Here is a 64165-nt window from a genome sequence, read left to right as displayed (position 1 = left end):
CCCTCTGCAGATAACCCTACCTCCTACTTCACAGAATAAACAGAAGCCATAAAAAGGAAGCTCTTGACTTCTTGCCACCAAGCCTAGGGATTCATCTTTGCTCCTTCCCATCAGCATCTAAACATATGCAGGTCTCTTCCATCTAAAAACAAATAAACAATTAACCAAGAATTCTCCTTTTCCAACCACCCCCGTCTCTTCTCTTTTCTACAGACTTCTCAAAAGAGTTGCCTACACTCAACTGTCTTCATTTTCCCACCTCCCACTTATTTTTCCACCCAGTACAATCTGCCTCCACTACTTGCTTGAAACTGCTCTGTCATCAAGGTCCGCCATGGCCTTTGTCACTAAATCCAATAGAATCTTTTCAGAGGTTATCCTACCCTAGTTTAGGCCAGCACCATTTCTAAACTGCAAAACTCTCAGTCTCCCTGTTACAGTCTTATTCTCTAGAATCTATTCTCTACACTATAGGCAGTGCAGTGTGTATCCTTTGAAAAAAGTAAATCAAATCATACCACTCCCATGTTTAGAACCCTTCGATGAGTCTCCACTGGCTCAAAAGGAAACCTACCTTCCTTAACAGAGAAGGCTAAGCTGGGCTCTTCAGGATCTGGCCTTGTGCCAGCCTTTCGGGACTCCATGTTGAAATTCTTAGACTGTTCCGTAGTCTCTCTAGCTTCCGAGTTTTTGCATATGCTGTTGCCTCTGTGTGAAACTCTCTCCACATCTCCCCAGTTCCAATTCATTTATTCTTCAGATCTCAGCTCATTCAATGAATGTCTTTTGAGCACACACTATGAGGCACTAGCTATGCTATAGTGAATAAAACAGACATGAACAAGACAGTTGTGGACAAACTCTGCCCTCAGAGTTTGCGGTCTGGTACTGGAGAGGATGTGAAATAAACAAACACATAATTGCAACACATAAACACACATAATTACAAATTGTAATATGGCTATAAAGGGACAGAACGGGGTGATAGGAAAAGAGAATAATGAGGTGGGGGTGATTTAGCCTGAGGGGTCAGGCAAGGCCTAACATTTAAGCTGAACTGTGAAGGAGTGGGGGTCAGCAGATGCGTGGAGGCAAAAGTGTTCCAGGCAGAGGACACAGCAAGTGGGAAAGCCCTGAGGAGAAAGGGAAATGGCATATTTACAAGCTATAGGAAGGCCAGTGGGGGCGAATAGTGCACTGAGGGCAAGAGGGGTGGGATATGAGGTTGAAGAGCTAGGCAGGGGCCAGATTATGTAGGGCTTTCTAGGCCATGGTAAGGAGAATGGATTTTATTCTACAAGCAATGAAAAGATTAAAGCAGAGCTTTTAAATGTGGGTCAAACAGGAGAAGGTAGTGAAATCAATTTGAGAAAAGAGTAGAAGATATCAGAGTGTATCATAGGATCATGTATGAAGGGTATGTTTCATAAAACTTTTCAGTTTGTACCATATGTAAACTGGATCATGAGGAAACAGTATCTTTTTTGGACAGTCTTCACATCCAAAAAATGCTGAGATACACATTGAAAGATTTTAAGCTTGGGATTGACAGTGTATATTTAACATTTTAAAAAGATGACTTTGCTGTGGATTGGATTGGAGGTGGACAAGGTTAGGAACCTACTGCAGTCAGAAATGATGGTGAGTTGACTAAGGTGGTGGCAATGGAGATGGAGAAAGGCAGACATTTGAGAGATATTTTTTTATTTTATTTATTTATTTATTTTTTTGAGACAGAGTCTCATTCTTGCCCAGGCTAGAGTGCCGTGGCGTCAGCTTGGCTCACAGCAACCTCAGACTCCTGGGCTCAAGTGATCCTCCTGCCTCAGCCTCCCAAGTAGCTGGGACTACAGGCATGTGCCACCATGCCCAGCTAACTTTTTTCCCTATATTTTTAGTTGTCCAGCTAATTTCTTTCTATTTTTAGTAGAGACGGGGTCTTGTTCTTGCTCAGGCTGGTCTCGAACTCCTGACCTTGAGCGATCCACCCGCCTGGGCCTCCCAGAGTGCTAGGATTACAGGCGTGAGTCACCGCGCCTGGACTTGAGAGATATTTAGAATTGAGAGGCCTTGGTGTGGAGGCTTGGAAGAGGGAAGGAGAGGGAGGAATCAAGGGTAACTCCAAGGGATCTGGTGATGGTGGGGCCAGTCACTCATTGAGATGAGGAAGACAGAAGGAAAAACAGGTTTCCAGGGGAAGATCAAGAGTTCAGTTTTGGATACGTTAACCTGGACATGCCCTTCACATATCCAAGTGAAGAAGTCAAGTAGATAGTGGTATATACATCCCAGGGGAGAGGTCTGTGATTCAAAAATAAATGAGTTGTCAGCACAGAGATGGCATTAAAAGTCACAAGAATAGAAAAAATCAGCCTGAAACAGAGCAAAGATCAAGAAAGGAAGAGGATCCATGATTGAGCTCTGAGGAACTCCAACTTCACAGGTGGGTAAAGAGGTGGGAATTGGCAAAGAGACTGAGAAAGAGGTAAAGAGGTAGGGACATAACTAGGAGTGTGGCAGGGATCTTTCAAGAGTGCTGAGAAGTCCAGTAATATGAGATTGAAAAGGGTCCATTGGATATTGTAACATAGATATTGTTGGTGACCTTGATAGGAGTAGTTTTGGAGGAGTAGTGGAGGTGAACATCAGAATGGATGAACAGTGAATGGATACACCACTGACGGAAGGTAAATTAATACAACCACTCTAGGAAAAGTTGGGCATTTTCTAGTAAAGCTGAACCATGCACACACTCTATGATCCAGCAGTTCTAGGTCTATGTCCCAGAGCAGTGATTCTCACAGTGTGGTCTGGGCAGTCTGTGTGTCTGGGGTGGGGTGTAGTGGGGAGGAGCAAAACCATACTACTAGTATGATTTTATTTGGTTTTTTTACTCTTATTCTCTCAAGAATGTAGAGTGGAGTTTTCCAGAGACTACATGACATGTGATATCACAACAGATTGAATGCAGAAGCAGATATGAGAATCCAGCTGTCTTCTATTAAGCCATACAGTAAAGAAACTTGCAAAAATGTGAAACAAGGCCACTCTTCTCACTAAATTCTTTTTATTTTGGAAAATATAGTTATTTTTCATAAAAATATGTTATTTATGTTAAATATAATATGTTTATTATTATTTTAAAATTAATATAAACTTTTTCAGTTTTAACTTTGAATATGGCAAATATCAGTTGATATAACCCACATAAACCAAAGCTCCTTGGGGTCTGCGATGCTTTTCAAGAAAGTAAAGGGGTCCTGAGACCAAAAAGTTTGTGAATTGCTCCATAGAGCAACCCTTGCACGCATGTAGTGGGAGACATTACAAGAATGTTCACAAAAGCCTGTTTGTAACAGCAAGAAACTGGTGACAAGAGCATGAGATAAATACATGGAGACCGATTTACACAATGGAATACTATAAGGAAATAAAAAAATGAATGAGCTGTAGCTACCTGTATCAACATGGATGAGACTCAGGAAACCTAATACTGGATTCAAAAAAGTCACGGAAGAAAGAGTATGTTTATACAAATCTGAAAAACATGCAAAATTAAACAGTATGTGGATGCATTTGTATGTTGTAAAACCATACAGAAAAGGAATGAAAAATGAAAAATTCAAGACAGCAGTTACCTCTCAGAAAGGGGAAGGAGGTGTCATGGGGAGAGTTACATAGGGAGTTTTGTCATTAGTAAACCATCTCTTATTGAAGCTGGGTGATAGAATATTTGTTTTATTATTTATTCAAACCGTACAGATATGTATTTTCTAAAATTTATAACATATATCATGTAAAACAAATACATTAATTAATTTTTAAAAGCAAGACTAATTGGCTAGAGTGCTGGAGGGAGTGTAATTTTTTTTTTTTTTTTTTTGAGACAGAGTCTCGCTTTGTTGCCTGGGCTAGAGTGCGTGGCGTCAGCCTAGCTCACAGCAACCTCAAACAATCCTGGGCTCAAGCGATCCTCCTGCCTCAGCCTCCCGAGTAGCTGGGACTACAGACATGCACCACCATGCCCGGCTAATTTTTTCTATATATTTTTAGTTGTCTGGCTAATTTCTTTCTATTTTTAGTAGAGACGTGGTCTCGCTCTTGCTCAGGCTGGTCTTGAACTTCTGACCTTGAGCGATCCTCCCGCCTCGGCCTCCCAGAGTGCTAGGATTACAGGCGTGAGCCACTGTGTGGAGGGAGTGTAGATTGTTACAGGACCCTTGATGAGGTCAGAGGGAACAAAACACTTCCCTCCACCCCACTGAAGCAGGGCTAGGTGTGTAGACAATCTCCTTGAGAAACTTGGCTGTGAAGGGCAACAGCCCAGAGAGATAGGGTGATGGTAGGAGGAAAGTCAAAGGATGATTCTTTTGTTTAAGATGGGAGATACTGGACTATGTTTGCTGCTGATCCAGTAGAGAGGGAGAGAAAGGGAATAACACAAGGGAAAGGAGGGGTAGGTGTTGGGATCTGGGGAACTGGGCCTCAGAGAGGAGGAGAGCCCACCCACCCTGGTTCCCTAGTTGCAAAAGGAAAAAATGAGAAAAGGACGAATGAAGATACAGGTAGCCGTAGAGATTCAGTGGTCGGAAAGTGAAAGTCCTGGTAACAATTCTCCATGTCTGATGACTTCTATTTTGTCACTGAAGCATGAGGTAAGGTCATTTTCTATAGAGAGAACAGAAATATTAGTCAGTCTTTCTTAATAGCATGGTTGATAGAAATTTGTCTTTTTACTATTGACAGTTTAGCAAAGTTTCAGCTTCATAATAATATCTTACACATTTTTAGAACTACAGTCAAGGAGAAACCTCTGTCTAGTTTCTTTTGTATATGAGCTGTAAGATTTCAGGGCATTTCAATTTTCTTGAATGAAAAATCTTCAGTACTCTTTGAATTTTCACTGTTCATTATCCAGGGCCTTGGAAGGGACCTGTGCAAAGGAGGGGCCTTGAAGCTTAAGCTTGACTGACTTTTATGTAAATCTGCCTCTGGCCTCTTTGAACTACCTCCTCCACCAGGAAGCTTTCTCTGATTTTCCCAGGCTGGGTTTCTCCCACAGGGCTTTATTTCTGCCACTCACATGATATTTCCCAGTGTCTATGAGCCAGCTAGGTCTGCCTCCTCTACTAGACGGAGGAGTGCCAAAGGATAAGGAGTCAGGACACACTTACCCTAGAGGCTCTGTAGTCCTCCATTGGTCGGTCAGCAAGCCTTCATTGAAGCTGTATGGCCATGTTAGTCAAACACGTAGGCCTTGGAGGCAGGCAGACTAGAATTTGGCTTTTGTACCTCGGTTGCATGGAATAATATTCATCCTAATCCTTGGTTCATGCCATACTGTCACCATTGGTGCAGGCCGGAACTTCACTCCTAGCTCCTCTGTGTGACAGGCAAGTTACTCATTGCTCAGAGTCTCAGTTTCCCCATCTGTGAAATGCAGATGATAATAATACCTACTACATCAGAGTTATGAGGATTGGATGACATACTCCACAGAAATGCATGCAATCTCTCGTACCTAACATTTAATAAATGGGAGCCCTCCATGTGACTGTATTATGGGTGTAGGATACAGTTATGAATAACAAAGGTCGTCCCCTGCCTTCCTGCGCTCACAGTCTAGTGGGCCTCATACAGCCCAGTGCCGGTGCTGATATATGCAAGAGAACTGTGAATGATTGTTGGACCAAAATGACTTCATCCTTTTGTCTCTATTTCTTTCTTGTTTTTGTCTCTCTTCCCAGTTTGCCATCACTGTCACCACCTCTGACATCCCCTATCTCTGTCTCTATTTTGCTTTCTCTTCTCTTTCTGTTTATATCTGTCTGGCTGTTTCTTTTTCCTGTCTCTCTTATCCTCTTTCTCAAACTCTCTCCCCTTCTTGCTTTTGCTCTCTCACTGTCTCTTTATTAGTTATGTTCGGGGCTGCCTTGTCTCCATCCTGTCCCCATCTAACTCATGGTCCTCATCTTGGTCTGTGTCTCTGTCCTTACACACACATATGGCCACATTGCTTTCCCTCATCTGTTTCTAAATTTCTATGTGTTCCAGAATTTCTGTCTTTTCTGTTTACCTTTCAATTTCCCTTGGCTCTTTGGCCTCTCTTCTGTTCTTCTGTTCCCATCACTCTGTCTCTATCTGTCTTATCTCTGGCTGTCTCCCAGGCCTCATCTTTCTATTTGTGTTGCTACATTCATCTATCTCTGTTCCTCCCCCACCCCCATCTTTCTCTATTCTCACCTTTCTGTTCCAATCTCTCATCTCTTGTCTTTTTTTCCCTTGATATTTACATTCTTTGTCTCTGTTTCTGTCTTTCTCTCTTTCACACACACACCCCTGTATGTTGGTATTCTTGTCCCCTTCTTCCCGATTCTCTCCCCTCATCACTTTATCCCATCTCTGTTTCTCTGTCACCATCTCTCTTGTTGGGTCATTCTTCTCATGTCCCCATCTCTCTGTTCCTAGGTGTTTCATCTGTTTGCTATCTTGTCCCCAGCTCCCTGTCCCTCTGTCTCTACCTCTGTGTCACTGACAGATTAGTCAAAAGCATGGTCTCTGGTGCTAGACTGTTTGGATTCTAATCCCAGCTATGCCACTGACTTGCTGTGCCTCAGTGTCCTCATCTATAAAATAGGGCTGAGAACAGCACTAGCACTGCATAGTGTTACTGTGAGGATTAAATGAGTTAATACATGTACAGCTCTTAGAACAATGCCTCAGACAGAACAAATGCTCAAAAATATTAGCTTCAACATCATCAACTTTTTCCTCCTCCTTGTCATCACCATGTTTCCATCTTTGTCTATCTAATCCCAGTCACTCCCTCCCCATCTACCTGGCTCTGTTATCTATGTGTGTGTGTGTGTGTGTGTGTGTGTGTGTGTGTGTGTGTGTCTGCTCTCATTTTAAATATAGCTGCTTCTCTGATGCCAATCTCTGTCTCTGTCTCCCATCTTTCTATATCTCTCCCTACATTCCTGTCTTATTTCAGCCAGTCTCTCTTTCTTCACCCCCCTTGCTTCATCTTTCTGTACATCTGTCTCCATTCTTCTGTTCCTTTAGTTCCATTTTTGACTGTCTGCTCCCACCTTTCAAACCATATTTCTTGGTCTCTGTCTCTTTGTCTTTATCTCTGTGTCCCCATATCTACCTTTATTTACCTATTTACTTAAAACAAATCTTATGCTGTTTCTTTGTCCCCATTTCCCCGTGTCTTCCTCTGGCCTCTCTGGGCAATTTAGATTGGAATTGGTCTGGTAGATAATGTGGAGCTATAAAAGGGTTCAAGAGGAAGAAGTAGGCCTGGCAAGAGGCGAGTGGCAGGGTGTGGAATTTCATGGCTCTGCCAAATCTTCCTGAAAGATGTGGCCTCTGAGGTCAAGGTTAGCATAAACCCCCTAACTCAGTCCCTTGAAGAAAGACAAAGAATGCTGCATTTATTGGGAGGACCAGGAAGGGGTATTTTTCTGAGTGAAATTCCATCCGGAAGCTGGAATCCAGAGCATTTCCTGTTGTAATGTTTCTTCCAGACTTGGAGAGTCTGAACTTGCCACGTAGCATGTGTATTCTATGCATATGCTTCTACAGCGAAACACAGAGATGCATACAGAATCTCCCTCCCTTAGAGATCCAGACACGTGCAGACAGATACACATAGAATCATGGACTCTCACAGATGCAGATACTCAGAAACGGAAAAGCACACAGAGTGAATCACCCTCTGGCAGAGATGCAGACATACACAGGGACGTTGAGAGACACACAGAATTACCCCTTCTCTGCTCAGGGACCTGTGTGAACAGATACAGAAGAATAGCTACACAAAGAATCATTTAGCCAACTGCCCTTAGAAAAACTGTTCTCTTTCAGTCTTATATTTTCTTATAAACAGAAGCACAGCAGAACATCACATATAAACACACACATTCATAGAAGTGTGCACAATCATATATGGTCACAAATATCCAAAGCCGCAGAGAATTACACACAGCCATTGCTTTGTTGGAAGTGCAAAAGTAGCCAAACTCCTTTTGGCTCCCAAATGACAAGGTATGCTGCTCCTCTGGCAGCCCCCTCTCTGTGAAGGCACTGCCAGGCACTCACGTCAGAAACTTCACCATTGGGAACTGGACAGGAATAATCTGAAAATCTGGATAAGATTTTTTCCTAGAGAAGCATAAAATGACAAAAAAGGTATAGGAAGAAGTAGAGAATTTGGATAGATCACTAAGTATTAATGAAGTTGAAACGCTAGTCAAGGACCTCCCTTCCCCCCAAATTCAGACTCAGATGGTTTTACAGGTGTATTATGCCAGACTCTCAAGGAACAGTTGATTCTCTTCTTATACAAGTTATTCCAAAAATCACAAAAGGAGCGAAAGCTGCCTGGCTCATTTTATTAGTCTGGTATGATCTTGAAATCTTGATTCTAAAACCTGATAAGGATAATATAAGAACAGAAAATTTTAGGCTCAATTCACTTACAAATATAGATGCAAAAATCCTAAATAAAATATTAGCTAATACAATCCAACAATGTATTAAAATACATTATTTAGATCATACAGTTTTTGAAAAAAATAAAAAACATTATGATCAAATGGAGTTTATTCCAAGAATGCAAAGAGAATTAGTTCAATCTCAGAAAAATCTATTAATTCACCACATTAATTAATCAAAGGAGAGTAATCATATGATTATCTCAATTAGTGTAGAAAATGCATGTTATACACCTACTTACGATTTAAAATCTTAGCAAACTAGGAATAGAAGGCAAATTTCTTAACTTGGTGAAGGTTACATAGCTAAAACTTACAGCATACTTTCTACTAAATGGGGAAACTTAAGATGCATTTCCTTTAAAACTGAGATTAAGACTAGGTACTCTCACCAACTAATATTTAACACAGAACTGGAAGTCTTGATCAATACTATAAAAGGAGAAAAAGAAACGAGAGATGTAAAGACTGGAAGAGAAGAGATTAAAAGGATTCAACAGGCCAGGTGCAGTGGCTCACGCTTATAGTCCCAACTATTCAGGAGGCTGAGGCAGGAGGATCACTTGTGCCCAGGAGTTCGAGGTTGCAGTGAGCTACGATGATACCACTGCACTCTAGCTTGGGTGAAACAGCAACACCGCACCCTGTCTCAAAAAAAAAAAAAAAAAAAAAAGATTCAACTGATATACCATTAGAATTTAAAAGACTTCAGCAAGGTTGCCAGATACAAAATCAACTTATAAAAATCAATAGCATTTCTTTACCTTAGCAATAAACAACTGGAAGAAAGTAATAAAAATAAGATACCTAAAATTATTCACCAGACCAAAATATAATATAAATTTTTCTAAATATCAGGATAGCTACAAAAACAAATAGACTACACAGTGAAATGCTTTTAATATATAAACATATAGATAAGAAGAAAATAAAACTTAAAATAATATGATAATAATAACATCAAACATCTTTCATACCCATAAGTAGAAATGGTCTCACCTCACGTGTTTAAAGAAAAATGTTTTACCATTGCATCACTGAACAAAACCCAACTACTGAATTCAAGAGAATCAACTAAAACAAATTGATTCAGAAAGGTTAAAATTACAAGAAAAGGCAAAAATATACCAGTCAAACACAAATAAAGAAAGCAAGAGTTGCAATCTTAATATCAGACAAATTAGGAACTCAGAACAAAAAGCATTAATTGACTGTCAAAGTCATAAAAAAGGAAAGACTGAGGCAGTATCACAGATTGGAAGAGTCATGATGATTAAATACAATGTGATATCCTGAATTGAAGCCTAGGATATTGGTGGAAAAACTGGTGAAATCTGAATAAAGCCTGGAGTTTAGTTACCAGCAATATACTAATGTTAATCTCTTAGTTTTGACAAATGTAGTTATATAAGATTTTAACATGAGGGGCAACTAGGGGAAGGGTATATGGAAACCCTATACTATCTTTGTAGTTTCTCTGAACACCTAAAATTATTCCAAAATAAAACGTTTATTGCAAAAAGCATTAATTGAGACAAAGAAGGCCAATGGAGATATAAAGATATAATTAATAATGAAACACAAAGTTATGAATATTTTTGTATCAAATAAGATAGAAACTTCTTTTTTTATTGAGACAGGGTCTTGCTCTGTCACTCAGGCTAGAGTACAGTTGTGCAATCATAGCTCACTGCAACCTTCAACTCCTAGGTTCAAGTGATCCTCCCACCTTAGCCTCCTGAATAGCTAGGACTACAGGTGTACACCATCATGCCTAGCTAATTTTTTAATTTTTTTGTAGAGATAGGGTCTCACTATGTTGTCCAGGCTGGTCTCAAACTCCTGGCCTCAAGTGATCCTCCTGCCTCAGCCTCCCAATGTGCTGGGATTATGGGTGTGAGCCATGGGACCCAGCCAACATAGGAACCTTCACAAAGCTGAAATGATAAGAGATACAAAGAGAAAGAGATAAAAGATTGAAACAAACTAAAAACAGGAAAAATTTTAACTTAACCTTTCTCATTCTAGGGCACAGCAAAGGAACAAAAAACCCAGTAAGAATACAGAAAACCTAAACAACAAAATTAGTATTAGGCCAAGAAGAAAAAATCAATAAATTCCAAAATGTAAAACTAATACAGATCATGTTCTCCGATCACAACTGGATAAAATAGAAATCAATGTAAAATGGATCTTCCATTCAAATATGTACAAACTCTCAAACAACTCTTGGGTCAAAGGTGACACTCAAACCAAAATTGTTGAATTTCTAGACAATAATGGTAATGAAAATACTACATATCAAAATCTATGAATATAGCTAAAACAGTGGTCAAAGTTCATAGCCTTAAAATAATTATATTAAAAACAAGGAAAAAAATTAAAGAAATAAGCATCAGATTTAAAAAGTTAGAGACTAGCACTCTGGGAGGCCAAGGCGGGTGGATTGTTTGAGCTCAGGAGTTTGAGACCACCCTGAGCAAGAGTGAGACTCCGTTTCTACTAAAAATAGAAGGAAAATTGTATAGACAGCTAAAAACATATATAGAAAAATTAGCTGAGCATGGTGGCACGTGCCTGTAGTCCCAGCTACCCAGGAGGCTGAGGCAGGAGGATTGCTTGAGCCCAGGAGTTTGAGGTTGCTGTGAGCTAGGCTGATGCCATGGCACTCTAGCCCGGGCAACAGAGTGAGACTCTGTCTAAAAAAAAAAAAAAAGTTAGAGAAAGAAAAAATAAATTCAAAGAGAGTAGGGGGGAAGAATTAACAAAGGTAAAAGTTGAAATTAAGGAGCTAGAAAACATCAAGATAACAATAGGACTAATAAATAAATAAATGAGTTAATTCTATAAAAAAGAAATATATAAACTATTAGATAACATAATCAAGAAGAAGAGGAGAAAGCAAAATACGAAATGAAAACTTGGACATAAACCATAATAAGAGGACATTTTAAACATCATAAAAGACTTCTTTACACAACTCTATGGAAATAATTTTAAAGACCTAGAAGAAAATGATAATGTCCCAGGAAAATATAATTTACCAAAACTGACCCTAAAAGAGAAAAGTCCATATAGACAAATTTCCATGGAAGAAATAGAGAAAGTTAAAGCACCAGACCAAGATCCTTTCACAAGGGGAAGTCTATTAACACTAAAAAACAGATAATTCAAACGCTAATTTTATTTTCCTGAGCCTAAAGAAGGAACATTTGCAAAATATTTTTATGAAGTGAGTATAACACTGATATCAAGATCTGACAAAAATTTCACAAGAAGAAGAAAGCCATATAAACTTATGAATATCGATGCAACATTCTAAATAAAATATGAACAAACAGAATTCATGACTGTGTGGGATTTATTCCAGGAATGAAAGAATTGTTCAATATTAGCAAATCCATTAAGTGTAATCTAACATATTATTAAATTTAAGTAGAAAAATCATATCATCATATCCAGAGATGCCAAAGAGTTGTTTGACAAAATTCAACACCCATTCTTTATGAAAACATTCAATAAAAGAGGAGGAACATATGGTTTCTTCCTTGATATATTTTCTTTCTCTCTCTCTCTCTCTCTCTCTCCCCCACCCCCTGACAGAGATCCCCAAATCTAGCATTTTACTTAACTAGGAAACACTAGCAACATTTATATGCTAAAATCAGAAACCAGGTAAGGGTTATCTATTCTCTCCACTACAAGTTAATATTGTATTGGAGGTAGCAATCATTATAATTATAATAGAAAAGAGAAATAAATTAGCAGCATACAATTGGGACGGAGGAGGTAAAGCTATCACTATTTATAGATAAGATTGTATAGCCCGAAAACCCAAAGAAATCAATAGAAAAACTACCACAAACATGAGAATTTAGTTAGGTAGCAGGATGTAAAATAAATATACAGAAATCATTCATGATTCAGTAAGGTTAGATTTAAAAAAAAGAAATCATTCAGTTAGAAGATATATGTAAGAGAAGGCTCCATTTATTATAGCAACAAAAAAGATAAAATACCTACAAACAACCTTAACAGGAAATATCCAAAATGTTATGAGAAACATTTATAACATCCTAAAGTAACAAATGGAACAAAGCATGCATGTTCTTAGATAGGAAGACTCAAAATCATAAAGATGTCAAATTAATTTATAAATATATTAATAGTACAAGCCCATTAAAAATGCCACTTTTTTCTTTTTCTGAAACTAGACAAGCTGATTCTAAAGTTCATATGGAAAAATAACAAGCCAGCATAGCCAGGATATGTCTGAAAAGGAAGTACAATGATGACGGACTTCTGCCACAATAATGTTCTGTAAGCAGCCAAAATGAATATTTATGTATCAAAACTTAGAGTCTGGGGGTCAGCTGGGAGGTTCTGTGATCTGGACCAGGCTCTGTTGATCTCAACTAGGCTAGCTCATGTGTCTGCACTTGGTGGCTTGGCTGGAGGTTGGCTACTATAGGATGTGTTGGCTAGGACCACTAAGCTCATTTCTACATGTCTGTCACATCCCTCCAGCAGGCAAGCCTGGGTATGTTCTCATAGCTGTGGCAGGGGTCCAAGAGAGGAAGCAGAATATGTGAGGGCTTTTTCAAGTCTCTGGTTATATCAAGTTTGCTACTATCCTGTTGGTTAAAGCAAGTCACCTGGCCAAACTCACTCAGTGTGGGAGGGTACTACCGAAGGGTGTGGATAGAGAGATACATGAAAAACTGAGATCATTAATGCAATCTATCACAAAACCTATGACTCAAAATCTAGAATCCATAAAAGATAACATGGAAAAATGTGTTTACATAAATATAAAATTTACTTGGAAAAAATCCATTAGCAAAGTCTAAAGAATGACAAACTGGGAAAACACAGTGGCAACTGATATCACTGACAAAGGTCTAATCTTTCTAATTACATATGAAAATTCTAGAAATTAAGGCAAGGCCAACAACCCAACAGAAAAAGGGACAGAGGATATAAAAAGATAATTCATAGAAAAAGACATGGGGAGAATATAAATTAAAAACACAACAGATACCATTTCTTAGGTGTAGCATTGTCAAAAATCCAAGTCTAACAATACACTTTGTTGCTTGTGAGACTGTGGTGAAACAGATACACTCATGTGTGGCTGGTAGAAGTGCAAAATGGTACAACATGTATGAAGGGCAATTTGGACAATATCTACCAAAATTACAAATGTAAATTTTGAAATCTATCCTGCAGAAATGTCTGCATATGTATGAAATATCTATTCACTGTGGCATTGTTTGTAATACTAAAGAATAAAAACACCCAAAGCCTCCTTCAATAGGAGACTTCAGTCATTAAATAAACATCCACATAATGTACATCCACATAAAGTAACACTTTGAGGCAGTACTCTATGTGCTTTCATACAGTGGCTTTCTATGTACTAGAAACTCTCTAATGTTCTGATATGGAAAGACCTCCAGGATGTATATTAAGTGAAAAAGCAATATGTGTAACAGTATATATAGTATGGCACCTTTGTATAAGAGGGGGAGGTGGAATAGGCTATACATTTATATTTGTTTGTATCTGCATAAAGAAATACTGGAAGAAGACAAAAATAAACTGACAAAACTGATACCTGTAGTGGCGGTGTGTGGGGGGACCGCCTGGAGTGGAAAGGGTGGGTAAGATATCCTAAAGCATAATTTTTAAAATAGTTTTGAAATGCAAAATATATGTGTATTATATATTAAAAACTATGTAAAAATAAAATATTCACAATAGTAACAAACCATGTAGGGGTGGGGAACCTGTGGCCTTCTGTATCCTTGAGTGTGGCCTTTTGACTGAATCCAAATTTTACAGAACAAATCCTTAATAAAGGGATTTGTTCTGTGAAGTTTAGATTCGGTTGAGGAGCCGCACTTGGGGATCTGGAGGGCCATGTGTGGCCTTGAGACCTCAGGTTCTCCACCCCTGACTGAGGTTCTTGGATGGAATGAGTCATTATTACAATGATGTCAAATTAATCTATAAATTCAGTGTGATCCCAATCAAAATCCCAGTTGAAATTCTGAAGATCTTGCTAGATTCATTTTATTAATAAAATTTAGGTGGCGATATACCTTTACGATAATCTTTTTTTTTTTTTTTTTTTGAGACAGAGTCTTGCTCTGTTGCCTGGGCTAGAGTGAGTGCCGTGGCATCAGCCCAGCTCACAGCAACCTCAAACTCCTGGGCTTAAGCGATCCTACTGCCTCAGCCTCCCGAGTAGCTGGGACTACAGGCATGCGCCACCATGCCTGGCTAATTTTTTCTATACATATTTTTAGTTGTCCAGATAATTTATTTCTATTTTCAGTAGAGACAGGGTCTCGCTCAGGCTGGTCTCGAACTCCTGACCTTGAGCTATCCACCCGCCTCGGCCTCCCAGAGTGCTAGGATTATAGGCGTGAGCCATCGTGCCCGGCCCTTTAAGACAATCTTAAAACTAAAGAGGAATAAAAGCCCCATCAGATATTAAGATACATTACAAAATATTAAAACTCAGGTGGTATTAGTACAAGAACAGAAATAGACTTATGTGTGTTTATGTATGTGTTCACCGAAATATATGAGAAAAGTGGCATGGCAAATCAGTAGGAAAAGGAAGAATTGTTCAGTATTTGATTATGGGAAATCTGGCTCACCAAGTGGAAAAAAAATGAAACTGCATCCCTTTTACCATATATGAGAGTAGAGTCTAGATGGATGAAAACTTAAATGTAAAAGGTAAAACTATGAAAGTAAGAGAAAAAAAGTGGGAGAATATCTTTTTGGCTTAGGAGGAGGGAAATACTTTTTAAATAAAAACCCCAAACCAGGCAGGGCGCGGTGGCTCACGCCTGTAATCCTAGCACTCTGGGAGGCCGAGGCCGGAGGATCGCTCGAGATCAGGAGTTCAAGATCAGCCTGAGCAAGAGCGAGACCCCCGTCTCTACTAAAACTAGAAAGAAATTATCTGGCCAACCAAATATATATATAGAAAAAATTCGCTGGGCATGGTGGCACATGCCTGTAGTCCCAGCTACTCGGGAGGCTGAGGCAGGAGGATCGCTTGAGCCCAGGAGTTTGAGGTTGCTGTGAACTAGGCTGATGCCACGGCACTCTAGCCCAGGCAACAGAGTGAGATTCTGTCTAAAAAAAAAAAAAAAAAACCAAACCAAAAACCACATAGCAAAAAAGTTGATGAATTTGATTTCATCAAAATCAACAATTTCTGTTTAAAGAAGACAATCATGGGCAAAGTTAAAATAGTGAGAGAATATCTGCAACATCTGAAACTGACTAATAGCTAGACTTTGCAAGGAACTCCAGCAAATCAACAGGAAAGATAGGAACTCCAATAGAATAAAATAGGCCAACTATACAAGCAAGCGAGAAGAGGCTTTTTACACACATATGAAGAGGTGCTCAGAAATTCATTAGTAATCAGAGAAATGCAAACTAAAACAAAGTAAAATATTACTTTATACCTGTTAGACTGGCAAAAATTAGAAAGCTGGAAAATGTCAAGTGTTAGTGAGGATGTAGGGATATAGAAATCCTCATACATGGTGAAAATGTGGACTGGTGCATATTTCTAGAGAACTATCTAGAAGTATTGGTGTTCTTAGTCACACTAAGTATATGTACACTTTAGGATGTAATCATTCAGCTTTTGGGTGCATGTTCCAAAACAAATCCTCACATAGGTCAATATGGGGACAAGTACAAGGATATTCATTGAAGTATTATTGGGGATCTGGAGGCAAGCTTGCTGTCTGTCACCGGGGAACTCTTCGGGGAAAATGCAGCAAAGGCACACTGTGGTTACCATGAGCAATTAGAAGCAATGGATTAGATGTGTACACAGCAATATGGATAGACCTTAAAAATATAAGGCTGAATGAAAAAAGTAAGAGACAGAACGAGATATTTCTATAAAATTACACAAACACAAAGCATCCTTGATAGTGGGACAACCTGATATTATGTGCATTTTGAAGTAATAAAAATATAAAATAAAGCATATCCCCTATGTGCTATTCTTGCTGAAAATATTTAATCTGAATCTAATCACGTGCAAAGAGCAAATGAATCCAGAATATGACATACTACAAGACAACTGGCCTGGACTCTCCGAAACCATCAATGTCATTTGAAACATACAAAAAATATAGGCGTACTATTTTAAATTGAAAGAGGTTAAAGTGGGCCAGGTGCAGTGGCTCATGCCTGTAATCCTAGCACTCTGGGAGGCCGAGGCGGGAGGATTGCTCGAGGTCAGGAGTTCGAGACTAGACTGAGCAAGAGCAAGACCCCGTCTCTACTAAAAATAGAAAGAAATTATATGGACAACTAAAAATATATATAGAAAAAATTAGCCAGGCATGGTGGTGCATGCCTGTAGTCCCAGCTACTCGGGAGGCTGAGGCAGGAGGATCACTTGAGCCCAAGATTTGAGGTTGCTGTAAGCTAGGCTGACGCCACGGCACTCTAGCCTGGGCAACAGAGCAAGACTCTGTCTCAAAAATAAATAAATAAATAAATAAATAAATAAATAAATAAATAAATATAAAAGAGGTTAAAGGGATATAACAACCAAATGTAATACATAAACCTTGATTAGATTCTGGGATCAAAAAATGAAAGCAGCTCTAGAAACATTTTGGGGATAATTGGGAAATTTGAATATGGGCTGTATCTGATGGTATTATTGAATTATTGTTAAATTTTCTTAGGTGTGATAATGGTACTGTGGTTAGGTAGGAGAATATCTGGAAAAATATTAACGATGTATGGGCTTTCATTATATTATTCTTTCAACTGCTCTGAATTTTGAAAAATTTAAAAATAAAAGTTTTGGGGAAATACACATAAAACAATAAGTATTTTATAAGAATGCATATAAACAAAAAGTTATGCATAAAATACCTTAGAATGGCTGCCTAGGAGGGAAATGAAAGTGGGAAGTAGGGATAAAAGCAATTTTAAAGATAACAAAAACCTCTCACTAAAGTAATACATTGAATACATGGAAAACACAGAAAAGCACAAGAAAGAAAATTAAATTCACTGATAATCTCACTTTGACTTGTTAGAAATGCAAATTCCTGGGCTCTATACCAGACTTACTGAATCAAAACTAGGCATGGGGCCCAGTAACTGGTGTTTTAACAAGCTCTCCCAATGATTCTGATGTTGGCAAAAGTTAGAGAACCACAGATCTAGATTTAACTATTATTAACATTTTGTTGTAGATCCTTGTAGCCTTTTAAAAAAATTATGAAATATTTCAGGCATACAAATCAGTATAGAGAATAATATAACACACATCCATGGATCAACTACCCAGCTTAGAAACTAAAATATTAGACAAACAGCTGAAGTCCCTTGTGTATCTCTCTCCCATTCCGTTCTTTTGTTTTCTTCTCCAGAGGTGATCACCATTCTGTGTTTGGTATTTCTCATTGTTTATATGTCCATATGATCTATAAACAACAAAGTATATTGTTTTCTAGATTTTAAAACTATATAAATGGTCTTATACTTCATGTACCCTTCTGCAACTTATATTTTATCTCAGCATTGTATTTTTTAAATTTATCTCGGTTGACGCATGCAAATTTGTTTCTTTTTTTGAGACAGGGTCTCACTCTGCTCCTCAGGCTAGAGTGCAGTGGTGTCATCATAGTTCATTGCAACCTCAAACTCCTAGCCTCAAATGATCCTCCTGCCTCAGCCTCCCGAGTAGTAGCTAGGACTACAGGTGTGTGCCACCATATCTGGCTAACTTTAAAAAATGTTTGCAGAGACAAAGTCTTGCTATGTTGCTCAAGCTGGTCTTGAATTCCTGGCCTCAAGCAATCCTCATGCCTTGGCCTCCCAAAGTACTAGGATTCTGGGCATGAGCCACCGGGCCTGGCTACAACTTTCTTTATCACTGTTACATAGTATTCTGTTCTATGGCTACACTGTAATTTATTTATTCATTCCTCTGCTGGTGCAATTTTAGGTTGTTCAAATTTTTTCTATATTATGAACAGTTCTACAATGAATACTTGTCTACATGCCTCCTTTTTTTTTTTTTTTTTTTTTTTTTTTGAGACAGAGTCTTCCTCTGTTGCCCAGGCTAGAGTGCAGTGGCATCATCATAGCTCACAGCAACCTAAAACATTTGGGCTCAAACAATCCTCCTGCCTCAGCCTTCCCAGTGGCTGGGACTACAGGCACGTTCTACCATGCTGGGCTAATTTTTAAATTTTTGTAGAGAAGGGGTCTTGCTATGTTGCTCAGACTGGTCTCAAACTACTGGCCTCAAGCAATCCTCCTGCCTCTGCCTCCCAAAGTGCTAGGATTACAGGTGTGAGCCACCACACCAGGCCCCACATGCCTCTTTGAGCGAATGTGTAAGAATTTCTCTAGTACTTAAAAGCCTAGGGGTGATAGCTATTTATCTATCTGCTTCCAACAGTAGAACTGCCTGGTCCCAGCGACATCTTCAATTATTCTGTATACTTCCTGGTTGTTTTCCAAAGTAGTAATACTAATTTTCACTCCTATCGAAGATTTCATTATGAATTTTTTCCCTTATAGTTTGTGTATTTGGGATTTTGTTTAAAAAGTCCCTCCCCAGAAATAGAATTCCTGAACAGACCAATAAGGAGCAACAAAATTGAAGCAGCAATAAAAAATCTTTCAAAAAAAAGCCCCAGGCCAGATGGATTCATAGCCAAATTTTATCAGACCTACAAAGAAGAGCTGTTACTCATTCTGCAGAAATTATTCCATAACAATGAGAAGGAGGAAATCCTCCCCAACTCATTCTATGAAGCCAATATCACGTTGATACCAAAGCCAGGAAAGGACACAACAAATAAAGAAAGCTACAGATCAATATCCCTATGAATATAGATGTAAAAATCCTCAATAAAATACCAGCAAACAGAATTCAATAGCACATCAAAAAAATAATCCACCATGGCCAAGTGGGCTTCATGCCAGGGATGCAAAGATGGTTCAAGATATATAAATCAATAAATGTGATACATAAACCACATAAACAGAAGCAAAAACAAAGATCATATGATCATCTCAATAATGCAGAAAAAGCATTCAACAAAATTCAGCACCCTTTTACGATAAAAACCATCAACAAACTAGGCATAGAAGGAACATATCTTAACATTATAAAAGCCATATGTGGCAAACCCATAGCCAGCATTATACTGAATGGGAAAAGTTGACAGCATTCCCGCTAAGAACTAGAACAAGACAAGGGTGCCCTCTGTCACCACTTCTATTCAATATAGTGCTGGAAGTCTTAGCCAGAGCAATCAGGCAAGAGAAAGAAATTAAGTGTATCCAAAATGGTAAAGAGGAGGTCAAACTATCACTTTTTGTAGACAATATGATCTTATATCTAGAAAATACCAAAGATTCCACCAAGAGACTCCTGGAATTGATAAATAAATACAGCAAACTCTCAGGTTACAAAATCAATGTACACAAATCAGTAGCATTCCTATACACCAATAACAGTCAAGCTGAGAGTCAAATCAAAGACTCAATACCATTCACAATTGCTGCAAAGAAAATAAAATACCTAGGAATATACTTAACCAAGGAGGTGAAAGATCTTTACAAAGAGAACTATGAAACACTGAGACAAGAAATCACAGATGATATAAACAAATGGAAAGATGCTCATGGATTGGTAGAATCAACATTGTAAAATGTCTACACTACCCAAAGTGATTTACAGATTCAGTGCAATCGCCATCAAAATACCAATGTCATATTTCACAGATCTAGAAAAAATAATTGTACACTTCATTTGGAACCAGAAAAGAGCCTGAATAGCCAAACCAATCTTCAGCAAAAGGAACAAATCGGGAGGCATCACATGACCAGACTTCAAACTATACTACAAGGCTATGGTAATCAAAACAGCATGGTATTAGCATAAAAACAGAGACATAGACCAACGGAATAGAACAGAAAACCCAGATCTTTGACAAAGCAGGCAACAATATACACTGGGGAAAAGAATCCCTATTCAATAATTGGTGCTGGAAAAATTGGATAGCCACATGCAGAAGAATGAAACAATCCATATCTCTCATCACTCACAAAAAAAAAATGTAAGGCATGAAACCATAAGAATTCTAGAAGAAAATGTTCAAAAAACTCTTCTAGGTATTGGTCTAGGCAAACAATTTATGAAGAAGACCCCCATGGCAAATCATAACAACAATAAAAATAAATAAATGGGACTTCATTATATTATTAATAGAATGCTTTTGCACAGCCAAGGAAGTAATCAACAGAGAAAATAGATAACCTACAGACTAGGAGAAAATATTCACAAACTATATATCCGATAAAGGGCTAATAACCAGAATCTACAAAGAATTCAAGCAAATCAGTAAGGAAAAAAATCAAACAACCCCATTAAAAAGTGGGCCAAAGACATGAAAAGAAGCTTCTCAAAAGAAGATAGACAAATGGCCAATAAACATATTAAAAAATGCTCAATGTCACTAATCATCAGGGAAATGCAAATTAAAACTACAATGAGATATCACCTTACCCAGTCAGAATGTCTTTTATTAAAAAGTCCAAAACCGGCTGGGAGCGGTGGCTCACGCCTGTAATCCTAGCACTCTGGGAGGCCGAGGCAGGTAAATCGCTCTAGGTCAGGAGTTTGAGACCAGCCTGAGCAAGAGTGAGACCCCGTCTCTACTAAAAGAATAGAAAGAAATTATCTGGCCAACTAAAAATATATAGAAAAAATTCGCTGGGCATGGTGGCACATGCCTGTAGTCCCAGCTATTTGGGAGGCTGAGGCAGTAGGATTGCTCAAGCCCAGGAGTTTGAGGTTGCTATGAGCTAGGTTGACGCTATGGCACTCACTCTAGCCCGGGCAACAAAGCAAGACAACATCTCAAAAAAAAAAAAAAAAAAAAAGTCCAAAACCAAAAGATGCTGGCATCGATGCAGAGAGAAAGGAATGCTTACCCTCTGTTGGTTGGGCTGCAAATTAGTACAACCTCTATGGAAAACAGTATGGAGAGTCCTCAAAGAACTAAAAGTCAATCTACCATTTGATCCAGCAATCCTACTGCTGGGTGTTTACCCAAAGGAAAAGAAGTCATTTTATCAAAATGACACCTGTATGTGAATGTTTATGGCAGCAAAATTCCCAATTGTAAAGATGTGGAATCAATGCAAATGCCCATCAATTCATGAGTGGATTAACAAAAATGTATTTGTATACCATGGAATACTACTCAGCCATGAAGAAGGATGACAATGCCTTTTGCAACAATTTGGATTGAACTGCAGACCATTCTCCTAAGTGAAGTATCTAAGGAATGGTGAAACAAACACCACATGTGCTCACTATTAAATTGGATCTAACTGAAGAGCACACATGTGCATGGAGGGAAATAAAACATAATGGAAATCAAGGAGGGGAACGGGGGAGGAGGGGATGGGCAAAAACCTACCTAACGTGTACAATGAACAGTATCTGGGTAATGGGAACGCTTTTAACTCTGACTCAAGCATTACAAAAGCGATCCATGTAACCAAAAACATCCGTGCCCTCATAAGACTTAGAAATAAAAAAAAAAGTCCCTCCCATCATAGGTCACAAAGATATTCTCTTGTTCATATTTTATATGAACTTCATAATTTTACTTTTTACATTCACAGTCCACCCTCTTATGTGGAATAAATAGTGATCCAGTTTTATATTTCTCCTTATGGTGAGCCAAATTTCCCAATGCTATCTACTAAACCATCCATTTCCCATTGATTTGTGGTGCAGGCCTGTAAACTCACCCATTTAACACTTGCTGAAGTCTGCCTTGTACCAGTCTTTTGGTAGGTCTTGTTGAGGGCTTGGAGTTAAATGGCCCCTGCTCTCAGAGAGTTCACCCTCCTGTGGAGATACAGTCACATAAACAACTACAGTATTAAGTGGTAAGTGCTAGGGTACCTGTATAAAGGTGCTCTGGGTTTCTAAGTGATCTAGGAAAGTCAGGGAAATTTTCATAGAAGTGACAAGAGTTAGGTCTTAGAGAAACAGGAGCAATTTGCAAATATAGGGGGAAAGGTGAAGGTGGCCAGGGCTGGTTTGGGGTCCAGAGGAATTTCGTGGGTCTCTACAATGAGAGGTTAGTACCTCTCCATGGATGTAGGGGTAGCGAGTCCTGTGTATGCAAGGGGTAAGCAGGCAGAAGGAATCACTTATCAGCCTGGACGTGCCTGAGGTGGGGAAATATACCCTCTAGGTAGAGCCCCATGTACTCCGTGCCCCACCCCAGTATTTAGGCTTGAGGAAAAGGAGGGGCTGGAGTTAAAAGATCAGAAAGATGATACCTTCTGGCTAATATTTACTGTTTTTAGAGGGAGATATCATTCTCCACCCAGGTCAGGAGTTCCTAGATATGGTGTCTGAGGAAACCCTTACCTGTCCCCACTCCAGAGACATGTGAATTAAAATAAAATCTTAAGCCCCCTACCTGACTGAATGGACCCCCCTCTTGGCCAAGGGGACTTCAGAAATATTCTAAAGCTGAGTTGCTGGCTATCAGAAGGGAGGTCAGACATGCCTCATCATGCCCCTTCCCTTCTTGGAGATACTTTTATAACTCATTAACAGGTCTAAGGCTATGCAAGGCAAAGCTTAAATCACACCTACAGGTCATCAATTTATTTAACAGATCACTTGAGTCTGGGTTATAGGTGGTGGCTTGTCTCTGATTAACAGACTTCCTCATCTTAAAATTTTCCAAGCCTTTAGACAAAGCTTCATTTCTTTAAGCAATCACAAATCAAAAAATCTTTATTCTGCTGCTTCAAGATATCCTCTCTTTTTGGGCCAAACCAATATATGCCTTCCATGTATTGATTTATGACTTTATGTGTAAGTTGTCTCCCTGAAATGTATAAAACCAAATTGTAACCTAATCAAGGTGAGACCATTTGCTCAAGGCTTCTTGGGCATGGCCCTCTGGGCCACAGTCGCACATACTCTGCTCAGAATAAACCTCTTTAAATTATTTTACAGAGTTTGAGTCTTTTTCCAGTGACAGATATAAATCCATTCCCTTCTGCAAATGCTGTTCTGGAACTGAGGAAAGTAGAGAGGAGAAGGAGAAGAGGGCAAACGAGTGGGAGAGGTTTTCAGTTTTTCTGGCTCCTGCTCCAGCTCGGATTGGGCAGGGCCATGGATCTGAGCTTTTGCAAAATGTTCTGGGAGTGCTCAAGGCTTGTCTAGGGCCCTAGTAGCCGAGAAGGTTCTTGGGAACAGCTAACCAACTCCTCACTTCAGATGGGAAATACTCAGGCAGACATGTGACACAGGCGGCCATTTTCTCACACTCTGCGGTCGCCATCTTCCAGGCAGACAAAGACACCAGCCCCACTCTTGTCTAATGCAGTCATGGTGATTGCCTGGTCAGTAAATTTGGGAACACGCATACTTAATCCCAGACACAGGGCCGCACACAAGAGCTTGGCTTGCAAGTAGGTTACATTGCCGCATCAGTACAAGCGCCGCTTCCCCATACCTCTTCCCCCCCCTTCTCCCCCGTCCCCCTCCGCTATTTCCTTACTTACCCGCAGCCAGGAGGCGGGGCCAGCGTGGTCGCAAGGAAGGGACGGGCGGGCGCCGGCCGTCAATCCGAAGCCCCGCCTCTGCGGGGGCGGCACGGCGGACGGAACTGTGGGCCGCGAGTCGGCGTTCCGGAAGTCGGAGCCTAGCGGCGCGAACGCATCTCCTGGGCCTGCGGAGTTGTGGTACCCTCTCCGCTCAGATCCTCGCCGGAAGTGTAGGTAAGAGACTGCTCTCCTCTTTTCTCACGGTGAGCGCTCACCTAACCCGCCAGGCGGTTAGGATCGTTTATTGCAGGTGAAACCAGACATGCCTGCCAGCCTGGAATAGAGAGCTAGACAGCCGGCTCCCTTCCAGGGTAGGAGGGCCCAGAAGAGGGGCAGAGATCGCTCCGCACGTGGAGACGCATCGAACTGCGTTCTCTCGGGGTAGAAGGGCCCAGCTTCGCCCCACCTAGAAAGGTGTAGACCCTGGACACAGTGTTGAGAGGCACAGGCCTCACTTGTGTGGACAAGCGTTGATCGCCCTCCTCCCTTCAGGATAGTGAGGCTCCATTCCGCATTCCCCTCCCCCGTGTAGACAGGCGTCGACCCACCAAAGGTGTGGCGTCATCGACCCCAACCGTATATATAGAGACATATCCCCCTCCTCAGCTGAGTGGCGCAGATACTTCTTCCCGGCTTAAATCACCTCTTCGGCTTGGCTTACGACATCCTCGAGGCAGCAACTCCCTCAGGACAGAGGCTTTGCTATATTCCCCCCAACACCAGTATAGAGGAGCTTAGAAACATGTAATATGCAGAGGGAGGGATCCCCCTCCCCTTCGTGTAGAGATCTAGAGACCTCCCCAACTCCTGCAGAGTAATTGATGGAAGCCCCGCCCCTACTCCTGCAGAGACCATAGATCACCCCTCCCCTAAGTGGTTGGAGGCGCAGGCTTCAGCCTATGGGGAACCAAGCCAATTTCCCCCTCCTAGGCCGGAGTGAGTCCCCATTGTGGAGAATGGGACCTAATCCCTACCTCTGTAAAGAGACAGTGTTTTACCGAATTTGTAAAGGCCCAACCCCCAGAGTGCCTCGCAGCAAAGAGGAACAGACCCTAATCTACAAAGAGACAGGCAGGGCCTTGAGGGGCCCCCTGGGGTAGAGGAGCTCAGATTTTTCCCCACCATTTTGAGGTAGACACAGATCATTTCCCCCACAAGGATTTAGAATCAACAAATGTAGTAAGGGAGAGACTCCATAGGAGCAGAAATGCAGCTTCCCCTCCCTGTAATGTTGAGAGGCAGTGACATCACTCATCACCCTGCAGTGCAGCGCAGTGTATATGGGCTCCCCCCTTACCCAAGGTAGAAGAGCTCAGATCTCTTTCCACCCAGGGTAAAATCACAGACCCCCCCACACCAAATGTAAGGGCTACTCTGTTGAATTTATAGCTGCATTGGCTACCCCCTCCACCCCTCACCCATGCAGAGGACTAGAGTCCCTATGCCCTCCCTTCCATTTTAGCTTGCTGCTGACTTCAACCCACATAAAAGATACATAAACTGTCCCAGTCTACCTACCATGGAAAGGTCTAGAATAGCTCACTGCCGGTGAGGTGCGGACCCCACTCATCCAAAGTTGCACAGTTTCTGTCTTTGTTACTGTGGCCCTAATGTCACCTCATAGCACAGTCGACCCTCTCCAGGGTAGAGAGACCCAGGACCTTTCCTCTTCCCTCCCCATGATTTAGAGATGTACACCTGTGCTTCTCTTCTATGCAGCAGAGATGGCACATAGCTGCTGTGTGTGCTTCTTTAGTTTCTCTGTACCCCAGAGTAGGACAGATAGTAAGCCCCTCACTCCCCCAATTGCTGAGGTACAGACTTGGGCACATAATAGGCACAGATTTTTCCCCTCTCCTCCAAGATTTTGCACTCACCTTAGTCCACGTAGATACCCAGGTAAGAAGCTCTGTTCTCGGGCGCCTTTTCCTCAGGGTAGACTCCTGGAATCTATATCTCCCTCCTACCTCTCCCAGGGTAGATGAGCTACAGAATCTCCTATCATCTAGAAAAGAGACACTATTATCACCTCCCGTAGAAACAGACGAACCTTGTATGCCCGTCTCGCCTCAGCGTGGACGGATTTAGCACTAGAACCTTGCCTAACACTACAGGGTGAAGGATTAAGGATGAAGGACCCACCCCCCCACCCCCGTCTGATGTATTGAGGCACTGACTCCGCCCAGGAAGAGAGGTTTAGGCCTATCCCTCCCTTTAGGTAGTGGGACACTGCCTTCCCTGTGTGGCCTAAGCCATACCAGGTCCTAGTTCCAATAAAGCCCCTTCTCCCAGTTTCCCTAATTGTTAGAGCTTTCTCATCATGCTCTTTATTCTATTTTACCTTTGGGGGCTTGTGGCATTGTGGTTCCCAGCTCTGTCTTCAAATTGTTTCTCCTCTCATTCTGACAGGAAGAAAGCAGGCAGATTTGAACTTAACTGCTTTCAAGCTCATCGTCGTCATGATGAAACTTAGACACAGTGAGTTTCCTTTACCACCCCTCCCAATCCTGTGCTTTTAATGAATATTCATAGTATTTCACAGCAACTTTTAAAATTTGCTCAGTATGTTCCAGATCACTTCGTGTGGTCTTTTACATATGGTATCATTGCTGAACTCCTGACTTCCTTGTAAGGTAATGCTCCCTTATCCCCTATTCCCATTTTACAGATGAGGAAACTGAGGCTCAGTAAGGTTACAATGACTGGATCTGAGATGAATAGCAGTAAACACCATATCACACTGCTTGTAATCCTGACATGTCCTAACATTTTTCTTTATAAGTTGTACCTTTAAGTTAATACCATAAATTGTACCAGTGGCTAAGAGCGTGGACACTGGGGCCAGACTGGTTTTGAATCTCAGCTCTCCTACTTACTAGCTGTGTGGCTTTGGGCAAGTTACTTAACTCCAGTCTCCTTATCTATAAAACAGAGGTAGTTATATTAATAGTATCTACCTAATAGTTTTTGCGAGGATTTAATGAGTTAGCAGAAGTAAAATACTTAGAACAGTGCCTCACACATAATAAGCACTCTGTAAGTATTCTAAGTATTGGCTTGAAAAATTTAGCTTCTTCATTTCACTTTGGAATTTAACCCCCCAGGATACATACACTGTCCTGCCACCAAATTGTTGTCTGACTTCTCTTAAGCTTTGGCGTTTTCTTAAATGGAAAACAGACCATGTGGACGAGTTGCTGTTCCTTCTACCTTCAGGACTCTTTCCCTCCCGTCCCCCTCATTCTTGAACTGTATAGCTTTTGCTTGTTTTTCAGATTTCAACTATACCTCACTTTCTCTGGAAATCCTTCCCTGTTAACCGCCTCCCTTGGTTTCCACTCTGTACACTCACAGGCCATGGATGTTGTATGGTTGGGTCTGTCTCTTCTACACCTGATCCATTGTTGTGTCCTGAGGGCTCAGCATAACCAGGCATGGTCCTTTGGTGTACTTACTATGTGTTGGGCTCCGGAGTGTCTCAGTAGTGCTGACTCAGTTCCCCCTCCTCCCACCGTGATGCCTACACCATAGAAAGAGAAGACAAATGTGACACACAGATTGTCCCTTATAAAAGGGAAGGCAAGGGTGTCAGGGCAGGTCAGCTTCTGTGCTTCCTTGCCTTTTTCTTGCCATGGTCCACATAGAAAATGATAATATTTGGATAGCACATTGGGTGGACTGGATGAGGATTACACAACCCAATGGTCCTGGGTTTTATTTTATTTTTTTTCTTTAATATTTTTTTATTAAAAATTTTTTTTTGAGACAGTGTTACTGTATTGTCCAGGCTAAAGTGCCATGGCATCAGCCTAGCTCACAGCAATCTCAAACTCCTGGGCTCAAGCAATCCTTCTGCCTCAGCCTCCCGAGTAGCTGGGACTATAGGCATGCGCCACCATGCCCAGCTAATTTTTTCTATATATATTTTTGGTTGTCCAGATAATTTCTTTCTATTTTTAGTAGAGACGGGGGTCTCGCTCTTGCTCAGGCTGGTCTCGAACTCCTGAGCTCAAACAATCCACCCACCTCAGCCTCCCAGAGTGCTAGGAATGGTCCTGTTTTCTATGTGCATGGTGGTCCCGTCTATGGAGGGCTTGGTGAAAAAAAATTCAATACATTTTCTTCATAAAATCATAAGAAATTTCGTCAAGAATCATACTGTTAATACTAAAAGAAAATAATTATATTTACAAGTAACACAAGGAAAATGAACAAGATTAATTATTTAGGAACCTCTAATACCAGATAATAAAAATATTGATAATGATGAAAAAGAATAATTAGCTGTTTAAAGTAGGATATAACGCATACATAAGAATCTTGGCTGTATTGTATGGAAAGACTATTAGATGAAAGATCTTCATGATTTGTTAAGTGAAAGAAGCAAGTTGGCTGACAGGACTATAGTATGTTACCTTTTATGGGAGAAAATGGGGGAAAATAAGAATATATATTGTTATTTGCAAAAGAAACTGATGCATGGTAAACTTATAAAGTGGTTTCTTGTGGCGGTGAGGGGACTGCAATGGATAGGGATGAGTGTGGGAGGGAGACCTCTCAAAATATATCTTTTTATTTTGGAACCATATGACTGTTACCTGTTAAAAATAAAGAATAATCCTATACATCTACATTAGTGGGGGAAATGATGAAAATTAAATGGAAAAACATTCTATGTGCACACAAAACAAAGACATTCACTGGTAAATTGCAACTAAATAATGATCAGACTAACTGGAATTGATTGCTGGGGAAGATGGGGAGAGGTACTGTGTGGTGCAGCTCTCTGTGCTCTGGGCTAGGGATACCTTGGACTCTGATGTTAATGATTATGTCTGGAAAGGTTGTCAAGGAGTCTTTCAAAGAGTATTCAAACACAATTTTTTTTTCAAGATATAGGGTCTCACTATGTTACCTAGGCTGGACTTAACCTCTTGGGCTCAAGTGATCCTTCTGCCTCAGCCTCCCAAGTAACTGGGACTACAGGCATGCATCACCCTGCCTGGCCAGTTTTAACTGTTGTACATTTTTGAGTGGTTATTTAAAAAGAGGGCGTGGAGATCCCTGGAGGTGAGGATGTCAAGGAAGTGGGAAACATGGTTTGTTGGAAGAGTTGCCCAGTGATCTCCAAAGTCACCCAGGTTGGTGGTGGCAGGAGTTGGATCGAAAGTAAAGCTATGAGCCAGATGCTTCAATAAATGAGAAAAAGTGACTCATGGATGACAGGCATGGCAGCATGGTGGGGGCCTCAAAAAGAGCAGGGGTTTTCTAATCCTATTTTTTTCCCGTTTTAACGAGAGGAAGAAATAGTCTGAGTTTGGCAATGGTGAATCCAGAGGACACCTTCCCTACCTACTGGCCCTAGGATAACCATGTGCCTTTTGAGAGGCCTGCAAACGAAGCATTGGCCTTGGGAAAGCCAAGTCTCAAGGCAAGAGGTTGGGGAATTGATTCCAGGGAGAGGCTGAAGAATTATATGAGTGCTTGATCACCCAACTGGCAGTTTCAGAGGGCATCGTGGGAAGTTTGATGCAAGGACAGACGGAGGGTGGGGGGATGCAGTCATAGCAACAGTGGGTATACAGGGACATCTGGGGGTGGGAGTATGGGAGATGAGGGATGAATGAATGGAGAGATCTGTCTTTGAGTATTGATTGAGAATTGGTGGGTTTTTTTTTTCCTTGCTCATACTCTTTATTTTTAAATTTTTTTCTTTTTTATTTCAGCATAATATGGGGGTACAAATGTTTAGGTTGCGTATATTTCCTTTGTCCCACCCAAGTCACTGATCAACACCTAAGAGAACTGGTAGTTTTAGGCATAGATGTTGTTGGTGGATGCAGACATTGTGGCTCAGAGAGATTTAAAAAAATCCTTCAAGGTCATAGCTAGGTTGTTGTTCAGCCAGAATAAGAACCTCAGGCTGCTGGCTATAATAAAATGGTAGCTGTTTTCTTTCTGAAGCTGTTGAATAACCGATGAGCAGAGGCTCCTGAGTGCTGTTTTGCTGTGAGGGGGTGGACTGGCTGCACCCCTCCTCTCTTCCTGTTTTCTCCTTCCCCCTTCCCTTCTCCCCTCTGAAGCAGATGCTTTTCCTCTCTAAGTGACGTATTTTCTTTCATTGTGTGCCTGTATCCAGCGCAGGCGCTCAGTTTCCAAGGAAGTTAAGCAGATGGAAATGGTTGAGTAAAATGGCCAGACCTGGTTCATTCCAAACCCCACATTCTTTTTTGTTGCAACACGAGTACTTTGGAAGAAAAGGAGACTTGGGGTCTGTTTTGTGTTTTTGGTTTTTTTTTTAAGCAGGGAAATTCGGCACATTTGCATTTGTTTGTTGTGGGATCTAATATGTCTGGTCAGATTTCTACATCTTAATTGATTGTTTGTTTCCTCTTATTGCCTTATTTTTCTCTATCACTTTACCAAAGCTAAATAATGACTATTTGTATCCTACCCTTCCAAAGCAAAACCTTTTAGCATGCTTTCATGCTTTTGCTTTTCCAACCTATATTGATTGATTCCTGGATTTTGTGGAAGTAATTTGGTGTTTTAGTTCTGAGCTATTTCCTTATGATACATATGCTTGTTGGATTTTAAGAATCCTTTTTTAGCATGTCTTATAGTTCTTAGCCACATAACAGCTTTTTTTTTAGACAGAGTCTCGCTCTTTTTGCCCTGGCTAGAGTGTCGTGGTGTCAGCCTAGCTCACAGCAACCTCAAACTCCTGGATTCAAGTGATCCTTCTGCCTCAGCCTCCCGAGTAGCTGGGACTACAGGCATGCACCACCATGCCTGGCTAATTTTTATATATATATTTTTTTAGTTGCTCAGATAATTTCTTTCTATTTTTTAGTAGAGATGGGGTCTCGCTCTTGTCCAGGCTGGTCTCGAACTCCTGACCTTGAGCGATCCTCCCGCCTTGGCCTCCCAGAGTGCTAGGAAACAGCTTTCTTTTTTAGAATTAATGGTAAGTTTTATTTTATTTATTTATTTTTATATAGAGACGTGGTCTTGCTCTTGCTCAGGCTCATCTTGAACTCCTGACCTCAAGCGATCCTCCCGCCTCGGCCTCTCAGAGTGCTGGGATTATAGGCGTGAGCCACCGCGCCCGGCTGGATAAGTTTTAATAGATTCCTTGCCCACCACTGTTTGTTTCCTCTAGCTTGAGATCTGTATTCTGAATTAATTTTTATTTTTGCCAGTAGTTTTACGAGATAGGAAACACAGGTGGTAATCTTTGTATATCTGAAAATGTTTTTCTCTTACTTTCACATAAGAGTAATCTATTGGTCAGGTAGAAGAGTTTGGCTTGGAACACAGTCCCTTTTCTCAGAAATTTGTAATAGTTTTTCTTCCATCTTAAGTTTTTAGAGTGGTAGATTTGAGAAGGCTGTCTGCTTCTTTCTCATTTGCTGAAAACTCCTGTTTGGAATTTTTGTTTCTTTATCCTTGGAGTTCAGAAATTTCACTAGGACATGCCCAGAGTATGTCTTTTTGGTTGTTAACCTTGATGCTCCCTGTGCCTTTCCAGTCTGAAAAACCTCAGGCCTATCTTCAACTTAAGGAACTTGCATCTGTTATTTAAGAAAATTATTGCTTCTCTTTGTGTCTTTTTTCTTTCAGGAATTCCTGTTATTTAGATATTAGCTCTCCTGGGTGCATTCTCCGTATTTTATTTTATATTTTCACTCATCATTTCCATTTCTTTGGATTTTTGTTCTGTCTTAAGTAAGCTCTCTCTCTTGGTCTTCTAGCTTCTGTTCTGTTTTTCACCACATCTATTGAAGAGATGTGGTATTATATTGCCCAGGCTGGTTCAACTCCTGGGCTCAAGAGATCCTCCTGTTTCAGCCTCTTGCATAGCTGGGGCTATAGTTGTGTGCCACCGTGTCTGGCTTTTGAAGTTTTAAAAATTCACTGTCAAGTTTTGGGTAATTTTTTGAAGTATCTTCTTGAATCTCCTTAAGAATTTGTACTAGTATTTAACTTCTTTTTCCCACGTTAACTCTGCTTCAGTGGGAGCCACTTGATGTGATTGTGGAGCCTGTTGTCTGCGTGGTAATCTTGAGTTGCTCAAATATTTGTTTGTATGTATTCTGACCTTGTAGAACCTCCTCCCTCTCGAGGAACTCCTTTACCCCCTTGAAGGTGATGAGATTAAGGGAAGCCATTCTTTCCCAATAGTCTGGCTGTGCAGGGGATGACAGATGGGACTTCTCATTGAAGGGAGGGGCGGTGAGGCCTCTTAAGTTCCTGGGCCTTGTTAGGGCACGATTGAAGAAGTGGCAGCGCTCTCCTTCTTGTGTCCAAGGGAGGCAGCAGTTTAGAGTAGGTCAAGACCCTTTGGAGGCAATGGTCTGAGCAGGATCAGCAGGAATGGATAGTTATTTCCCCACATCTGAGGGCATTTGCCCAGGCTTAGCTGGCTAGGACCCCTCAGATTACCTTCCCATGCTGCCAGCTCTCTCACCTCAGCCTGGCACTGAAATTATTGAGTTGCCCCCAGCAGGAAGTTGGGGCTGGGTGGGGGAGAGGAGTTACAAACACACATTCAGGTCACTCTCTTTACAGAATTCCCTTCAGAAGGTGTGAGTTTGCATTGAAATAATGTTGGATGTAGTCTATCCTGTACTTCCTCTTGACACTGTTGTTGCCATCTGTATCTCTGTCTTGTGCTGGATAAAGACAGAGATGGTGTCTGAGGCTTCCTAGGTTCCCAGTGTGGCCTGGCCTTGATTAAGTTGTCAACAAATGTTGGGTTGGTGGACGATGGCTCTTTTATTTATTTGTTTTTTTTTCTTTTGTAGAAAATAAAAAGCCAGGTAAAGGTTCCAAAGGCTGCAAGAAGGTAAGTTGGCTCTACCCTCAGGTACAATATGCTCCTTGCTGGGGGTAAGGTCAGGAACACGTTGCCTGCCCGGGAGAGGCCCACAAAACCCAGTAGATACTGGATGACTCTGGACAGAATACCACATTGGAATCAGTGGATCTCACTTTCCTGCCCTTTTCTGCGTGGCTGCAGCAGAGAATCAGCAGCGTTTATGAAGTTCCCACCACAAGCCATATGTTGCTTTGTGCTTGATTTACCTTGGTAGGGATTATCATCTCCATTTTTTAGATGAGGAAACTTCCTCAGTGAGAAAGTTCCTAGGTTCAAGGTAATGCAGCTGGGGCTTGAGTCTTTCTGATTCCGAAGTCTCTGTTTCTTATAGGGAGGAGGGAGGCCAAAACATCACTTTTGGCCCTAGTTCTTGGGTCTCTTGGTCCTACTGGGAAAGGTGTGGGTAAGAGGCTTGGAATAGAGCAGTGAGAAGAAGTTGTGGTCCAGAGAAGGCTTGGGTGCTCACATTTTAGTGTGAGTAAAGCTCTGAAACTTTAACCAGCCCTGAGGGCTAGTGAGAACACAAGATGCTGAGCCCCACCCCAGTGTTTCTGATTCAGTAGATCTGGCACAGCATCCTATAATTTGTGTATCTAGCAAGTTCCCCAGTGCTACTGGTCTGAGGACCACATTTTGAGAGCTACTTATCTGGAATGCTTTTCCCTGGGCCTTAGGAAACATTGCCAGTTGTACCCCCCTCCACACCGAGTTCTTCAGTCAGTTTCTGCCTGGCTAGGGGAGGGGGGCTCTTCCCAGCCAGATGGAAGATCTCTGGGGACAGAGCCCTTTTTGCCCACTCCTCTCCTCCCAGCAACTACACAACTACACTTCCCTGAGTAGCTTTAACCTCTGTCCCCTCTTCCTTGGGGTAGGGGTGGGAGGGGATGATTTCCATGGGTTGATTACCTCTGTTTTATTTTTTTTCCTCTTGTGTGATGACCAGCCTGCAAAGCAAAATGGGAAGAAAGCAGCCTCCAAAGTGCCCATGACTCCCCAGATTGTTCACTCCAATGATCATCCTAATCGAGAGGCTGAATTAAAGAAGAAGAGGGTAAGCACTTTACCTTGGGGGAGAGATAGGGCCCTGCTTGAATGCCAGGTCTGTAGAAGTGTTGGATGGAAGGGCAAAGGCCAGAGTTATTAGGGTTGTTGGGGCTGTTTGTGGAAGGGGGAAAAGAGAGAGGTTACATTGATAGTGGATTTAGTGTCTCCATTTGTTCACCTCCCCCTTGCCTCCCAGCCCATTGCTGTCTGGCTTATGCTCACTCTGCTCCACTGAAACTACCCCTGCTGGCCTCGCCAGTGCCTTCCCTGCCATCACATTCACGGATGGTTTTCTTCCCTCATCTTAGTGGAGTGCTCAGCATTTGGGACCATGCTTTCCTTGAAGCACTCTGACTTTCTTGTCATCTCACTCTCATAGAGGTCTTTGACCTCACTCTTCGTCCTCTTTGACCAGTCTTTTGCAGTCTCTTGCTGTTCTTTCCTCTTCCTGCTCTTTAAGTGATGAAACATCCCAGGACCTTGGCGTCTTTCCGCCTCTGGTCTTAATTAGTTCTGTCTAGAATGCATTCTCTTTCTGCTTCACACACCCCGTTTTTATTTTTTCTGCCACTCTTTCCCTCTCTTCATCTCTCTCTCTTTCTCTCAAATCCTCATCTCCTGCTGTAATTAATATCTGTCTCCTTCCTATGCCCCTGCTCCTCCCACCTCTGCCATGTCACACTGTTTCCTCTGTCTGTCACCCATCCTTCCCTTAGACTGCAGACCCAGTCAGCTACAGTGTCAGTGTGTGTTCACTTGTTAGGTTGGGGAGATGAGGGAGAAGCAGCAAGCTGCCCGGGAGCAGGAGAGACAAAGACGCAGGACCGTGGAGACTTACTGTCAGGATGTCCTGAGGCGCCAGGAGGAGTTTGAGCACAAGGTAAGAAAACCCCCCTTGCCCCTGGGTGGGACTGCTGTGGGTTTGCGCAAAGGCGACTTGTACTGTTCTGTGGCAGGGAAAGAGGGAGAATGTAAGGTTGTTGGAGGGGAAGGAGGGAACCAGTACAGAAAGGATAGAAAACGGGGGAACCGAGGGAGAGAGGAAGAGTGGGAGATAAAATGCCATTTTGAGCCTTACCTGGGACTGGACATCCCCGGAGAGCTCCTCTCTTCCAAGCTTGAACACAGAGACTGGGGCTAGCAGTGGGGTCAGGGGCTGGGAGAGGTGTGACTAGCGGACATGGGTAGGGGGACAGGAAGTGAGAATATGAGGGGATGATTGAGAGACAGAGAGGAGAATATGTGAGGGGGTGTCATCTTCCTTCTTGGGCTTCTTGCTGCCTTTCTGGCAGATGTTCTTGTCTCACACACAGAATACACACTTGCCAAGTCACACTTCCTTTTCTGATATACAGTACATATTTTGCCTGCCTCGTTCCATGTCCCCCATAGATTGTTTTTCTCACACCTCCCTCTCCCATTCTTCCGTTCCACACCCATGTGCACACTGAGGCCTCCAGCTGGTGCTCAGACACATGCGTGTACATAGGCACACCATGCACCACGTGGATGTGGCCGTTCTTCTAGCTCCTGGCTTTGTTGGTTGGTCAAAGCTATGTTTCCGTGGGCTGAGATTCACTTGGCTTCCCAAGTCCCCTATGGTTTACAAAGCCCTGGCTCTGTCCCTCTCTTTCTCCTTGTCGTCCTCTGGACCATTCTGTTTTTTTGTCCTTTAGGAGGAAGTTTTACAGGAATTAAATATGTTCCCTCAGCTGGATGATGAGGCCACAAGGAAGGCTTATTACAAGGAGTTCCGTAAGGTACAGGGATCCATTTTTTAAGGCCTTTTGGGGAGGGTCTCAATCCAGTCCCATTTCTGTTTTTCCTGAACGAGATGTAGACCTTTTCTTTCACAGGCCTGTGTAACTACTACCCAATCCTTTGCCTGCCTTCATCCCTCTGTCTTCTGCCCTGCAGGTGGTGGAATACTCTGATGTGCTTCTGGAAGTCCTGGATGCCAGAGACCCATTGGGCTGCCGCTGCTTCCAAATGGAGGAGTCTGTCCTGCGGGCAGAGGGCAACAAGAAGCTGGTCCTGGTCTTGAACAAGATTGGTAGGTGTTGGGCGGGATTGGGTAAGACAGGGAAGGAACCAGGCCTTCTTGAAAGTCTAACTTGGACCAGACACTGAGACCCAGCAACTCACTGGTATTTATAATAGTCATGCCAGGTAGAAATTCTTGTTTCAGCCGGGCGCGGTGGCTCACGCCTGTAATCCTAGCACTCTGGGAGGCCGAGGCGGGTGGATCGCTCGAGGTCAGGAGTTCGAGACCAGCCTGAGCAAGAGCGAGACCCCGTCTCTACTAAAAATAGAAAGAAATTAGCTGGCCAACTAAAAATATATATAGAAAAAATTAGCCGGGCATGGTGGCGCATGTCTGTAGTCCCAGCTACTCGAGAGGCTGAGGCAGTAGGATCGCTTAAGCCCAGGAGTTTGAGGTTGCTGTGAGCTAGGCTGACGCCACGGCACTCTAGCCAGGGCAACAGAGCGAGACTCTGTCTCAAAAAAAAAAAGAAATTCTTGTTTCAATTTTCAAAGCCAGGAATGTTGTCTGAACGCACACACATGCACACACACACACACAGTGCAGCACAAGTTGGGAGTGGAGTCTGAGCCTGTTTGCCTTTTAGTCCCCTGTTGTTGCCATTTTGAGCCTTCTCTGTGACTGGAAAATCCTGGAAAGCTCCCCTCTCCCCCAAGCTGGAACCCAGAGACTGGTGCAGAGGAGAATATGGATCTCAGGAATCACTCAGGTCTGGGTCTCATCCCACCTGTGCTGTTTTCTTTGAGATACTGCACAGGTCATGTCGCCTCTGAGAACTCCCATTTCTCTAGCTGTAAAATGGCCCAGGAATGTCCCAACCTTATAGATTTGTTGTGAGAATTAATGATAAAGTGCTTGTTACATGGTCAGTACTTTACACATGGTAGCCATTCTTATTAGGGTTATTCTTGACATTTGGCCCAACCTTGAATGATCCAGGTGCCCTGGTAACTCTGTCTTAGAAGGTTGGAGATCAAACAGCCAGTTTGCCCCTTTCCCCCGAGGGAACAGAGGCCCCCTCAGGGAGGGCCAACTGGCCCCATAGATCAGACTGTTCTTTCTAATTCCAACTTGGGGACTGGACAGGGACTGACAGGGCCAGCAGAGAGACCTGTTGGTGGGAGGTGGGCCTAGGCTTGGGTGTGGGTGGATATGTCTTTGGAGATGTGTTCTCCTTACTAGCCCCATCTGTTCCTATTTTCCTCAGACCTGGTCCCCAAGGAGGTTGTGGAGAAGTGGCTGGAGTACCTTCAGAATGAGCTGCCAACTGTGGCTTTCAAGGCCAGCACCCAGCATCAGATCAAGAATCTGGTAAGCGTGGGGCCAGGGGCATCTAGCCTCTTTCCAGGTAGCTTGGGGCCAATGTTGGGGGGTCATAACATGCACCAGGACCACCCTTTAGTAATTGAACTAGGCCTTCCACTATGAGCTTTTGGCTTTATTGCGTGACTTCTTAATATTGCTTTCACTTAACTCCTTCTTATATTATCACTTTTCAGGAAGTATTTTTTTTTTCAGCTGTGAGGATAATCCATATTGTCTACAGGAAATTTTGAAAATACATTTAACTACTTGTTAACTTAAAAAAATATATATCTCCATTCATTTTTCTCTTTTAAACAAATCACACTGCTTTCCAATTATATTATTAATACAGAAATACATTTCCATTGTAGGACATTAAGGTATCATAGAAACGTCGGTGGCTGTTAGGGAGAGAAATTGGGTGCTGGAGGACTTTTTTTTCAATTTTGTACCAGGTGTTAACCTTATTAAAAAATAAAATAGAAATCAAATCAAATACACATAAAGCTTAAATACCCTTTTACCAGTCTCCCTAATTCCACTTTCTGTTGTCCTTATCCAGAGGTAACCACCATTGTCAGTTTGGTGTGTATCCTTTCAGACTTTATTCTGTGTTTTGTATATACATAGATGCGTATATATATAAAGAGGAAATACTGTTTGGAGGTATGTAGGTCATTCTGCAACTTGATTTTTTTCCCTCTGGGAGATCTTTCTATAGAGATGCACCTTTTTGATGATGAATAAAATTAGTTTCCAGTTTTTTTGTTGTTATAACCCGGGCTCTCACAAATGCCCTCACACATGTCTCCTTTGTCATGTGGGCAAGTGTTTGTGTAGGTGAGGGACTGAGAGGCACAGTGGCTGGGTCCTAGGTTTTGTATGCATTTTACGTTTTTCTAGACACTGACAAATTGCGCTCCTTAAACCTGTACTAATTTATCCTCCCACCAGTGAGGTAGATGAATTTGTGAGAGGGCCTCTTTCCCTACACCCTTGCCAACTACTTGCTAGCATTAAACTTTTCAATCTTTGAGAAACATGATATCTCATTTACAAATTTTTTGGCTTTTTGATGGCAAAAATGTGATAAGCATTCTTTTCTAACAGCTGTATTTCATTTGTATTCCACTTTAATGCTATACCCTTTTTTTTTTTTTTTGTGGAGACAGGGTATTGGCTTGGTTGCCTGGGCTAGAGTATAGCGGCGTCATCATAGCTCGCACTGCAACCTCACATTCTTGGGCTCAAGCAATCCTCCCACCTCAGCCTCCTGAGTAGCTGGGACTACAGGTGCCCGCCACCACACCTGGCTTATTTTTCTATTTTTTGTAGAGACAGGATATCGCTCTTGCTCAGGCTGATCTTGAACTACTGGCCTCAGGCAATCCTCCCACGTCAGCCTCCCAAAGTGCTAGGATTATAGGCATGAGCCACCTCGTCTGGGCTAATTCCAGTTTTGTGAGATTAGAAACAGCGCTGTGATGTGTAAGTAACGGAAGAGAAAGAGGAGAGAGGGCATTCTGGGCAGAGGAAGTGGCATCAGAAGTAAAGAGATGGAGGCTGGGGTGGCTTTGTCCTATGTGAGGAATCAAGGGAAGGTAGGCTGTGGGCCAGCCACCATCTCATCCCTGCATAGGCAGGGAGGGTGCTGAGGCCTGGAGAAGGGAAACAGGCTTTGCCAAGCATAGGCCTGTGAGTGGCAGAGCTGGAACTCAAGCTTGGCCTGTCTAGAGCTAGGACGCTATCCTGCCCTTGCCAAGGGAGGCAAGAGATACATGTTGAGGCAGAGGTAGCCAGGGACAGAGAAGGCTGGAGACGCAAAAATAGTGGAGGGGGGCAGCAGGGAAGTGGCAGGTGTTCAGGGCCTATGTGAGAAGCCTTCCGTTTCAGGCCGAAGAGCTCAGGGTTCACATGGAGGCCCTGAAAATTGGAAATGTGGGCTCAGACCACATCTCCCACCTGATGCCTCTTCTGTAATATCCCTTATTTTCCAGAATCGTTGCAGTGTGCCAGTGGATCAGGCTTCTGAGTCGCAGCTGAGAAGCAGAGCCTGCTTTGGAGCTGAAAATCTCATGAGGGTTCTGGGGAACTATTGCCGCCTTGGTGAAGTGCACACCCACATCCGTGTGGGTGTTGTGGGTAAGGCCTGACAAGCAGTCGTGGGTCCCAGGCTCCTTCCTTGGGTTGGAACTTCATTGAGTGAAAGGATGCTGGGAACTTCGTGTTGCCTTTTTGGAGAAGCAGACGGTGGTTAAGAAAGCAGTTTGTGATTTGCAGTTTCGATTGCTGAGTGTGGGAAGGCATACTCAGAATCCCCACTGTGGTGTTAAGTATTAGAATCATGGACCACCAGGCATGGAGCTGGCACCATCTTATCCTATCAGCTGTGGGAGGGAGGGTTGCCATCCCTGCTTTACCGATGAGAACAGTGAGGCCTAGAGAAGAGAAAAGGGGCTTGTGGAGCTCGTTCCTATGCAAGACAAGGGAGAGCTAAGGCTCAAACCTGGGCCTTTCTGGTACCCAGGTTACTGAGGGGGAGGGAGAGTGGGACGGGAATAGGGAAATCGAGAGAGGCAGAGACAGATCATCAGGAATAGAAAGTGAAGCCAAGAGAGAAAGACATTGGAGAGAGAGCTGGACACTGAGAAGGTGTAGCTATGCATACCTGAACAGACACAGAAGAAGACAGAAAAAGAAGTAGGAAGCCAGATGGCAGGGCTGCTGGGGAATGGAAAGAGGAGATAAATTTAAATGATAGAGGCATGCAGAAAGAGGGAGATATAATCAGGAAGAAATGCCAAAAGGGGCATAGAGACAGGCTCATGTGCAGAGATCTGCAGAAGGAGATATAAGAAGAATAGAGACACCTCACGTATGTAGAGAGGCAGAGATGCATACCCAAAGAAAGAACGAGAGAGACACACAACAATAGAGACTGATTCAGAGAGAGATACATAGAAACAGGCTGGAACAAGGCTGTAGATACAGAGGAACGTGTACACATAGATACTAGTACATATACAGATCCACACTACAGACCTGGAGGAGGAGGCACATCTAGAGACACAAACCCAAGGCAAAATGCACACAGACCAAGCCTTTGCCCCACATACTCACCCCAACGCTGTTCCCCCAGTGCACACAGAGCCATAGGAGACACACACGTGCCCAGGTACGCTGCAACTCTCCGACATAATCATGTACCTAGAGTCACAGACACAAATACACAGACTTGTCTGTGAGGAGACAGATACATGTGTGTGCATAGAGAGAACAGAGACAGGTTAGAGAGACAGTGAAACATATACAGAGGGGCATACACAGGGACGAGCTCACAGAGAGGAGGAATGTGGACAGAACGAAATTGTCAGGAGTTGGCATAGAGGGAATTACAAAGAGAGGCACGATTGGCCGGGTGGGGAGAATCCGAGAAAGGATGATTAGAGAGAGAGCGGCAGAGAAAGAGGTGCTTAGATACAGGCGTGCACAGAGATACACAGGGAAACAAAGATGTAATAGAGAAATAGACTGGGAGAGAGACAAAGGAAAAAGCAGTTATATTTGGAATGAGAATTACCAAGAGAAGTGAACAGAACCTTCCCGCACAAAGGGTACACCCAGGCATACACATGAGAGAGTCGTACACACATGTAAATTCGAGCACGTGCAGAAAGAGAATGGTGAGAATGAGACCCAATGACGGTGAAATACACAAAGACATCCACAGGCTGAGAATGGCTCACAGATGCCCAAACAGAAAAGCACACACGGCAAGCAGACAGCTGCACAGAGAGACCAGCATCTGGAGGAGAGCCCCATTCCCCTCCGGGAGAATTATGCACCAGAACAGATGGTTCTCTGTTTCATAGACACTTCTTGATGTCTACCTTCTGTTGGATCATGTCACCGAGGCCTTGCGTTGAGCACTTCTCCCAGGCTGGTTGTGGGTGGGAGGGTGTCGCATCTAGAGAGAGGGACATCGTCTACCTAGCATGCTCACAAATGGAGGAGAGAGGTAGAAGGACCCTTTAGGGCCTTGGTCAGCGTGTGGGGTGGGAAGGCAGGGGGCCAGGCTCTATTTTTGGCTTCCCAGTGGCCTGGTCACTGCCCCTGCCTGGGCCTCGCTCACATAGGCTGGCCTGAATGTTCCCGAGGGTCTTTTCTGCCCTGAGCCATCTGCTACTACTTTGTAGGCCTTCCCAATGTTGGGAAGAGCAGCCTGATCAATAGCCTGAAGCGCAGCCGTGCGTGCAGTGTGGGAGCCGTTCCTGGGGTCACCAAGTAAGCACCTGCCTGCTCCCCCACTCCACAACTCGTCGACCCTACCATTCCCCCTAACTCCTGTGCCCGAAGGCCCCTGTCCCTTTCCTTATCTTGGACCGTCCTCTGATTGCTCCCCCAGGCACAAGAATCTCGCAGCCTTCATGTACCTGGCACACCCTACGTGTGGGCCAGGTGCTCAGCTGGGTGCTTCCCATTAACTCCTTGAAGCCTTCTAAGAACCATGCAATATTGGGCTACTAATGAATAGCTCCTTTGCCTAGATGAAGCAACTGGGTCTTGGAGAGTCAGAAGCTTGCCCAAGGTCCTGCATCTCAGTCCCCAATGGCAATAGCAAGATTATAATCAGCCCCAGATCTATAGGGCCCCAGAGCCCCCCTCCCCACAGCCCTCCATCTCTCCACCTTTGTCTGTAATACACCCTCCCCTCACTCCTTTACACCGCTCTTCCAGCCCAACTTTGTGATTGGGATGCCAGACTCATCCAGGCGTTCTCCCCGCCCCCCAGATTCATGCAGGAGGTCTACCTGGACAAGTTCATCAGGCTGCTGGATGCTCCGGGCATTGTCCCAGGCCCCAACTCAGAGGTGGGCACCATCCTGCGCAACTGTGTCCACGTGCAGAAGCTGGCAGACCCTGTAACCCCAGTGGAGACCATTCTGCAGCGCTGCAACCTGGAGGAGGTATGCAGTAGGGCCCTGGCTGATGCCCTGCTCCACTCCAAGGGCTCTTCATTCTTCCTCATGACTTCTCTCCTTCCTCCCTTCACCAGATTTCCAACTATTACGGTGTCTCTGGGTTCCAGACCACTGAGCAATTTCTGATTGCAGTGGCCCAGCGCTTGGGGAAGAAGAAGAAGGGAGGCATATACAGTCAGGAGCAGGCAGCCAAAGCTGTCCTGGCTGACTGGGTGAGGTGAGGTGGCAGCCAGGGGTAAGGGATGAGCCCTGCTGGAAGCCCAGCTCCATAATGGGGCTCATCTATGTTCATTGCAGTCAGTGGGACAGCCTGATTTACTGGCTCCCAGGGCAGGGGACAGCCAAGACTCCAGGTCATTTCCTACTTGGGACTTTATGCCCAGTGATTATCCAGCAACTCCTTATTGTTCAGAAGCCACTGTCTGGGTTTTCTTGTTGTCCCTCACTGTTTCTGGCTTGTGAACTCATCTTCTCTTTGATTGGTCATCTGTTCTCTAAATCACATCACCACCCATCCCCCCACCTCCTAATGCAGTGGGAAGATCAGCTTCTACACCCTACCACCACCTACCCACACTCTGCCTGCCCATCTCAGTGCTGAGATTGTTAAGGAAATGACCGAGGTCTTTGACATCGAGGATACCGAGCAGGCCAATGAAGACACCATGGAATGTAAGTGTGAGAGGGTGGGTGCGGTTGGTCTTGCACTAGTGGAGCCACATAGATCTGACAGCATATCCTCCTCCTCCTCCCCTGGCCCTACTTGGGCTTTGGGCAAGTTTTTTTTTTTTTTTTTTTTAAGACAGAGTCTTGCTCTGTTGGCCTGGTTAGAGTGCCATGGCATCATCATAGCTCATTGCAACCTCAAACTCCTGACCTCAAGTGATCCTCCTGCCTCGGCCTCCCAGAGTGCTAGGATTACAGGCGTGAGCCACCGCGCCTGGCCTGGGCAAGTTGTTTAACCAGCTCTAAATTTAATTTCTTTTCCTGCAAGGTGGAGAATTCTAATCTGGGCTGTGGGGTGGTGGTGGTTGTCAGCTTTTGGTAGATACAAAAGAAATTGGCCAAGTACCTAGTATCCCTACTGAGGTGCTCTGGAAATGTGAGGTTTCATTCTCATCTCAGGACCTGGAAGGGACTGAGACGTTATTCTCAAAAACTGTTTTTCTAATATTGCCCTAAGCTTTTTCACAGTCATTTCAGGTCCATTCCGAGATTTTCTTTCTTTCTTCTCATTGCTCAGTGAGGTATCCAAGTCACAGAAAGGTGTTCATTTGCCAAAAGGATGTAGTCCGAGGTGGCCTTTGAACCAGCTCTCCTGCCCTGTTTAAGATTCTTCCAGCTCAAAGTAACTAGGGGGCCAAAGCTAGGGACTGCCTGGATTTAGGTCCAAGCTTTGTTTCCTTTTAGTTGTGTGACTCTGAACAAGTTACTTCACTTCTCCCTGTCTCAGTTACATCATCTGTAAAACAGGGATAGTAACACCCATCCTATAAGGTAGTTGTGAGGATTTGTTTAATATGTAAAAGACACTTAGAACAAGAGTACCTAGCATATAGTAAATAAATGTTCAGTAAATGTTAGCTGTTATTAAGATGAGTATTTGCTGGGCTATAGAGGTGTGACTTTCAGAAACTCCTGAGAATGTTTGTTCTCTTCAGATACTACCCTCGGCGGCCCTGGCTTTTGGCTTCTGCTTCCTTCTCTCCCCTGCCTAGCAAAGGTGCTCAGTGCTCTCTGGGCCTGTCTGTAGACACTCTTGGATGGTTGAGAGAGCCATGACTACCTGCCTTCTAGGTTCTCTGTTTTTCTTGAGGGCCATAGTTTTTCTGCTCTGGGTCTTTTAGTGTCCTTGGCTTATATATGAGGACAAGAAGACTTGCCTGCTTCCTAGTTTATTCCCCATGTGGCTTTTGGCGAGTTAGCCCCGTTTCTGAACTTTAGTTTCCTCTTCTGTCAAGTGGGCAGTTGAGAGGGATTTGAGCTTGCATTCTTATGATGATGCCTGATCCTGGCCGGATGTGAGGGCAAGAGGTGCTCCATCACTGAAAATGCATCTTGGCAAAAGACTGAGGTCCAGGAAATTGAATAGGGTTGGGGAGAGGTTGGTGATGAGGGTTTCCTGGAGGAGTTGGCCCTAGTGCTGGATTGAGAAGGGTGAATAGGAATTAGAAGGCTCAGGGAGGGGGATGGGAGCAAAGTTGTAGGGTAGTGAGGCCCGGGGCAATGGGCACATAAGAGAGTTGTAGTGGACGCCAACTCCAGGCAAGGGGCCAGAGAGAGGAGAAGAGAGTCCTAATCCTGGGGAGAGAATCCCAGTGGCTGCCATTTACAGAGTAGCATCTCATGCGAGAGCATTACAGATGTCCTCTGCCGTGTCTCACAGTAGCCCTGTATGAATAGGGCTTGTGGCATTCCCATTTTCCAGATGAGGAAACAGGCTCTGAGGCCAGCTCCCAGCAGGCATCTGAGGGTCCTACTCAAAACCCATGCTTTTAATCTTTTGTCATGTGGCCTCTCAGCAGGATCGAAAAACTTCCCCCACTTGACTCCTCTGGGCAGCATCCACATGTTGTTTCCACTGAGGCCTGACCAGGGGGTTGGCAGCAGGGCGGAGCTAGGGCCCTGACAGTGGTTTTGGTTGTGTTAAAGGCTTGGCCACTGGAGAAGCTGATGAGCTGTTGGGTGACATGGACCCACTCGAAATGGAGATCAAGTTGCTCCATTCTCCGATGATGAGAATAGCAGATGCCATCGAAAATAAAACCATCGTGTATAAGGTACCTATATCCCTTTTCTTCATGGCAACCCTTTCTACCCAGGGCTCTGGGAAGTGGTCATTACCTTCTGCCTGGCTCCCATGTGGTGAGATGTGGGTGGTTCACTCCCTCCCTGTGGGCTCCTGGATGTCTGGCCCGGTGTATCCTTTGCCAAGCAATGACAGGTCCAAGGAGGAGGCGCCCTTTCTCAAGCAGCTTCCCCAGCCCTGGTTCCAGCCCACAGGACAGGTTTCACTATCTAGCCACTCAGTTGTCCAAGTTGCAAATGACTCTTCCTTCCCCCTAACTAGTATCCAGGATCCCACTGTCAGTCACCAAGTCCTGTGGCTTCTCTCTCCTAAATCTCTTGAGAAGCTGTCAACTTCTTTTCATCCCTACCATTCCCGTAAAGCTTTAAGTCCTCAGTCACCTGGACATATATCGTGTGGTTTCTAATGGCCCAATCTGACCATGTCACCTCCCCTCCCTAAATTCCTTTCATGGCTCCCCAGCACCTACACGCTCAAGTCCATATGGCCCGAGGCCTGCCACTCAAAACCTGCAGGGTGTGATGTGACTCTGGAAGGTTTTTTCAGCCTCCTCTTATGCTAGTGCCCCCATCTCTGCCCTTCAGGGTTTCAGACGCACATATCTGCACTGTGATGGGAGACTCATGGGGTAGGGGTGGGGGTAGGGCTGGAGGTGGAGGTTGAGGTTGGGACAGCATGGCTCTGAAGGCCCTAACCTTTATTACTTGCGGGCCAGGGAATTCTTGTTTGAGCCACGCATTGAAGGCTGATGAGTTCTCTGGGCAAGGGGGCCAGCAGCGTGTGGGCAGGGGCTCAGCCCATGTTAATGCCAAGGCACAAAAGGGTGAGAGTGTGGTGTGTTGGGGAAATTGCTAGTGGTGTGTGGGGGCCGTAGTGGGGGGTGGGAGGCAGGGAAAGATGAGTCTGGAGTCAGATCACAGAAGGCATTGAATTTCACTTTAAATCATAGGTAACCGGAAAACACTGAAAGTTGGTTATGTTTTCTGAGTCAAGGGTTTTTTTCCCCCTCATTTTATTTGTTTACTTTTTTCTTTTTGTTTGCATTTTTAACTGGGTAATATGTACACATGGAATAAAGTTCAAAAGATATTAAAGGGTATACAGTGAAAATAAGTCTCTCTCCTACTTGTATCTCCCATCTATCCTGTCCCCTTGGAGGTAGTCACTATTTAGCAGACTTTTGAATGTCCTTTTAGAGATATGCCATATTTATATACACAAATACATACATGTAATTAGATACAGATAAGTATTTTAATTCAAATAATAGCATACTGTTCATATTGATCTGTACTTGGCTTATTTCATTTATATGTTCATCTTGGAGATTCACATAAAGAGCTATCGTTTATTTTTCATGACTACATAATAATCTAGAAGGGTTTCTTAAGCATGGAAGCTACATGGTCAGGTTTGTATATTAGAACATCACTCTGGCAGCTGGGGTAACACTCAGAAAGAGGGGGGCCATTGTGGAGGTAAGGAGTCCAGAGAGGAAACTGTAGCCTGTAGTCAGTCTGTAAGAGAAGATGAGGTCTGAACTCTGGTAGTGGCAGGAATCACACTATTCCCATCCTCACATAGTTTCAGAGGTTCCCCTGTTGCTTAAAGGAAAATCAGCATAAAGTTGTATGTTAAAGGCCACCTTCCAATAATATTTCTCACTGAGCCCACAAGCCCCAGAACATAGCATTTTCCCCAGGAACTTGCAGTAGTTGCCTGCTCTGTACTACAAGTTCCAGACTCAGGCCACCCATTGCACAGCTCTGAGAGACACCATTTAGCTATACTATATTGTGGATGGTGGCCCCCGCCCCAACCCCAGAGTGGTACAGCATGGTAGCTTTGCTCAGACCAGCCCCATCTTGCCTTTTCCCCACTATAGGATAGTGGGTGGTCCTGAGCTCTGGAGCCAGACTGCTTGGGTTCTAATTTACTCTACTGCTTACTAGCTATGTGACCTTAGGTGCCTTGTTTGTCACAGTGTTGTTACAAGGATTAAATGAGTTAATACTTACGTACATACATATACATATGCATGTGTGTGTGCGCTTAGACTGGTACCTGGCACACAATAAGCTTTCTGTCAATATTGGCTTTTACTACCCACATTGACCTTTCAAAACTCCTGCCGAGCGGACACCCTTTTTGGTGCCTGAGTATGCTCTGTGCTTTTCCAGTGTTCAGTTGGGAATGACCCTCCGCATCAGTACTTGTGACCTCTCAGTAACTCATCCTTCCTATCCCCTGTGGGCAGTTACCATACTCTGCTCTGACTTGTATAGGTGGTTGTATCCTCTTTAGCCTGGTTGCTCCCTGAAGGTATAACGGAGTCTGACTCATTTCTCTGTCCCTGGCATTGCCCCACACAGAGCTGGGCGCAAAATAGATGTCAGAAAATATTTGTTAAATTGAATAAGACTTTGAAGGGCCCTATCAGTAAAGAATCATGTAATACCAATTGTCATTTATCAAGTAACTCTACCTTTTCATTTTATTCTTGTTAAGCCATGTAAGCTACCCATTATCTGTGCCCCCCATTTGACAGTTGAGCAAACTGAGGCTGAGAGGTTAACTTAGCACCTGCTACTGTGTGGTGGAGCCAGAATTGGAGCTTAGTTCCGCGTGGTTCCAGGCTCCCTGTGCTTATCCAAGCCTGCCCCTACACCTCTGTAGAAGTCTTTGGAGGTACTCTGGGGGTCAAGAGCTTACCATTATCCTGTCTCTCTCCCCCTAGATTGGAGAGCTCACTGGGTATTGCACCAGACCGAACCGTAATCAGGTGGGGTGGGCTAAACGCAATGTGGAGCACCGCCCCAGGAACAGCAGCGCGATGGAAGTCTGCTCAGGGGACCGCCGCCCAGTGCTGCAGAAGATCATGGAGACGGACCCCTTGCAGCAAGGCCAGGCTCTGGAGGCTGCCCTGAAAAATAAGAAGAAGATGCAGAAGCGTTCAGGTGGGGGCACCTGACCACCCCTACCTCTAAAAGGGTCCTTCCTGGGGCATTGATTTGGGCTCCTGAATGAATGTCTCTGTGTGTCCAGCTCCAGGCTAGGATTAGGTGGCGGGGATGGGTTAGGAGGCTTAGCTGCAAGCTCAGTGGTTCTTAAACTTTAGCTTGTATCAGAATCGCCTGCAGGGTCTGTTAAAACACAGATTTCTGGGCCCCTCCCCTAGAGTTTCTAATTGAGTAGGTCAGCTGTGGGGCCTGAGAATTTGTATTTCTAACAGGTTCCTCACTTGGAGAACCACTGGCCTACTCTACATATCAAATAGACACCATTTAATTATTTATCAGATACTTTCTATGTGTAGGTAGCTTTTAGGCTGTATCTATTTTTTACTTTATCAATAGGCAATAAATTCAAAATCTAAAAGGTGTAAAAAGGGTATATAGTAAAATCTCTCTCCCATCCCTTAGTCATCCAGGCCTTCCCCCACAGGCAACCACTTAATTAATTTCTTGTGTCCCTTTCCTGAGATAGATACACGAGCAAATATCTATATTCTTTGCTCTCTTTTTCTACATAAATGCTAGTCTACTGAATACACAGTTTTGCCCCATCGTTTTCCCATTCAGTATATCTTAGGGACATTTCCATGTCAATACACAAAAGAACTTCTCTTCATTTTATTGATGGTCCATTGTGTAGCTGGCCCATTCAGATCTCCATGCTATACTTAGCTTCACTAACTCATTGCAAAAGTCTTATCCTCATTTGATAAGTGAGGAAACTGAAGCCTAGAGACATTAAGTGACACATTCGATGTAAGACAACTAGTAATTGATGGAGCCAAAATGCAAACCTAGGATTGATCGGCACCATCAGCCCTATTCTTTGAGGTAGATTGTGTTCCATAACCAGGATTCACACTGAGTCCTGGGAATCCAGATGAATTGCCCTTGAACTCCTAGTCTTATTAGGAAGTGGGGGGGAGATAAGAAAACAGACCTCAGCAGCACAGAGTGATCATGCTGAAGACCCAGCAAGCACAGTGAGGGAACCTAACCCAGCCTGGGGATGGTGGTTGGGTAGGGGTGAGCAGAGAAGGCTTCCTGGAGGAGGTGGAGACTGAGGGGCATCCTGAGGAGCACCAGGGTATGTCTGGAGGATGGGAGGTGTGCGTGATGAGCATTCAGGCTCAAAGCCCCTACTGCCATGCTGCTCCTTTGCTATGAGAGCTTTGTTTTGAGGGTAATGGCAAAGTGCTAAGTTCAACACACTAAAAGAAAATTACTGTTTTGGTATTAGGAGGGGACAAAAATACTTGGAGTCCGGTAAGTCTGAAACTTCAAGATAGAAGCTATGTTGGGGTGATCATTTCACAGGTAGACAAATGGATCTACCTGTGAGGTTGAGCAGTGGTTTCCAACAGCTCCCCAGTTGTTTTGTTTAGTGTTTAGAGGAGTAAGTGAGCCAGTTTGGGAGCTTGGTGCAGAACAAGGTAGATGTAGGCAAACCAGCCACCAAGAGATTGCCTGTATTTCTTCATCTGCAGATAAAATCGCCAGCAAGCTGTCTGATTCCATGATGTCTGTCCTTGACCTCTCCGGCAATGGTGATGACAGTGATGGTGACTGATGGACTCATCTCACTCCCTCCTCCAAGCACCAGTTCCAGTGGCATGGGGGAATACTGATAAAATAGTTTGGTTCTCCCCGAAGCACCTGCATATTAAATAATCCCTCCCCCAACATGTGTCCCCTTCCCCCCACTGTTCCCTCCGCTCTCTCCAGTAGAAAGAATCCCAAGGGACTAGAGCTGCCATACCCGATACCCTTTATTTAACTCCTATTGTGTTTAACAGAAGAAATAAAAGAAATATCAGCAGAGCCCAGGTGCTGAGAATTTATCTCCCTCCCTCAATTCCAGGGTCCACCCTGTAGATTGGGCTGGCCTGAGGGGTGACCTTCCACAAAATTTGAATAGCTGAATGTGCGACCTCGGGGTCCCTGGGAGGGCTATGACTTCTTTACCACCACACAAGAGATTTTACACAAGGCATTCCTGCAATGGGCTTCGGGCGACACATCATCTTTCTCAGTCCACCGGTCCTCATCCGGGTGGCAGTGGGAGCAGAGGGAATAATGAACCTTCCATGACTCTGGAAGGGTCTGGGGACAGGGTAGAGGGAAGGAGGCAACAAACAAGCCTGGCTGGTGTTGGAAGTGTATGTAGGAAGCACTACCTTGTTAGCATGAAGAGAAAACAAGGCACCTGTTGGTGGGGAGGCTGGGTGCTTCAGGGGCAGGTCCTGTCTTGGGGCATTTCTAGGCAGATTGTGAATTAGAGGAATCCCTTTAACTGAAGTACTCTGGCTGGGCCCTGCCCTTGTGTGCCCATGTCTCATCCAGCACCAGCATTTGAATTCCATGATTCAAGAAGGTTCTGCCACCATTTATTCACAGACTGTCCTCAAGAGAGCTGCCATATTTGAGGGTGCATCAACCAACTGCTTTTCCAGTGTCTGGAAGCCACCCATTAAAGTATAGTTAGCTAACTTCTCCGGGTGATCCTACCCCATCAAACAAGGACAGTGGGCCCAAGCAGTGCCAGAGGCCTTCAGAAAGGGCCTGGGTAGATGATTGAAACTGAAACAGTTTTCTCACCTTATCAGGTTTCTTTTTGGGGGGTTATGCACATGATTTCAGTTTCCAGCAATCTACCTGAGTTGACACATTTGAAGTGGGTGGGCGTTGCATTACTTCAGTCTTTGCCACCTACTCTAAACTTCCACACCACTCTTGGGCCCACAGCTGCATCTTAGCCTTGTCCTTGCCTCTGCCTCTCAAGCTGGCATCTCCTAATTTACCTATCCACATGCTAAGAGGGGAATCACATGACCAGGACCGGAGAGCCGCTGGCTGCAGGCTGGGCAGGGAAGTGCAGACCACTCTTGCATTCAGAGGCTGCCAAAGGAAAGAATTGTGTATTGGTTGAGCACAAACTGCACTAAGCCCTGGAAACCTGTTACTTCCTTTAATCCTCCATACAGCTCTGCCAGTAAGGGATTAGTCTCCCCATCAGGAAAATAAACGGGCTCAGAAAGTTGACAGGATAGACCCAAAAGGACATATTAAGTGGTAGTTTCAGGATTGGGACCCAAGTGTGATTAAAACCCTATGCAGGCCTTTTCCTCTGCATTGTACTGCCTCCTTAAAAGAATATTGATTAAGCACCTACTGTGTGCTGGTTTCTGTTATCATGTCCTTTAAATGGATTTTCTCTCTTTTGGTTTAAAAAACTAGTAGTGTCTTGCTAAAGTTTTACTCCCAGCGTCCCCTTGGATGGGGGTCCAACTTCACACTATCTCATTAAACTCTCCTGGTAGATAATAGTGTTACAATGAAACATTGGATACAGGTCAGCTAAGGCCATTTTACAATCATATGGTGTTTCATAATTCAGCATTTAAAATAGAGATGGTTGCCAACTTCTGATGGTTTGATGTAGAATTTTTGGTGGGAAAGGGATATGTATTCAGTACGCTCCTAGACATGATGGGGCTACCTCCTGATACAACCCGTTATAATTTTCAACGCCATTGTAAGTCAAGGGGCATCTGTATTTTCTACGACTTCTAAGAAGTGCTGGTAAGTAAGTAGTAGAAATAGAAGTATCTAGATAAGTAAGAAACAGCATGAGGACATAATTTGGCCCAAATCAAATAAGAACTAAAGTAGTCATGCCAAGTTAAGAATTTGGGACTCCAGATTCTGTACCTACAGCCCATCTCAAGTTTTTTTTCTTATAGCTGTTTCTTGAATCTTTTTTTCCCCTTGTTTTTTCAAAAAATTAAAGTATAATTTACGTAAAGTTCACCCTCTACAGTTTAAGTTCTGTGAGTTTGAACAAGCATATATAGGAGTGGACTACCAACACAATCATGGTATAGTCGCATCATCCCCCAAAACTCCCTGGGCCCCTTTGTAGTCAATTCCTATCTCCCAACATTCAGGTCTTGGCAACAACTGATCTGTTTTCTGTCCCTTTAGGTTGCTTTAGCATGACTGTCACATAAAGAAAATCATAGTAAGTAGGCTTATTTTATGTCTTTAGGTATTTAAAACTTTTACATTACACTGGAGTGCAGTGGCTTCATCATAGCTCACTGTAACCTCAAACTCCTGGGCTCAACTGATCTACCAACCTCAGCCTCCTGAGCAGCCAGGTCTACAGGCATGTACTACCACACCTACTAAATTAAAAAAAAATTTTGTAGAGATGGGGTCTGGCTATGTTGCCCAGGCTGGTCTCAAGCTCCTGGCCTCAAGCAATCCTCCCACCTCGACCTCCCAAAGTGCCAGTCAAGCTCCTGGCCTCAAGCAATCCTCCCACCTTGACCTCCCAAAGTGCTACGATTACAGGTGTGAGCCACTGGGCTAGGCCTGCTCTTATATTTAAATTTTTGATCTATTTGGAGTTAATTTTTAGATATGGTGGTAAGGTAAAGATCCAACTTCATTCTTTTGCATGTGGATATCCAATTTTCCCAGTACCATTTGTTGATCTAAACAGTGTCCTTTGAGGAGAAGAAATTTTTAATTTTGATGAAATGCAATTTATTAGTTTGTTCTTTTGTAGATCATGCTTTTGGTGTCACATTTCAGCAATCCTTGCCTAACACAACATCACAAAGGTTTTCTCCTATGTTTTGTTTTAGAAGTTTTATAGTTTTAGGTTTTACATTTAGGTCTATGATCCATTTTAAGTTAATTTTTTTTTTTGAGACAGAGTCTCGCTATGTTGCCTAGGCTAGAGTGCCGTGGCGTCAGCCTAGCTCACAGCAACCTCAAACTCCTGGACTTAAGCGATCCTCCTGCCTCAGCCTCCTGAGTAGCTGGGACTACAGGCATATGCCACCATGCCCGGCTAATTTTTTCTATATATATTTTAGTTGGCCAGATAATTTCTTTCTATTTTTAGTAGAGACTGGGGTCTCACTCTTGCTCAGGCTGGTCTCAAACTCCTGACCTCGAGGAATCCACCTGCCTCGGCCTCCCAGAGTGCTAGGATTACAGGCGTGAGCCACCGTGCCCGGCCTTAAGTTAATTTTTGTATATGGCATAAGGTATAGATCCATGTTATGTTCTTTGTTTTCCTTTTTTATTTTTAATTTGAAACAAATTTCAAACTTACAGAAGTGTTTTAAGGATACTATAGAAAATCTCCAGGTTACTCTTCAACCCAATTCACCAATTAATAACATTTTGATACTTTCTCACTCTGGCAATCTCTTGTATATGTATGTATGTGTATATATGTATATGTGCATATGCACATGTGTACATATGTGTGTATATATATTTGAAGGACATATTTTTATGAACCATTTAGGAGTAAGTTGCTGACGTCATACCCATTTACCCCTAAATAATTCAGTATTTCAGCATGTATTTTCTAAAAAGAACATCCATGTACAACAATCAAATGTAGGAAATTTCACATTGATGTAATACTATTTTCTAATACAGAGTCTGTGTTTAAATTTTGACAACAGTCCCCAAAATGTGCCCCAACACATCTCCCCCACCTGCTTCAAGATTTCAATTCTCCTTTCATCTGGACAAGTCCTTTTACCTTTCTTTGCTTTTATTGACAATTTTGAAGAATATTGTGAGTGGTCCTTTAGAATGTCTCTCAAATTTAGTTTGTCTGATATATTCTCATGATTACATTCAGGGCATGCATATTTTATAAGAATAGTTATATGTGATGTCTTATCCTTAATATATCAGAAGGGATGTGACACTACTTTGTTCCATTATTTTCTCCACCTCGCCCAGCTAATTTTTCCATTTTTAGTAGAGACAGGGTCTCGCTCTTGCTGACTGCAACCTCAAACTCCTGAGCTAAAGCAATCCCCACCCCTCCTTGGCCTCCCAGAGTGCTAGGGTTGTAGGCTTACTACACCTACACACCCAAGCCTGTTTTGATCTTTATCATTTCATTTCTTTTGCTTATTTTGAGTTTAATTTGCTCTCTTTTTCTAGTTTCTTAAGGAAGAAGTTGAGGTTACTAAATAAGACCTTTCTTTTTTTCTAATACAGGCACTTAGTGCTATAAATTTTTTCCTGAGTACCTTCTTACCAGCATCCCACAAGTTGTCATATATTGTTTTCATTTTCATTAAGTTCAAAATACTTTTTAATTTCTCTTTTGATTTCTTTTATGATTTTGGGGTTATTTAGAACTGTGTTATTTAGCTTCCACATATTTTGACATTTTCCAGAGGTCTTTCTGTTTTTGACTTCTAATTTAATTCCGTTAGGGTAAGGGAATGTATTTTATATGACTTGAACAATTTAACATTTATCAAGACTTGCTTTATGGCCCCAAATGTGGTCTATACTGGTAAAATGTTTCATATGTACTTGAGAAGAACACGTATTTTGTTGTTGTTGGGTGGAATGTCCTATAAATATCAGTTAGGTCAAGTTGGTAGATAGTATTGTTCACATCTACTATATCCATGCTGATTTTATATGCCTACTTGTTCTATTAATTATTGAGAGAGGACTATTAAAGTCCCCAATCAGAATTGTGGATTTGTCTGTTCCTTCTTGCAGTTCTGTCAGTTTTTGCTTTGTTTATTTGGAATCTCTTATGCTAGGTACATAGGTGTGTAGGATTCTTATGTCATCTAGATTAATTGGCCCCATTATCATTATGAAATAAACTTCCTTATATTCTTTGTTCTGAAATGTATTTTTTCTAAACATAGCTACTGCAGCTTTCTATTGATGAATTTAAGCATGGTATATCTTTTTCATCCTTTTATTTTTTACCTATTTGTGTGTTTATATTTAAAGTGCATTTCTCATTGGCAACATATAATTGGTTTTTGCTTTTTTATACAATTTGATAGTCTCTGCCTAACATGGGTAACTGGAGTCCCTGAAGGAGGGGGGAAACAGGTGAAGAGAAAAAGTATTTGAGAAGTAATGGCCAAAACCTTTCCAGATTTGATGAACACTATAACCCTAAATATCCAAGAAGCTCAATAAACTCCAAGCACAAAAACACAGAGAAAAACCCTGCCAAGGACATTATAATCACATTACTCAAAAATGATAATGATAAAAATGCATTATATATAGAAGAAAAAGATTAGGATGACATCAGATGTCTCAAGTGAGAAGACAGTGAAACAACACTTTTAAAGTACTAAAAGACGAAACTTATCAACTTTAATTCTATACTTGGCAAAAATACCTTTCAAAGATGAAGGCAATATAAAAACTATTCAGATATACAAAAACTGAATGAATTCATCATCTAACTGACAATGCAAAAAAATGTTAAAGGAGGTTCTTCAGGCGGAAAGAGAATGATACCTTATGGAAATCTGGAGCCACATAAAGGAATGAAGAGTACCAGAAATGGTAACTACTTGAGTAAATATGTAATTCTTTGTTATTATTTAAATCTCTTTTAAAAAGAGTTTAAAGTATAAACAAAAATAACAACAATGTATTATAGGGTTTATAAAATCTGTAAGTAAAATTTATGACATGAGCACAAAAGACAGGAGGAGAGAGTTAAACATTTATACTATAAACTCTAAGCAACTACTAAAATAATGAAACAATGAGATATAGCTAATAAATCAAGGAAGGAGAAAGAATGGAATCATAGAATATACTAATAATCCAAAGGAAGGAAGAAAAAGAGAGAAAAGAGAAGAAAGTAGACATGGGACAAATACAAAACAAATAGCAAGATGATGATAGACTCAAACCTAACCATGCCAATAATAACATTAATTGTAAATGGTCTAAACACCAATTTCTTCCATTTTCTTTCTGCCTGAAGGATTTCCTTTAACATTTTTTGCATTGTGAGTCAGTTGGACAATGAATTCATTCAGCTTTTGTATGTCTGAATAGTTTTTATATTGCCCTCATCTTTGAAAGGTATTTTTTTGCCAAGTTTAGAATTAAAGTTGATAGGTTTTGATTTTCTCGCTGATTTTCCTGAGTTCTAAATAGATTCTAGTTATCAGTCCTTTATCGGGTGTGTAGCATGCAAAAATTTTTTCCCATTCTGTAGGTTGTCTATTTACTCTCGTGACAGTTTCTTTGGCTGTGCAGAAGCTTTTTAATTTAATCAGGTCCCATTTATTTTTGTTGTTGCTGTGATTGCCTTTGGGGTCTTCTTCATAAATTCTTTGCCTAGGCCAATGTCTAGAAGAGTCTTTCCCACATTTTCTTCTAGAATTCTAATAGTTTCACACCTAACATTGAAGTCTGTTATCCACCGTGATTTGATTTTTGTGAGAGGTGAAAGGTGTGGGTCTTCTTTCAGTCTTCTACATGTGGCTCTCCAGTTTTCCCAGCACCATTTATTGAATAAGGATTCTTTTCCCCAGAGTATGTTTTTGTCTGCTTTGTCAAAGATTAGATGGCCATATGAGGATGTAATTTCAATATTGTTGTGTCACAGGGAATAAATAGGGAGGCCTGAGGAAAGATGGAGAGATGAGGAATGGCCTATCAGTACAGAAGTCAGAACACACACATTTATCAATTAAGTTCCCTGTCTTATATGGGCATGGTTCATGATGCTCTAAAACAATTACAAAAATAGTAAAAACAATAATAAAACAATTACAATAGTAACATCAAAGATCACTGATCATAGATCACCATAACAGACATAACAATAATGGAAAAGTTTGAAATATTGTGAGAATTAACAAAATATGACACAGAGACATGAAATTGGCATGTGCTATTTGAAAAACAGAATTGCTCCATGAAGGGTTTCCACAGAACTTCAATTTGTAAAAAATGCAACATTTGTGAAGTGCAATAAAGTAAAGCACAATAAAATGAGGTATGCCTGTATACTTTAAAATGAAGACAAAATAAAGACATTTCTAAGAGAATTCATAGACAGCATACCTGCTACTAGTAGCCACATTAAAACAAGCAAAAATAAACAGCTGAGGTTAATTTTAATAATGTATTTTATTTAACCCAATATATCAAAAACATCATTTCAACAAGCAATCAATATATAGGTTATCATTGAGGTATTTTACGTTCTTTTTTCATACTGAATCTCCAAAATCAGGCATGTATTTTACACTTGTATCTTCATTTCACACTAGTTACAATTCAAATATTCAATAGTCACGTGTAGCTCATGGCTTCCTTGTCAGACAGCACGGCTCTAGAGACTCTCTCACATATTTATATGAGGAGTCATGTACAAAAATGTCTATTGTAGTATTGTTTGTAATAGCAAAAATTAGAGGCAATATAAATATCCATAGTTTATTTAAACAATGGAGCACATACAGCAGTGAAATGAGTAAGTTTTAGTTACATGAACCTACATGGATGAATCTCAGAAACATGTTAAGTGAAAAGAAAGTAATAGAAGAATACATAAAATAATCTTTTATATATAATTCTAAAACAGGTAAAACCAAATATTGTATAGGGATACAAAAATAGATGAAAAGTTAAATAGGTGCAACAAACTACAAAATTTAGGGTGATGGTTATTTTTCTGCAGAAAGTGCGGTGTATTTTGGGAAGAGCTTCTAAGGTAATATGGTATTGAGAACCCAGGTAGTCATGTCATTTTAATTGCTTTTACGTGTAAAAGACCTTTTATGTTTTTTAATTAATTTTTTTATTGAGATGAAATTTGCATAACATAAAAATAACCCTTTTAAAGCGAACTATTTAGTGGCATTTAGTACATTCACAATGTTGTACATCTACTGCCTCTATCTGGTTCCAAAACATTTTCATAACCCCAGTAGGAAACCCTGTTTCCATTAAGAAATTGATTCCCATTTCCCACTTCCCCAAGCTTCTGGAAAACTAATCTACATTCTGTCTCTATGGATTTATTTATTCTGAATAATTCATATAAATGGAATTATAAAATATGGGACCTTTTGTGTCTGGCTTCTTTTACTTAGCATAATAATTTAGAGGTTCATCCATGTTATAGCATGTATCAATTTTTCATTCATTTTAGTGGCTGAATAATATTTTATTGTATGTGTATACCACAGTCTGTTTCTCCATTCATCTGTTGCTGGACATTGGACTATTTCCAGCTTTTGGCTATTGTGAATAGTGTTGCTATGAATATACATGTGTGTGTATTTAAGTACCAGTTTTCATTTCTTTTAGGTAAATACCTAGGAGTGGAATTGCTGGGTCATATGGCAACTCTGTTTAACTTTTAGAGTAACTTCCAAACTATTTTCCACAGCAGCTTATATGTGTAATACTTTACAATAAGAAATTTAAAAACCTAATGAAAGGCTGAAGATGTTAATGAGGTTAACTAGAGACTAAATCTTCCCCTTAACTTCTTCACTAATTATTTCCACCTCTGCTTTTCACGCAATCTGTGTATTTAGGTAGGGATTTGGTTGGTTTCTAGCAAGAGAAAATCCTTTGCCTTGGAAAGTAGATTAAGGGAGTTTTCCCAGAAGCCAGTACTTCTGAATCCACAGCAAAAAGCTGTGTCAACAGCTTTTCTGAAACCGGGGGAATGTAACAGAAAAATTAAAATATTTCCAGTAAGCATTTGTTATGTCCCAGATAGTCTGTTAGGTGTTTCATGGGTGTCATCACTTTGAAACTTCTCAGCTCTCTTGTGATCTCAATATTATCATAGCTTCAGATTTGTCTCTCTTGTGGTATCTAGCATGGGGCTGGAGGGGCTAACTGAATTCTAGGGCAGGATGGGCAGGAGGTGGGGAATAAGGGGTTCAGTGTGCTCTGGGTGCAGAGAGAAGGCCTGGCAAGGGCAGTGCCCGCCGTGTGGGCGCCACAAGCAGGCTACAGAAAGAGTTATCCTTCAAACTGATATTCTTTAAATATTTGTTCAGCATTTATTTGACAGGGGCAAGGAAAAACCAATTTTTTCTTTAGTAAAAATTACATACCTTTCTGGATGTTCAAAATAAGGAATGTATTATATGTACTGAACTTAACATAATATTTAAACTTATTTGGAACTGCCTTTCATTTCATGGTTTTTCCATTGCTTGTAATTGGAGTGCATTAGTCACTTACACTAAGGGGAAAAGTAACTAACTGTCCATGGATAGAGACAGGAAGTCTTGTTTAAATATATTTGAAAGGTCTTTTGGCAGAATTATTTCTACTTTTGAGTAGTTCTTTTTCTCACTTTGTTTTTTTTTCCCTCAACCCTAGCGACTTTTTAACAGGCACATTAAAAGATTTTTATTTTGATAATAGACTAGATGACTTGTTGTAGATAACCTTACATTATGCATTATTCAATTTTAGACTTTTAGAGTAAGGCTATTGCTGACCCTGGCTCCTTCTCCTCAAGTCAGCTGGATGGTGTTAGCCTCAGGGCCTCAGGGGTGCTGGTGCACACGGTTGCAAAAATATTCCATAGATAGTATAAGCTTGCAAGGAAGTTTGTTGCTATTGTGTTTATTCCACTCCAGGGTGCAGTTAACGTCAGCAAGGAGACTAGGACCAATTTTTGTTTTACCACTTAGTTTAGAAGTTCCTTATGGAAACCTGAGTCAATTAGCATAGATTTAATCTTTTGATATTTTCGTTTCCTTTTGTAGAGTGGCAAACAAATGGCTAACTGGTCCACCACTTAATCTGGCTTGTTTTTGTGTGGGAAAGAGAAAAGATCATTCCTAATCTAGAGGGAGGCTGGTATTTAAATCTCAAACCCAAGTGCCAAGAATCTGGGGGAAAAGACAACTTCTGCACCTGTGCTTGGTTCCCATCTTCTTCTGCTTCTCTAGTACTTCACTCCACCAATTGTCCCTTTCTTTTCAGAAGTTTCAACCTATCTCTCTCTGTTGGCAGCCTTCCATTAACATTGGAAGATGTTCAAGATTCTCCCACTGGAAAAAGGAAACCCACATATTTTTTGGTACTTCCCCATATCCCTGCTCCTTTTCACAAAATAATTTATTGAATGAGTTGTCTATACATGTACTTTCTCACCTTTTACCTACTCCTCAACCCACTGTGATTTAGCTTTCCCACTGCCTTTCAACTATAATTGCTTCTACTGACATCAACCAACCTCACTTATTAAATCCAGTGGCTTTTTGCTATGTTTTCTCTCTTCTTGATTTCTTACCACATTAATCTCTCTTGACAATTTCTCCCTCTAGCAACTTATTCTGGGTTTTAGATACTTTCCTGGTTGCTATGGTCCAAATGTGTTTCCCCCAAATTCACATGTTGAAACCTAACCTCCAAGGTGATGATATTAAGAGGTGGGGCCTTTGGAAAGTGATTCCTCATGAATGGAATTAGTACCCTTATGAAAGTGGCCTCAGGGAGCTTGCTTGCACCTTCTACCATTTGAGGACACAGCTAGATATCACTATCTATGACGAATGAGTCCTCACTAGACACTGAATCTGCCAGTACCTGGATCTTGGACTTCCAAGCCTTCAGGACTGTAAGAAATAAATTTCTGTTATTTGCAAGCTACCCAGTTTATGGACTTTTGTTGTAGCAGCCCAAACAGACTAAGACACTGGTTCTCTTACTACTCGAATGGGTCTCTTTCAGTCTTCTTCGTGGGTCCTTTTCAGTCTCTTTCATATACTCTTTCCCCTTCTATTCCCTAAATTTGAGTACTTTAAAAAATTTATTTCCCTGGCTTCCCCATGCTGGAGAGGCCAAATACAGGAGCTGGCTTCAGTTATCATCTATATGCTGATGGATCCCAGATCTCTCCCTCTTGCCCATTGTTTCCTCTTGAGATCTAGACATTTATATTCAAAAGCCTCCTGCTTTTCTGCTCTTGGTATTCTTACAGGTATCTTAAACTCAACATACATTAAACTCTACTTGTCATCTTCATCCCTCTAGTCCTTTCAAACTTGCTCCTCCTCCTTGCTTTCCCAAGTCAGCAAATAGCTCCTCTATCTGCATAGTCATACAAATAAAAACTTAGGCATCAGTCTAGACTCTGCCCTTTTTTTCAAGTTTAACTAATCCTCTCTTTTCAACAGACCCATGTTCTACATGAGTTGGTATCCTTGTCTCTAGTCATTTTTCCTACAGTAAGATTGATCTTCCTGAAGTCTATCTCTGATCACATGACTTCCATTCTCAAGAATAAGCAATAGATCACAATAGAAAAATGGATGAAGGACATGAATAGGCAATTCCTAGAAGAAACACAAATGGCCAATAAACACATGAGAATGTGCTTAATCTCTCTTATAATTACAATAAAAATTAAAACAACAAGATAATAGTTTTCACCTGTCATATTTGCTAAACCCTAGCATTGGTAAGGGGAAGTGGACACTCACACACAGATGGTGGGAGTATAAACCGGCAGAACTGTTTAGAGGCAATTTGGCAGTGTGTATTGAAATATTAGGTATGTACACCCTTTGATGCACTTTTAGATTTTATTCTACAGAAACACTTAAGCAAGTATACAAAATTAGATATGCAAAGACATTTATTATATCATTGTTTATAATAGGGAATTGGAAACAACTTAAATGTTTATCAACAATGAAATTATTAAATAAGTAATGATATACAGTATAAAAATAAAAAATTACTATTCTGCCTTTAGAAAGAATAAAGTATCTGTATAACATGACATGGAAAGATGATGACAATTTATTAAGCAAAAAGAGAAAGTTTCACAACAGTGTGTAAATCTCCTTTCTCTAAAGAATTATATTTTTGCATATGTATAAAAGCTTTCAGAAATAGAGATACAAACATAACTGTGGGAAGAGTACCAGGAGAAGGGAGGAAATGGGCTTCTACTTTCTGTCTTATACTTCTATATTGTTTTATTTTTAAAAGAAGTATTTATTAATTTTATTTTAAAATATATATATTTTTGAGACAGAGTCTCGCTCTGTTGCTCAGGCTAGAGTGCCGAGGCGTCACCCTAGCTAACAGCAACCTCAAACTCCTGGGCTCAAGCAATCCTTCTGCCTCAGCCTTCCAAGTAGCTGGAACTACAGGCATGCACCACCATGCCTGGCTAATTTTTTCTATATATATATTTTTAGCTGTCCATATAATTTCTTTCTATTTTTAGTAGAGACGGGGTCTCGCTCTTGCTCAGGCTGGTCTCGAACTCCTGAGCTCAAATGATCCACCCGCCTCGGCTTCCCAGAGTGCTAGGATTACAGGTGTGAGCCACCACGTGAGGCCTAAAATATTTTTAAACATGATGACATCCAGTGCCAGCTCAAGACCTTGGCCTAGACCAGGGGATAGTAAAAGGAATAGAGGAGACCAAGCAGGGAGAGGGTAGAGAGAGATCAATGAGAAGGAAGTGAATATAAGTAGGGATAAGATTTCAGTGGGACTTCACAGAGCTTAAAGTTCCTAGATTCCCTACCAATTATATTAGTTTCCTTGAGCTGCTATAATAAAATACCACAGACTGAATGGCTTAAACAGCAGAAATTTATTTTTTCCCAATTCTGGAGGCTAGAAGTCTAAGATCAAAGTTTTGGCAGGTGTGGTTTCTTTTGAGGCCTCTTTCTCCTTGGCTTGCAGATGGCTGCCTTCTCATTGTGACTTTTCCATGTGTGCATGTATCTTTGGTGTCTCTGTGTGTTCAAGTTTCCTCTTCTTATAAGGATACCAGTCATACTGGATTAGGGTCTACCCTAAGGGCCTCATTTTAACTTAATCACCTCTTCAAAGGCCTTATCTATAAATCCAGTCACATTCTCAGGTACTAGGGGTTATGGGTCAAACACATGAATTTTGGAAGGACACAATTCAGCCCATAACACCAATCATGGATGTTTCTTTCCTAAAGTAGGAATAATGATAATGGGGATGGGGTTATATGGGAGACAGATCTAGGGATATAGATGTTATGTGGTACCAGTTATAATCTGGGAGGTCCACAGAAAGACTGAGGTAGCCATTAGAATTGCTAGAGAATGAAACAGTATAGTGAAGTGGGCCAAGAGGTTGGATTATTTGGGTTTCTGTTGGCTGGCAGAAACAGAAAATCCCAACACAGCTGGGTTTAACAACAATTATTTCACAAAACAAGAAATCTGAGGCAGCACAGCTTCAGGGTTAGCAGATTTAGAGGCTTAATGATGTCATTAAGGCCCCAGGTTCTTTTCAATACGGAGTGTGTGGATGGAGTGTCCATTTCCCCTCACTTTTCTTAGGTAGGCTCATGGTCTCAAAATGGCTGCCACATTCTAGTTAACACATGCAGAAAGCTATGTCCAAAGCCACAGAGTGGGACTTCCTTTCTCTATGTTTCTTTTAAAGATCAAGAAAAGCTTTTCTAGAAGGTTCCTATACCAGTCAGAATCCTGGCAGGAAATAGATGGCACACAGTGACAGATTGTATTTTCCACAGATGGCTGCAGCAATCTCTCTCATACCATATACTTTTCTATGATGAGAACTTGCCACTCCTCCATTAAGAGGTGGAGCCAAATTCTTCTCCCCTTGAATGAATAGACTTGTGGATCTATCAGTCATTAGGGTATAGCAGAAATGATGGCTATGTGACTTTTTAGGCTAAGTCATATGAAATGATGCAGCTTTTGCCTGATTCATTGGAACACTCATACTTGTAGCCCTGAGCTGCCATGTAAAAAGTCCAATTGATATCCATGCCCTAGGGACCAAATGTAGGAACTCTGGACAACAGCTCAGCTTAACTCTTAGCCTACAAGAAGCATCAACTATCATCCATTTGAGTGAGCCATCTTGGATATCTAGCACAGGGAAGCTTTCAGATGATTGCAGCCTCAGCAGACATCTAACTGCAACTCCATGAAAGACCCAAAGAGAACACTTTCCAGCTGAGCCCTTCCCAAATTCCTGACTCAAAAATTGTGAGAAAAATAAAATGGTTGCTTTAAGCCACTAAGTTTTGGGGTAATTTGTTACACATCCCTAGTAACTGGAACATGTA

The 64165-nt window shown here is 42.1% G+C and overlaps 1 protein-coding gene and 1 long non-coding RNA gene across 2 annotated transcripts; one reads left to right on the top strand and one right to left on the bottom strand.

The window, feature by feature from the left end:
* Positions 1-9108: 9108 nt before the first annotated feature.
* On the bottom strand, positions 9109-24216 carry LOC123628016. Its single transcript, XR_006731569.1, has 3 exons — positions 24132-24216; positions 22350-22449; positions 9109-9145 (listed from the first exon to the last, which is right to left on the bottom strand). It is a non-coding gene; the product is annotated as an uncharacterized LOC123628016 (long non-coding RNA).
* Positions 24217-24243: 27 nt separating this feature from the next.
* On the top strand, positions 24244-50073 carry GNL3L (G protein nucleolar 3 like). Its single transcript, XM_045537599.1, has 16 exons — positions 24244-24347; positions 26583-26651; positions 32981-33021; positions 33998-34105; positions 34862-34978; positions 35775-35858; positions 36016-36151; positions 37350-37453; positions 39445-39589; positions 41644-41731; positions 42240-42414; positions 42504-42646; positions 42965-43101; positions 45082-45209; positions 47976-48195; positions 49740-50073. Exons 2-16 carry the CDS (start codon positions 26633-26635, stop codon positions 49820-49822), a joined length of 1728 nt encoding a protein of 575 aa, XP_045393555.1. The 5' UTR covers positions 24244-24347; positions 26583-26632; the 3' UTR covers positions 49823-50073.
* The last annotated feature ends 14092 nt before the right edge of the window (positions 50074-64165 follow it).

The sequence above is a fragment of the Lemur catta genome, chromosome X (genome assembly GCF_020740605.2).
Source record: "Lemur catta isolate mLemCat1 chromosome X, mLemCat1.pri, whole genome shotgun sequence".
In the NCBI taxonomy this organism is placed as follows: domain Eukaryota; kingdom Metazoa; phylum Chordata; class Mammalia; order Primates; family Lemuridae; genus Lemur; species Lemur catta.
The sequence above is the reverse complement of the archived record's forward strand: the minus strand, read 5'-3'. Positions and strand labels throughout refer to the sequence as shown.

Coding starts and splice junctions, on each gene's coding strand:
- GNL3L (XM_045537599.1), top strand. Junction 34,106..34,861: donor CTGAATTAAAGAAGAAGAGG/GTAAGCACTTTA, acceptor TTCACTTGTTAG/GTTGGGGAGATGAGGGAGAA. Junction 42,647..42,964: donor GTCCTGGCTGACTGGGTGAG/GTGAGGTGGCAG, acceptor CTCCTAATGCAG/TGGGAAGATCAGCTTCTACA.